The sequence below is a fragment of the Caloenas nicobarica genome, chromosome 30 (genome assembly GCF_036013445.1).
Source record: "Caloenas nicobarica isolate bCalNic1 chromosome 30, bCalNic1.hap1, whole genome shotgun sequence".
In the NCBI taxonomy this organism is placed as follows: Eukaryota; Metazoa; Chordata; class Aves; order Columbiformes; family Columbidae; genus Caloenas; species Caloenas nicobarica.
Genome location: NC_088274.1, coordinates 1389017 through 1459050, shown reverse-complemented (window position 1 = coordinate 1459050; position 70034 = coordinate 1389017). Strand labels below are relative to the sequence as shown.

Genomic DNA, 70034 nt, shown 5'->3' with positions numbered 1-70034 from the left:
CTTCCCGCAGCTCCAGCATTCAGAGCACTGGAGTGAGCAGCGCCCCCTTTCTGATCCCGTCAAGCACAGCAGAGCAAACCTGGGAGGCTTCCAGGCAATTTGGGTGTTCCTTCCATCTCATATGGGCCTTGTCCCCGTGCACCTTGGCTGGCCTTGCAGGGGAGCTGCTTGCCCCCTTCCTTTTCCTTCCAACAGGCGCTCTCCTTTGTGTTCCTTCCCAGGCGGTTCAGGAGATCATCAATGAAGCCCTGGAGAAGCTGGAGGAAATGCAGGTTCCAATGCCTGATTACGCCCTGAAATCAGCAGGTACCATGACACTGTACAAACAAACCAGTTCCAAAGCGCTTCCTGTCCAGATTGACAAGATGGGCATTGGAAGATGCCCAGGGGTAGGAGAGAAGGGGCGAGAAGTCAAGGGTCACCTTGTGTCCTACAAGTGCCCCCACTGACAGAGCCTGTAATGGGCCAGACCCCATGGGAAGCACAGAAAGCCTGGTTCACGTTCTTGCCTTTTTCCATGGCCCCATGACTCCCTGCTGTGTGTTCTCGAGGGGTCATTCCCGTAAGAAAGAGGGGAACCCACTGTAGGACATGGATGACAACTGAGAAGCTTTTTCAAGTCAACAGTGCAATATTGCTCCCAACACTGCCTGATGATTCTGCTCATGTTTGAATTTCCAGGGGCTGCTGTCATTCATTCAAGGACTTCTCCATCCCTCCGGAATGACAAAGCCAAAGTCTTCCTGTACTCCATGCCGGTGATGGATTACATGAGGTCCCCTGAGCTTGTTCTTGAGGTAGGAGCACCAAGAAGCAGTAAAACAGAGGTCAGAGAATGAACCACACACGCTGCTCTAGAGTTGCCTTTCCCCCCGTCTTTGCTCCTCGAAGCTTCTTCTCCTGCCTCCTTCTCACATGGACCTGCTCTCCTCCTGTGTCTCCCTGCTGAGTATTTCCTGTCCCAGAGTGCCCCAGGTTCTCGGTGGGAGCTTCTACCAGGCCAGGCTGCTCCTGCAGTCTGTGTCTGCCCAGTCACTGTGCAAACTGTCAGCACGGCACAGAAGGAGAAGGGCAGAGGTGCCTGCAGAGCTCTGGGAGAGGGCCAGGGCAACCTTCTCCATGTCAATGTAGTTTCTTCTTCTTTGTTCAGCCAGAAAATCATCCTGGAAGCTGCTGGCCCTTCCCAGGAAGTCAAGGACAGGTCTTCATCAAGCTGTCTGAGCCAGTCATTCCCAGAGCAGTCAGCATGGACCATGTGTCGGGGACAGCGTTCCATGGAGAAAGTATCTCCGGAGCTCCAAAGGACTTTGCTGTCTACGTAAGTGATTTCTCTGGAGTTGGGGGCAGGGGGTTGCACAGCATTTCTACGCAGGGGGTGAAGATGGGTCTAAGAGTGGAGTGGCCTGAAGGTTCCTCCTGGCTCTCAGAACAAACAGGCTCGTTGGAGTCGCTCCCTTCCCATTGTATTCCTCTTTTATTCAATGGACCACTCGAAAGGAAGCTTCTGGGGCAAGAGGCTACTCCAGGAGCCATAGGGAAAAGGAGCTGGATAGTGCATGGTCCTAGACCTTCTTGGCTTCCAATGCCAGTGGCATTTGTGATCCTTAGGTTACCTCCCTCTCACTGGGAGCGTCTGCTCCTTTTCTGACCGGCAGCTTGGACTCGTTGAGTAGGCAAGTGTGGCGTGCTGCCCACCTGCAGCTTCTCATCTTTTCCTTGTGCTACTACATAGCTGAAATAACGCTGTACTTCACCGACTGAAGTTCAGTCTTGCCATGATGCACCAGACGCTCTTGTTTCCTCCACCTCTATCCTTCTGTAGGGCTTCAAGGAAGAAGACGATGAGCAAGGAACATTCCTGGGAGAGTTCACCTTCCTGGCAGCGCTGAATCCCACTCAGACCTTCCAGCTGAAGGTATGGGGACAAAGAGGGAGGAGAACTGTAGGAGAGGAGGAGAAATGCGGCTGGATGGGGAGAGGCTTCCCTGCCAAAGGGCTACAGGCAGCCCTGTCCTTGAACGTGTGCCACGCTGGCCTTCCTTCTGATTTAACTTCCTGGTGGCACATGGCTGGACTGCCGCTTTTCTTCTCTTTCATTTTGGGTTTAAACTTCAGCACTTAGAAGCGCCACAGTTGAAACTAGAATCAACTTGACTGTCTGGACCCCAAGTGCACACGAGAGGCCACATCCCGTAGGATGCACGACTGCTGCTCTGCCAGTTAAAGACCAGAAATACTGGGCTTCCTGAGGATTCTGTTGGTGCTGGCAGTGAGCAGTGACAGGGAGGCCATTCTGTTTCCTTGGCTTTCTAGAGAAGGTAATGAGCTGTTTTCCTGACACCACCACTGGGTCTTCTGACTGTGGAAGCCTGTGCCCCAAAGCAGGCAAGAACTTTCCAGCGTATTTGCTGAGGCATCTGGGTGCTGCTTCTTCCTTTACTAGTTCTCATGGCCCAACGAGGTAGAGCAGGACAAGGACATCTTGCCCACGACAGGTCCAAAGCCCTCGCGGGGCAGCTGGAAGGAAGCTGTTGAACGAGGCCGTCGCTGCGGCACTTCTGTCAGTGGTCACGTACCAGAGAGGAAAAGGCAACTCATTTCTTCTTGTCGTTTCAGAACGAGCTCCCTGGGGTTGTGAATTACATCCAGCTGCAAGTGCTGAGCAACTGGGGCCACCCGGAGCACACCTGCCTGTATCGGTTCAGGGTGCACGGTGATCCGCCCAAAGACGGGGGCGAGGGGCCAGTTTCATCTATCAATAAATTCCATTAATGTTCACCAAGTCGAGTTCCAGTCTGCTTTGCCTGTGATGCTGACTGGTCCTCCCTGAGCTAACTACAGCTCCCCATCCTTCTCTGAACCCATCAGCTTATGGGAGACTTCAGGAGTCCACAGCAAGATTTTCCTTATTAAGGAAAACAGGAAAACTCAGTCACAAATCTGCAGAAAGCCTGACATCCACATGCTTGCTGCCTCCACAGGAACATCAGCAAGGCCCTGCCTGTACACCAAAGATTAAATTAATGGAGAGTTTTCCTGTGCAGGAAGCAACTAAGGATCAATGGAACCATCTGTTGTTACCTGTTTTCACAAGAGGCAGATGCTGCTTCAGCGTCCATCTTTCAGTGTGTTGCCGATGAGAAAATGGAAGTGTGTTTTTTTCTAAGAAGGAAACCTTAACTGGAAAGGTGGTTCATGCCTCATTTGCCTCTCTGTGCCTATAATCGAATTAATAGCTCAGGAACCGTTACAGAGTGATTAGCAAAGCAATCTCAGGACACTTCAGAGATCCCATAACCACACGAGTCTGTCTTTCCTTTTGACCCCGAGTTCCCCAACCCCAAGGCAGGAGCAGGCAGGGCAGTCGTGCGCTTGGGTGGCACCAGGGAGGAGAGAGCAGGAACAGCGCTTGGCACCTAGTGCTGGCAACAGCAATTTGTGCTCTGAGCTGGGGCTTAGTCCATGTGCAAGCCCAGCACTGATCCAGATACCAAACTGAGGGTGTCAGTTCATCCCTGCTGCCACACACACGGCACCTTCTCCCATCGCCTCCTCCTGATGAGCTGTTTCCAGCCCCTTCCACCTCAGCCCAGCTCAGACACCTGCACTCTGGCCCAGGGCTGACTGGGGCTGGTGACCCTCGGGGCAGCAGCAGGAACCGCTCTGACCCTGGTTGTGGGGCTGTCCCTGGGCTGAGCCCTCGGGCCCAGGGCTGCTGAACTGGGCCATGGTGGGGCCCAAGGGTGCCGAGGTCGACAGGTCCCCCCCAGCCTGTCTGTGCTGGAGACACCTGCTCCTGCAGCAGCCCTGGTCCTGGACCTGAACCTGCTCCATCCTCATCCAGAAGTACACGTTTGTTTGGCATTTTCTTAAAACTGAAGATCATTCAGGTAGAGGGAGAGCCTGTTTAGAAGTTTGAGTAGTTTGGGGACAGAGGCCAGTCGGGGGCCAGGGCCCTCAGGGGTGGGGGCTGTTTCTGCCCCGTGCCCTTGGCCTGGCGCTCACAGCTGGGAAGGGACTTTCCAAAATCCTGCTGGGAGGAGCCAGATGTGCCCAGCCCCAGCAGAGCCTCAGGGTCTGCTGCCAACCTGCCTTCAGATCATCTCTCCATAGAATCATAAGATCATTTTGATTGGAAGAGACCATCAGGTTCATCGAGTCCAACCATAACCCAAATCTAGCACTAAACCATGTCCCTAATGACCTTGTCTAAACACCTTTTAAACCCCTACAGGGATTGTGACTCCAACACTGCCCTGGGCAGCCTGTTCCAATGCCTGACATCCCTTTTCATGAAGAATTTTTCCCTAATATCCAATCTAAACCTCCCCTGGCACAACTTGAGGCCATTTCCTCTTGTCCTCTCACTTGCTCCTTGGAGGAAGAGACCAACACCCTCCATGCTCCAACCTCCTTTCAGGCATGATGTGGATGGCATGGAACAACTCGGTTTTCAATTGGCGTCACTTGTTCTATCCACCCCTCCCTGCAAGTACAACCCCCTCACTTATGGGACATAAGAGATTCACCAGCGATGTTGGCTGCTATAGCAAGAAAATATAGTCCTAGGACTTTTCTGCATAGCAGCCCTACTGTTAGCTCAGTAAAACTGTCAATATTGGCCGTTGTCAGCTGTGGAGCAGACAGTGTTTGAAAAACATGGAGCCAACTGCAGAAATATGCAGTTACTTAGAAGAGCTTAAGCTGAAAGGAAAATTCACTAAAAGACAGTTAGTCTTGTTTTAACGAAAAGCAGGACAGCCCTCATCACAGTCTGCACCTTCCTCAGAGAGGCAGCAGAGGTGAGGGGCCAATGTCCTGTCTCGGGTGACCAGTGAGAACAGGACAGATGGAAATGGAATGAGCCTGCGTCAGGGAACGTTCAGACTGGACATTAGGAGAAAGTTCTTCACTGGAGGGTGGTCGGTCACTGGAACAGGCTCCCCAGGGAAGTGGTCACGGCTCCCAGCCTGTCAGAGGTCAAGGAGTGTCTGGACGATGCTCTTTGTCTTGTGGTTTAGTGTTATGTGGTTGTGCGAGCAGCGGGGAGCTGGACTCATTGATCCTTATGGGGATCTTCTAACTCGAGATATTCTATGACTCTGTGATGTTCGAGCTCAAGAATAGTCCATCCCAGACCCGTTTGTGTGTGTGTTTGTCTCTTTCTGGGCTAACTGGGGAGATGAGGAGATCTCTGGGAGGGATCTAAACCTTACATGTGTCATATGGATGAATATTTTCCACTAGCACAGTCAAGAGTACAGAGAGACATGGCGGGGTTGGGGAGGTGAGGAGCAGGTTCTCCATACAGTGATGGACCTCAGGCAGACTGCTGCTCCTTCCTGTCCACACCTCCTCAGGGGACACTCTGCATCAGTATCAATGGGAGAATTCTCCTGTCACTTCTTCTAAGTGCTCTTTCTGTACCTTCCTCCTTCAATACACCCTTGAAACTTATCTAATTAAGCGTACAAGTCTTGAAGACCAGATGTACATGATGGAAGCGACAGGGCTCTATCAGTCTTGTGTGATAACTGCCAGTCCCAGGCAGATACCTCAGGTACCCTGGGGCCTCTGGAGGTTTGCACTGCGGGCTTATGGTCAGACCATGGAGCTCTGCCTGAAAACATGAGAACTGCTCTCAGTTCTTTTAAAAAAACAAACAAACAATACAAACCCACAACTCACTCATCAGCTGAAATGATTCAATGTTTTAAATAAAATGTCCATGAATTTCTGTCCTGCCAAAATATGGATTTTTACAATATGTATGAATTGCAGGAGAAGAAATATTGTAGTTACCCTGTGCTTGTATTTCCAGAACTCTGCCTATGATACTGTGTATTTAATCCCCCTGAACATCCAGGTGTTTCTACCTGTCCTTATTCAACCCACCATGTCTGCAGTCGTCTCTTCAGAAGCCTGTCTCAACATTTGCACTTTTCATTGCTCCCCAGAGGTTCTTCCTCCTCTCACTCTTTGCTCATTCAGAGCCTGTCACCTTTCTCTGCTTTGAGCTTCAGGCAGGTAAAGCTGAATTGTCTTTCAGCTGTCACTCTCATACTCCCTGTAGGCAACTCTTCAATTGTGGTGATGGACCTCACTGGAAGTTGCTTAAACTAACGACAGAGTATATTTTATTGTTCATTTTGTTCTGTTGTGTTTTCTTTCTCATTATCTTTTTTGCTTTTGCCAATTAAAAAAGCCTCTTTGTGCCTATTTAAATCTAGATCTCTAAGGAAAGCATGAAGTAATTCGTGCAGAGAAGCTGTAACAATCAGGTGCAAACTTGAGTGGAGAATCTGATGTAAAGAAAAGTGATGTAACTGCCAGGGGGCCAATGAGCAAAACAGGGAGGCTGGAGAGGTGAGGAGTAAGGATGTCCATCCCGTGTCTGGCCTCAAGGGACTGCTTTTCCCACCTGTCCAACCTCCTCAGGAGACACTCTGCACCAGTATCCATGGGATCCCATTCTTCTCTCACTTCTCCCTAGTGCTCATTCAAAATGTCCTCTTTACCTACCCTCCTGAAACCTCTCTAATGAGCTCTATAATTCTTCAATACTTGAAGAAAATGATGGAAGAGACATGACTTGTGAGGGCTTGAAGAATTTTAGTGAGCCCATGGAGTATATGAGGCTGAGTCCATGAAGCTCAGAAGAGACTCAACAAAGCTCTCAAGGAGCCAAAGGCAAAAGCAAACCCCAAATTTCCTTGAAGCATTAATAGGCCCCACTGAGGGCTGTTCCTGACAAAGCCTCCCCAGGGACTCGTTAGAGCAGATAATTGGAGGCTGTGATGACAGGGAGGCCAAGGCCCTGTGCAGGTGGCTCTGATGCTGAGAAACCCCTTGGTTTGCTTTCTGAAGCAGAAAGGAGAAGCCATGACCTCCAGGCAATGGGGAGGGGGATCCTGTCCCTCACACACGGCTCAGGGCTCTTCCTGGGACCGTGGGATGTGGGTGTGCAAGGCCAAGGGAAGGACAACACTGGTACAACAACTTCCAGCTTCCCCATGGGGCTGCAAGGAGACAACGAGGCCCCAGTGCCATGGGGATAACATGTCTTCTCCTAGGCCTCAGTGGCAGAGACAACTGCCATGGCCAAGGTGACAGAGGCCTCGGTTCTGCTGGTGCCTTCCAGCCTTGCCAGCGCCCTTTGCCATCTCCACCAGAAGCTGTTCTACATGGTCCTACACCTGCCCCTCTTTCCCTGCAGGCTGTAGACACCCATCTCCCTTCCCCACCTGCTCTCACCCCAGCATTTCTGTTCCTTCACTGATGTGTCTGCACCCTCACTGGCTGTTCTTTGGAACACAAAGCCATGGGCTGATCCAGCTCCCTCTGGGTGACCTCTTGCACCACGGCACTGCCCTTCCAGTGACATTTCTTCCTCCTGATAACCAGTCTCCACTTCCCAATCTGTACTTGGTGGCTTTTTTTTTTCTCTGCTGCTTTTTCCCACTACTTGAGAAAGCTTTACCACCTCAGAAACTGCAATTCAAACAGGGAACCCAACCTGTTAGTCTTCTTGTGGTCTTGCACTTGACCAGAGAGAAGTCACCTCACCATGATCTTCTAAATCCCAGCACTGCTGCTGGCCTTTCAGCTTCTCTGACAGACACGACCATGTCCCTGCTGCTGTCCCTTCATGAACTCAGGTGGGATGGACATGACAGCCCGTCTCCAAGGCCTCTTCCTGGGTAGGGCCTGTGGGTACTTAGGCCGAGGTTCTTTCCCAGCCATGTCCCTGCTGCTGGGCTGTCACCTCCAGAGACAGAACTGACACCACAGTCCCCTTCACAGCCACGTGCTTCTGACTGGATTATGAGTGTCTGAGACCCAACTGACCTTCAAAATACCACACCCATCCATCCCCCTCCTTAGCCCCCAGGACCTGACCAAGACTGAAGCGTGTTCTACACAGTCCTGCACCTGCCCCTCTTTCCCTGCAGGCTGTAGACATCCATCTCGCTTCCTTGCCTTGCTTGAAGAGAGCCCTTTTCTCACTCATCTTGTCTCACTGTCCTGCTCAAGGCCGGGTGAACCAGGGGAGGTTGTTCAAGGCCTCCACCCACCTTGGCATCACCCTCAAAAGAGCTAAAATCTCATTCTACAGGAGGACGTGTCCAATCTCCTTCCCAGGGACAGAGGCAGCTGACTAACCTGCAATTCTACCAATGCTTCTTCTTGCCTTTCTTGAACATGGCTTTGATGTCTGCCTTTTCCAAAGACCCCAGAACCTTTCTAATTACCCTGATTCTTATGAGAGCACAATCCAGAATCACGGGCAAGGGTGACGTAGCAGACAGCAGCACTTGCAGTGAGCCTGTCCAAGGCAGCTGAGATCAGTCTCACTGGGCCTGTGTTGTTGGTTCCTGGAGTCACACACAGAAATGTCAGGGTTCTGTCAGGTGTCCACATCTGAGCTGGCCTCATGGACTCCTTATGCACCCAGGGATGCTCACAGACAGAGTCTGTCCCTTTCACACACAGAGGCAGGAGTCGCAGTGTCTCTCTGGCCTCCTGTTGCCACTCCCAAGGGACGGGAGACACCTCAGCCCTGTGGTGTGTCACCCTGCTCTGCACTCATCTGAGATGTCCCACGTCACGAGGAATGGACACGGGGACCTCAGTTCAAGGAAGCACATCCCAGGGCTGCATTCAGGTGATTTCCCATGGGGTATTCCTCCCAATATGAAGTGACCTCAAGGCCTTCTTTGTGCCACAGGCCTTCATGCAACCTCAAGGAATAGTTGATGGTGTTTGTGCTCACTCGCGTTCATGTCACGTCACATACATGATGTGCATGCTCACATCTCATCTGTACAATACAAACTCGGACTGCTGAACTATTCATTCAGTGTCCATCCATGGAGGGAAAAACAACCTCTGTGGTTGAGAAGCCAGTGCTGGAAATGGTGGTTGTGAGGGGCCAGTGCATGATGATTGACCTGAGGCTCCTTCCTCAGGGTGTCCAGTGCACATGGCACAGCCCAGACCCTGCTCTGCTGGTCCTGCAGGTCTCTGGCAGGAGGCCTGGCTGTGAGAGGACACTGCTGTGTGCCCAGCCCTGCACACACACACTGTTCAGCTGTACACTGGTGTTTCAACCTGCAGGCTGCTTTCTTGTGCATGTTCTTAAGAGAAACTTGCCTTTATAGAAGTACTGTTCCGGAAGCCAGTTGTGTCACAGAAGTGCCCATTGCTTGTCCCTGCCTGCGCTCACAGGACTCACACACAGCAGGACGGTGACCAGGCTGCCAGAGCACTCAGGCCTTGCACCAACACAAGGGATGAGAAGGAGAGTGTGGGAGTGGATCGAGAACAGCTCTGGAAGGCCAAGCGCTGCTGCTCCCTGGCAGTGCTGCCAGGCTGGACTCTTTTCCCCTCCACCCACGCACAGGAACTGTCCCTGCAGCTCAAAAAAGGTCTTGGAGGAAGAATCTCACTGAAATAAATACATGCACAGCCCTTTATTTCGTTTAAATACACAGAGAGCATGGCTGCATATCTACACAGCCAGTGGGTTGAAAAGGAAAGGCAGACAGTGACTTAGAAAGGGGATGACAAAAATATCATGACTGATTAAGAAATAAACACCACCAACACACATACACACAAGTCTGAGCCTCTAATGAGTTACATTAAAATTGTTATCTGTTGAAGAGAAGATGACGGGTAGTTTATTATTTTGAAAAGCATCCCACCATTAGTTTCCACAGGGAATCCTTGAGCTCCTGGTTCCTCATGCTGTAGATGAGGGGGTTCACTGCTGGAGGCACCAAAGAGTACAGAACAGACACCACCAGATCCAAGGATAGGGAAGAGATGGAGCGGGGCTTCAGGTAGGCAAATATGACAGTGCTGACAAACAAGGAGACCACAGCCAGGTGCGGGAGGCACGTGGAAAAGGCTTTGTGCCGTCCCTGCTCAGAGGGGATCCTCAGCACGGCCCTGAAAATTTGCACATAGGACAGCACAATGAAAATGAAACACATAGAAATTAAACAGGCACTAAAGACAATAAGCCCAAGTTCCCGGAGGTTGGAGCGAGAGCAGGAAAGCTTGAGGATCTGGGGGATTTCACAGAAGAACTGGTCCAGGCCATTGCCCTTGCAGAGCGGCAGTGAAAATGTACTGACTGTGTGCAGCACAGAATAGAGAAACCCAGTGGCCCAGGCAGCTGCTGCCATGTGGACACAAGCTCTGCTGCCCAGGAGGGTCCTGTAGTGCAGGGGTTTGCAGATGGCAACATAGCGGTCATAGGACATGACTATGAGAATAAAATATTCTGCTGCAGCACAGAAAAGAAAAAAAAAGAGCTGGGCAACACATCCTGTATATGAAATGGCCCTGGTGTCCCAGAGGGAATTGGCCATGGATTTGGGGACAGTGGTGGAGATGGAACCAAGGTCGAGGAGGGCGAGGTTGAGCAGGAAGAAGTACATGGGGGTGTGCAGGTGCTGGTCACAGGCTATGGTGGTGATGATGAGGCCGTTGCCCAGGAGGGCAGCCAGGTAGATGCCCAGGAAGAGCCAGAAGTGCAAGAGCTGCAGCTCCCGTGTATCTGTGAATGCCAGGAGGAGGAACTGGGTGATGGAGCTGCTGTTGGACATTTGCTGCCTCTGGGCATGGAAGACTGTCACAGGAGCGAAAGACAGTGACACGTTAGGGGAGACATCTCTGAGCAAAATTAAAGCCATTTCTCACACACCCTCCCCTGCTCCACACCCCGTTGTCCTTTTCCAGACCTTCCTTCAGCTCCGTGGCTGAGCCCTGGGTGGTGCTGGCTGGAGGTGCCGTGAGGAGTAGGGCCTGTGCCCACTGGCTGCCCAGGAGTCAGCCCTGCTCTGCAGCAGGGGTCATGGGAACGGGGGACAGGGGACAGACCTGGGGTTCAAAGTTGTCATCTGAAACTGCTGCTGGTGAGAAGAGCCTGTCAGCATCTGCACTATCACCAAGAATGAAACAGGACGGTAAAATTAAATTTGAAATGTTTGGGTTTTTTACAGCTTCACAGAATCACAGAATGTTAGGCATTGGAACGGACCTCGAAAGATCATCTAGACCAATCCTGCAACTCCCCTGGAGACTGTTCTTGGGTGTCAGAAACCTTCAGAATTTCTGCTGCACTCAGGGAGAACAGAGCGAGTCCCGCAAGGCAAGAGAATGCCTGTGGGTCAGTGCAGAGTGAGGGCAGCTGCTCTGTCCCTCTGTCTTGCTCCAGCTGCCCTGGGCTGGCACATTTCTGAGATGGAGGCTGATCATACTGCCATGTTACCCTGAAAAGCCACCAGGCACTGCTGAGAGCAGAGGTTTGCAGGTTGGAAAAAAGGACAGGTCAGACTGAGGCTGATGGGTTCAGCAGATGTGATGCTGCTGCTGTCCATGGGCAGAGGAGTGGCTGAAGGGATGTTCCGAGGCTTCTGGCAGATGTGCTGATCACTCAGAGTTGCAGTTCAGGAGTCTCAGTGACTTGTGAAAAAGTGAGAACTCATTTTGCATTTATCCTTTCCTACACCCGCCTTTCCACTAGCCTTGGAATAGGAAACTTACTTATAGTAATATCTGTAACCCAGCAGCAGAAGGACCCTGCCGTGCTAGGGGTCTCTCCTTCCCCCCGCAGCTTCTCCCCTCAGTGTTGCTGGCATCTCCCCGGGCAGGCTGAGCGCTGACCCTGGCAGGCGACAGAGTCCCTGTCCCGGCACAGCCCTGGGGTGCAGGGTCCCTGCTCTGCAGGACAGCCCTGGGCAGTCCTGGGTGCTCATTTATATTTTCACCCCACAGCCATCCTTGGGAGAATGCAACATTCATCTCTTGTCACTCTGACAGTGCAGAAGGCAATCCCTGCTCTGCAGCACATCCTCCTCCTCTGATCAGAGAATCTCTGAGAGCTGTACTTACATCTCTCGCAGGCTCTGCGATGTGAGAGCTTTCTGAGATCCTATCAGGATTTGCAGATGCAATGCGCTGCAGCCACAGGCTTAATATCTGGGAAGATTTTTCTCCCAGTGATCTCTTAGCATCCTCCCACCCCAGACTGCATTTCCCTCTCTGTGCCTGGCTCCTGTCCCCTCGGTGCTGCAGGCAGAGCCCTCAGCCCTGCTGCGCTTTGCAGAATAGCTGCTCCTGGGCAGAGCTGTCTCTCTGCAGCGCTGCTGCTTGCCATGAGCTCCCTCTGTGCCAGGAGCCCAGCCCAGCTCAGCAGCACAGGAGCAGCCCATGATGTCCCTTTCTCTGTCCCCTCTGGGCTCCCTCACAGTGTCCCTGGGGCTCCAGGGGCACATCCTTTGAAACAACCTCAAGTAATGAGTGATGTTGATTCTCTCTCCTCTGCAGAGACACTTCTTTCCAGTATTGTGTTCTTTGTGCTAAAAAATGAATTGGTATGAGAATCATCTTTCCTTGTCCTGTCATTAGACAGGACACCAGAAGCAAAGGATCTAACATCTCCAAGCTAGGGGAGGAACATCTTCATTTGAAGGAATTTAGCCATTTTATTCTGGTTTTATACTCCTAGGGCTAGAAATACATTCAGCAATCTTGGGCCATGTCATATCTGTGCTCTGAAGCAAAGCCTTTGCACACATGGGCTCTTGGACACTTGGTACCAGGTTTCCTTGGGGCAGGTCAGAGCTGGGCTGGTGCCACAGCTGGGGTGGTTCAGCCCAGATGTGAGGCAATGTCCTCAGCCAGGGACCTGACTGGCTGAGCTGGAGCTGTCAGTGTTGCAGACAGAGCTGTGACACGGACGGAATAAACTGCCAAGGCAGGGTAGCAGAAGTTAGTTCATCTGGTCGGCAAGGACAGCAGCCTCCAAGCACAGCAACAGTTCAGATCAAAACTCGGTCTAGACCTGTAAGGCATTTCAAGGGCCCCATAACGAGCTGTTACTACTGCAGGAACAGTTAAAGGAGAAACAAAGACACGGTGTGGCCATTGATTAAATTAATAACAGAAAGAGGTGAGAATCCCTGTGTCCTCTTCTCCTGGCTCTTCACCAGGAAGTTCTCTCAGGCATCTGTGTCTGGAGGCAGGAATCTGGACGAAAACAACCAGCAGTGGATGGGGATCAAGTCAGGGGTCACTGGAACTACCACAATCCTTTCCTGTCTATGGGACAGCAGGGGCAGCATCCCAGGAGCTGAGACAGCAGGACCATGTCACAGGGAGGCCACTCTCCACCTTCTTGGAAAGCTCATGGAGACTGGGGGGACTCCCTGACCACTGGCAGCTCTCACACATTGTGTGCACTTTTCAAAAATGGCCAGTGGGTGAGCAGGGGAACTGTGAAATGTGCTATTGTGATTCGTGTCACTATGAGAGTGTATCAGGGGACAGAAATAAGTATTAGTGTACTAACATTGCGAAAATGCGCCAACAAGCAGTTAAGATAAGTGCACTGAGATAGCCAAATAAGGCATGCAGCAAGGACATTGGATATTGCGGTTAGGTAGCACTAAGGACTTACGTAAAGAAAAGGATATTGCGGTTAGGTAGCGCTAACGACTTGCTTAAAGAAAACCCACTTTACGCATGCACCGAATAAAGGGTAAAGAAAAGGACACTGAAGAAGAGGAGAAGCCTTCCTCCCGCCGACCACCAGGAGGGGAGAGGCGACCACCTAAACCTCTGAGACATGCGCAAAAACCCCAACGCCACATTAATCTGGAGAATCAAAACTAGGAGGATACTTCTTGGAAAACGGAACTTAAGAAAGTGTAAAAAAACAAGGGAAAAAGTAAGTGGTGTGCGTGTTGGTGGGGCGGTGGCTCCCCGCACATCCAGCGCTGTTTGCTTGCCTTTTATTACCTAGCCTTTTGCTTTGATATCTGTTAATGAAATGACTGATTCTGATTGAAACTCAACTGGACTCAAGTCCTGTTTATCACAGAACTAAGGGCTGTGCCCCAGAACATGGCCACTGGGACCCCATTTCTGGGTGTCTGGAAGAGAAGGTGACGGGGTTTACCCAGGGCAGGTTGTGTCTGTCCATCCTCTTTGCTTTCTGTGAGGAAAGGACAGGGTTGCAGGATGTGGGGAGAGCAGTGGTGGTCTGTTACCTGGCAGTCAGCAAGGCATTCAGCATCATCCCCCACAATGTTCTCGTGTCCAAGGTAGGATATTTTGGTCTGTGTCAGTGTGTAAGTAGAGGGATAAAAACAATCTGAATGGTTGGGCTTGGAAAGGTTCTACAGAAAGGGAGAAACTTCCCAATCATGAGGACAGTCAAGCACTGGAAGCTGTTTCCCAGGAGTGCACATTCACTCTACCCCAAAAATTGCCCAAGATGTGTTTGGATAAAGCCCTGAGTAATCTGGTCTGACCCTGCTTTTGAGTGCCCAGAGCCTCCTTCTTGGGGCCCAAATCCTCATGTTCGGGGTCCCAACGTGTCTTTTATCACCCACGGCCTCTGATCAGGGCCCACAGTTTCATGTTTGGGTGGAGCTCGTTGCCTGGCAACAACCAACCGGAAGTCTCTGGGGAGTCAGGGGACCCAGGACAGCCAATGGCATTTGAGGAGGTGGGGCAAGTCATGTGATTGATATGTAACCAGCCAATCAGGCTTTGAGGCCTGCAGGAAAGGTGGCAAGAGCTGACCGAGCTGGGCAGCGTTCAGGGGCGGGCCGTGCTGACTGCACCAATCACAGCTGGCGGGAGTGCAGCACCCGGGTGATTGACAAGTGGTCTGACCCATCACTTGGTAGGGGGGGAAACGAGAAATCCCAGCCGGGCAATCACAGGAAACATTACCTCAGGGCAGGGTGGGCACTGTGGGGGGAGTGACCCCTAAGGCAGCCACTCAGATCCAGGATCACCTCAGGGGAGGAGACTGACAGCCCTCCCACCCAATGGCGGCGCAGCCCAGGCTGAGGAGGCGGCGGCTCTGCGGGCGGCCAGGCTGAGCTTTGCCGTGGCGCCCGTGGAGCTGCCCCAAGGCTGAGCAGCCCCCGGCCCAGCCCTGGGGCCCTTTTTCCTGCAACTGGGGCCCTGGGGATGTTGTTGCTGCATCTGGCTCAGGTGTGCGTGGGCTGCTCTGGCCTTGTTCTCCTGGGCGGGGGGAAATGGTACCGAAAAGTCAGCAAAAAGGTTCTTTGACACGGTTTGGAAAGTGGTAAAAGCAGCACTTTTGTTACAGCGCCGGACACTCGGAAGATTGCTGCTCTGATCGAGCGTGTGTGTGATTCGCACTTCTTGGTATTTCTTACATACACCTATTGCATATTCATGTGTTTCTCCTGCTTAGTTAATGCATCAAACATAAATTATTTCCATAACCCCGCCATAACTTTGCTGAAGTCCATCCTTGGTACTCGAGAGTCTTCATCAGGGTCTCTGGTGTCCCCGGTTTCTCCCCAGCTGCTGCCCCCCCGGTGTCGGCTTCTTGACCTGATTGCTTGATTGTGCATTTTCCCCTCTTGCTGTCTTTTTGTCCTTTTTTTTCTTTCCTTTCTGTTCTGTTCCTGGTCCCATCTTTTCTCACTGTATCCCCCTGTCCAGCTGCTGCCCCTTCTTTCCTCTCTCTCTTGCTCTGTTTTTCCTCTCTCCATCTCTCTGTCCCACTGCCCACCACAGTTGTTTATTCCTTCAGTGCTGTCCCGCCCCCTGTTCCTTTGCCCTTTCTCTGTCACTCCATCCCAGTCCCGGTGTATTTTTCATTTGTTTTTTCATCTCAGACCTGAACCATTACTACTTTTTTCGTCTTCCACCCCCTTGTCCTGCTCCCTGCCCCTGTCTTTATCTCTCCTTCCCTTTGTTCTGCTGCCCATCTCATTTTCCCTTCCTGCTCCAGCTCTCTGTCCTGCTCCCTGCCCCTCTCATTCCCTCTCTGTTTCTCTGCCCTTCTCCCTGTCTGTCCCCCGCTCTGTTTTGCTGTCCTGCTCCCTCTGTAGTTTTTCCACTCTCTCTGTCACTCTCTCCTGCTCCCTGTCACTTTCATTTCTCACTCCATCTCTGTCCTGCAGCCCAAAGCTGCTTTTTGGTCTCCATCTCTGCCCTGCTGCCCAGCCCAGGCCTTTTTACGTCTATCCGTGCCCTGCTGCTTGTCTCTTCTTTTTGTCTTTCCCTTTGTGCTGCCTCCCTGACCCTTTTTTCTCTGTCTGTGTTGCCCTGTCCTGCTCCCTGTCTTTGTGTTTCTCTGACCATCCTTGTCCTGCTCCCTTTCCTTCTTTCTTTCTTTCTCTCCCTGTCCCATGTCCCTCTTCATCTCTTTTTTTCTCTTCTGTCTTTCTCCCTGTTCCTGCTGATTGTTTCTCCATGTATATCCTGTTCCCTGCCCCTTTTATCCTCTCACTGTCCCTCTGTCCTGCTGCCTGTCCCCACCTTTTCTCTCTTTATTCTTGCCCCGCTGCCTGTCCCATTGCTTCTGGCAATCGACCCCTGTCCAGCTGGCTCTGCCTTTTATTTTTTGTCTCTTCCTCTTTGCTGCTTCTCAGCCCTCCTTTCCTCTTCCTCCAGCTCACTGTGGGTTTTCTCCCTTTGTCAGTCTCTTCATCCCCATCTGACCTTCACTTTCTTTCTCAGTCCCTTTCTTCTGCTCTCTCTCCTTCCTTTTCTCCATCTGTACATCCCCCTCCCTGTCCCTGTCTTTCTCTACCCAACTTTCCTTCTTCTCCTTCCCATCCCCTTGTCCCTCTGTCCTGCTCCTCCACCCTCCTCTTTCTTCCTCCCTGTCTCATTGTGGCTCCTCGTCCCTATTTCTCTTGATCTCTCCATCTCTCCAGCCTTTTCCCTGTGTGTTTCTTTCTCTCTGGGCTCCTCTCTCTTCTCTCTTGTCTGATTTGTCTCTTTCTAGTCCTCTGTCCTTCTCCGCAACAGCTCCAACTGAATGACCAGGTGTCGCTGTGCTCTGGTATTTGCTGAGCACTGCCCTGGGGAAGATCTGTGTCTGTAGGCCTGGGGATCATTTAGGAGCTGGTCTCCTCCTGCAGACGGCAGAGCCGGGTCTAGTTGTGGCAGAGGTTGTTCTCAGCTGCTGCTCTGTGCAGCCTGGGGAAAGAGCCGGCTGGGGACCTTCTTTTGAAGGAAGGTTTCTTGTTCTGCGCTCGCTGCTCCTCGGGACCCTGCACAGGAGCCGTGTCGGGGTCTGCAGGGACGGGTGGGACCTGCTGTGATTCCTTGTGAATGTGAACTGAACTTGTCCTGGTGTCCTCCAATGAAACCAGACTGACTGTGGATGTTTTTCTTACCAGCTCCAGTGTCAACCTGTGTGCTCGGCGCTAAACAACAAGAGACCTTGTGCTGTTTTCCAGATGTCAGTGGCTGCAAATCAGCTGAGAACATCATTGCCTTAGGTAACGGGGCAGGTGGTCTGTGATCAGGGGTGTGGACTTCCATGGTGCTGCTTTCATGAATGTTTTCTGGTCACGCCACTTCAAAGCCCTTCCATTTCCTGGAAATTTTAAGATGGCATTTCTTATTCTGAGGTTCAGACTGGAGTTGGACTTAATGTTGAGTGGCTGATATAATGGGCTCCATTAAATAAGAACAAGAATCTTGCTTTTTTGTGGTGTTTGTTTTTTTTTTTTTCTCACACCATCTGAACTTCAGTAAGCAAGAGGAAGAGTGGTTGACAGAGTCTGTTTTCTGAGAGTAACATGTTCCTGTACCTTTCCAATCTTTCTATGGTGCAGGATTTCTGCCCTTGCAGAGAGGACTGCAAAACCCGCTGCTGTCAGGTTGGACTTTGCCTCCCAACGTGGCGCAGCCTCTTCCACTGTGACATCACCCACTGCCGCTGATGTCACAAAGCAGCATCAGCGCTGAGGTCGGCACAGCAGGGTATAAAAGCAGGGGTCTCCCTGCGCCTTTGTCACTCTCGATCTTGAGGGAACTGAGATCGCAGAGCTTTTGGTTCACTCGTGAGCAAGTCAGATGCTTGTTACCTGCACCTCAGCAGGTACCAAGAGGCAGACGGAAAAGGTTGAAGGTCTGAACAGGTATGTTTGAAAAATCCTCCTCCCCTTTGCCCAGGTGTTTTTTCAACCTCATCAGCTGGGGTGGGTGGAGGGTGGACAGGAGAGGAACACGAGGGCAGCCTGAGAGCTTGCTCTGGAGCTGGTGGAAGGCAGCAGCCGCCTTTCAGCCTCTTCATGACCACAGGGGCAAGGCCCAGAAAGCCTTTGATCTCTGCAGAATGAGGGACAGGTCTATTTTGGATCACATGGAGGGAGTCCCAAGCAGTGGCCCCGATACAGCCTGCCGTAGGGGCACAGGCTGAACCCTCTCTTGAGAGGGTGGAGAAGAGGATCAGCACAAGTGCCCATCAGGTGGTGGGCAGGAGAAACAGCGTTCATCATGTGCCTTCCACTTCCAAAGAATACCTGTCCAGCCCCACAGACGGGAAGTGTGGCCACAGCTCTTGTTGCAACTCCTGCTCTTAGTCCAGAGTCAATCTTGAGCCCTTTGTCCTTAACGAAACAATCGCTGCCATGACAAATCCCCCACTGGTTCAGCTGGTGACAACCCCAGCAGTGACTCGAGCTGCTGCAGGACCAAGCCAACGCACACGCCAGGAACGCCAGGCTCAAGGGCTGCAGTCCCTGCTGCTGCTCTCCAGTCTGCTGCTGATCTGCACGGGAACCGCCAGCTTCACCAGCCTTTTCCTCCTTGTTGCTCTGCAGGAAGATGAAGGCAGCGAAGGCAACAATCCTGGTGCTGCTTCTCGGCCTGTTCTCTCTCGGTGAGTCTCTGCAGAGCTCCGACCTGAGGACGGTGCTTTAGGATGAACTCAGGGCTCCATCGTGTCCTGTTCAGCTTCCCCCGCTGTGACCAGAGGAGCTCAGCTGAGAGCAGAAAGTCCCCAACAGAGCTGTGCCAGTCCCTGCTCCAGCAGGATGGGTGTGGGGGTGAGGAAGGGGTGACTTGCCTTCCCCAGGAGGGCTAAGCCAGTTCTCTTCAGCCGAGGGAGAGGCCGTGGCTGAGCTCTCCTGCCCCAGGGGGATGAAAATCTTTTGCAGGACAAGGAGCACAGTCCAGGGCAGGGAACGTCCATCTCTTGTGGAGCCCGTACACCATCATGGCCACTGTCAAAGACAATAAGAGGAGAGACAACAATGGCACTTGGGAGAGACACAGAAAGGGGAGAGGGCAGCCTGAGGCACAACCCAGCCTTAGACCAAGTTCTAAGCTCTGGTGTGCGTCTGACAGGTGTTTTCCATGTGGGACGACTTGGTGCCTTAACACTCTGGAGCACTGCAGCGGAATTAGGAGACCTGAGTGAAATCCAATCCCTCCCAGACCAGCTCCGTAAGGTCCAGGAACAGCTTTATAATCTGCGCTGGAGCGCAAAAGATGTGGCTGAGCGGGCTCTCCATGAAGGCGTGAAGCAGAGAAGGCTCCCAGGCTTTACCGGACGGGTAAGGGCACAAGGCAGAAGGATCTACTCAGGGGTTTTATCCTCCCTCCGGCATGTATCCTACTCCATTCCCTGTCACAGCCAACAGGCTGGTGCTGCTGGAACAAGTGCTGTCATGGCCACGCTTCCTTGCCTGTCTGTGCTGCCTGGCCTGGGGCCTCTCCATGGGAAAAGCCCCTTCCCGCAGCTCCAGCATTCAGAGCACTGGAGTGAGCAGCCCCCCCTTTCTGATCCCGTCAAGCACAGCAGAGCAAACCTGGGAGGCTTCCAGGCAATTTGGGTGTTCCTTCCGTCTCATATGGGCCTTGTCCCCATGCACCTTGGCTGGCCTTGCAGGGGAGCTGCTTGCCCCCTTCCTTTTCCTTCCAACAGGCGCTCTCCTTTGTGTTCCTTCCCAGGCGGTTCAGGAGATCATCAATGAAGCCCTGGAGAAGCTGGAAGAAATGCAGGTCCCGATGCCTGATTATGCCCTAAAATCAGCAGGTACCATGACACTGTACAAACAAACCAGTTCCAAAGCGCTTCCTGTCCAGATTGACAAGATGGCCATTGGAACATGCCCAGGGGTAGGAGAGAAGGGGCAAGAAGTCAAGGGTCACCTTGTGCCCTACAAGTGCCCCCACTGACAGAGTCTGTAATGGGCCAGACCCCATGGGAAGCACAGAAAGCCTGGTTCACGTTCTTGTCTTTTTCCACGGCCCATGACTCCCTGCTGTGTGTTCTAGAGGGGTCATTCCAGTTAGAAAGAGGGGAACCCACTGTAGGACATGGATGACAACTGAGAAGCTTTTTCAAGTCAACAGTACAATATTGCTCCCAACACTGCCTGATGATTCTGCTCATGTTTTAATTTCCAGGGGCTGCTGTCATTCATTCGAGGACTTCTCCATCCCTCCGAAATGACAAAGCCAAAGTCTTCCTGTACTCCATGCCGGTGATGGATTATATGAGGTCCCCTGAGCTTATTCTTGAGGTAGGAGCACCAAGAAGCAGTAAAACAGAGGTCAGAGAATGAACCACACACGCTGCTCTAGAGTTGCCTTTCCCCCTGTCTTTGCACCTCGAAGCTTCTTCTCCTGCCTCCTTCTTGCATGGACCTGCTCTCCTCCTGTGTCTCCCTGCTGAGTATTTCCTGTCCCAGAGAGCCCCAGGTTCTCGGTGGGAGCTTCTACCAGGCCAGGCTGCTCCTGCAGTCTGTGTCTGCCCAGTCGCTGTGCAAACTGTCAGCACGGCACAGAAGGAGAAGGGCAGAGGTGCCTGCAGAGCTCTGGGAGAGGGCCAGGGCAACCTTCTCCATGTCAATGTAGTTTCTTCTTCTTTGTTCAGCCAGAAAATCATCCTGGAAGCTGCTGGCCCTTCCCAGGAAGTCAAGGACAGGTCTTCATCAAGCTGTCTGAGCCAGTGATTCCCAGAGCCGTCAGCATGGACCATGTGTCGGGGACAGCGTTCCATGGGGAAAGTGTCTCTCGAGCTCCAAAGGACTTTGCTGTCTACGTAAGTGATTTCTCTGGAGTGGGGGGCAGGGGCTTGCACAGCATTTCTAAGCAGGGGGTGAAGATGGGTCTAAGAGTGGAGTGGCCTGAAGGTTCCTCCTGGCTCTCAGAACAAAGAGGCTCGTTGGAGTCGCTCCCTTCCCATCGTTGTCCTCTTTTATTCAATGGACCACTCGAAAGGAAGCTTCTGGGGCAAGATGCTACTCCAGGAGCCACAGGGAAAAGGAGCTGGACAGTGCATGGTCCTAGACCTTCTTGGCTTCCAATGCCAGTGGCATTTGTGATCCTCAGGTTACCTCCCTCTCACTGGGAGCGTCTGCTCCTTTTCTGACTGGCAGCTTGGACTCGTTGAGTAGGCAAGTGTGCCGTGCTGCCCACCTGCAGCTTCTCATCTTTTCCTTGTGCTCATGGTCCTTGGACTACGTAGCTGAAATAAGCCTGTGCCTCATCGACTGAAGTTCAGTCTTGCCATGATGCACCAGACGCTCTTGTTTTCTCCACCCCTGTCCTTCTGTAGGGCTTCAAGGAAGAACACGACGAGCAGGCAACATTCCTGGGACAGTTCACCTTCCTGGCACCACTGAATCCCAGTCAGACCTTCCAGCTGAAGGTATGGGGACAAAGAGGGAGGAGAACTGTAGGAGAGGAGGAGAAATGCGGCTGGATGGGGAGAGGCTTCCCTGCCAAAGGGCTACAGGCAGCCCTGTCCTTGAACGTGTGCCACGCTGGCCTTTCTTCTGATTTAACTTCCTGGTGGCACATGGCTGGACTGCCGCTCTTCTTCTCTTTCATTTTGGCTTTAAACTTCAGCACTTAGAAGCGCCACAGTTGAAACTAGAATCAGCTTGACTGTCTGGACCCCAAGTGCACACAAGAGGCCACATCCCGTAGGATGCACCACTGCTGGTCTGCCAGTTAAAGACCAGAAATACTGGGCTTCCTGAGGATTCTGTTGGTGCTGGCAGTGAGCAGTGACAGGGAGGCCATTCTGTTTCTGTGGCTTCCTAGAGAAGACAATGAGGCATTTTCCTGACACCACCACTGGGTCTTCTGACTGTGGAAGCCTGTGCCCCAAAGCAGGCGAGAACTTTCCAGTGTATTTGCTGAGGCATCTGGGTGCTGCTTCTTCCTTTGCTAGTTCTCATGTCCCAACGAGGTAGAGCAAGACAAGGACATCTTGCCCACGACAGGTCCAAAGCCCTCGCGGGGCAGCTGGAAGGAAGCTATTGAACGAGGCCGTCGCTGCGGCACTTCTGTCAGTGGTCACGTACCAGAGAGGAAAAGGCGACTCATTTCTTCTTGTCATTTCAGAACGAGCTCCCTGGGGTCGTGAATTACATCCAGCTGCAAGTGCTGAGCAACTGGGGCCACCCGGAGCACACCTGCCTGTATCGGTTCAGGGTGCACGGTGATCCGCCCAAAGACGGGGGCGAGGGGCCAGTTTCATCTATCAATAAATTCCATTAATGTTCACCAAGTCGAGTACCAGTCTGCTTTGCCTGTGATGCTGACTGGTCCTCCCTGAGCTAACTGCAGCTCCCCATCCTTCTCTGAACCCATCAGCTTATGGGAGACTTCAGGAGTCCACAGCAAGATTTTCCTTATTAGGGAAAACAGGAAAACTCAGTCACAAATCTGCAGAAAGCCTGACATCCACATGCTTGCTGCCTCCACAGGAACATCAGCAAGGCCCTGCCTGTACACCAAAGATTAAATTAATGGACAGTTTTCCTGTGCAGGAAGCAACTAAGGATCAATGCAACCATCTGTTGTTACCTGTTTTCACAAGAGGCAGATGCTGCTTCAGCGTCCATCTTTCAGTGTGTTGCCGATGAGAAAATGGAAGTGTGTTTTTTTCTAAGAAGGAAACCTTAACTGGAAAGTTGGTTCATGGCTCATTTGCCTCCCTGTGCCTATAATCGAATTAATAGCTCAGGAACCGTTACAGAGTGATTAGCAAAGCAATCCCAGGACACTTCAGAGATCCCATAACCACACGAGTCTGCCTTTCCTTTTGACCCTGAGTTTCCCAACCCCAAGGCAGGAGCAGGCAGGGCAGTCGTGCGCTTGGGTGGCACCAGGGAGGAGAGAGCAGCAACAGCGCTTGGCACCAGGGCTGGCAACAGCAATTTGTGCTCTGAGCTGGGGCTTAGTCCATGTGCAAGCCCAGCACGGATCCAGATACCAAACTGAGGGTGTCAGTTCATCCCCGCTGCCACACACACGCTGCACCTTCTCCCATCGCCTCCTCCCGATGAGCTGTTTTCCAGCCTCTTCCACCTCAGCCCAGCTCAGACACCTGCACTCTGGCCCAGGGCTGACTGGGGCTGGTGACCCTCGGGGCAGCAGCAGGAACTGCTCTGACCCTGGTTGTGGGGCTGTCCCTGGGCTGAGCCCTCGGGCCCAGGGCTGCTGAACTGGGCCATGGTGGGGCCCAGGGGTGCTGAGATCGACAGGTCCCCCCCAGCCTGTCTGTGCTGGAGACACCTGCTCCTGCAGCAGCCCTGGTCCTGGACCTGAACCTGCTCCATCCTCATTCAGAAGCACACGTTTGTTTGGCATTTTCTTAAAACTGAAGATCATTCAGGTAGAGGGAGAGCCTGTTCAGCAGTTTGAGTAGTTTGGGGACAGAGGCCAGTTGGGGGCCAGGGCCCTCAGGGGTGGGGGCTGTTTCTGCCCCGTGCCCTTGGCCTGGCGCTCACAGCTGGGAAGGGACTTCCCAAAATCCTGCTGGAAGGAGGCAGATGTGCCCACCCCCGGCACAGCCTCAGGGTTGGCTGCTAGCCTGCCTTCTGATCATCTCTCCATAGAATCATAGGATCGTTTTGGTTGGAAGAGACCATCAGGTTCATGGAGTCCAAACATAACCCAACTCTAGCACTAACCCATGTCCCTAATGACCTCCAGTCTAAACCTCCCCTGGCACAACTTGAAGGCCATTTCCTCTTGTCCTCTCATTTGCTCCTTGGGAGAAGAGACCAACACCCTCCATGCTCCAACCTCCTTTCAGGCAGTTGTAGACAGTGATCAGGTCTCCCCTCAGCCTCCTGTTCTCCAGGCTGAACCCACCACTTCCCTCAGCCGCTCCTCATCACACTTGTGCTCTGGCCCCTCAGCAGCTTTGTCGCCTCCTCTGCACTCTCTCTAGTGCCTCAATGTCCTTCTTCTGATGAGGGGCCCAAAATCGAACACAGGATTCAAGCTGCGGCCTCACCAGTGCCGAGCACAGTGGCAACAATAAAGTGTGGCTGATGTTCTCTCTTGACCACACTCCCTTCCCCACTAAGGAAAGGGAAAAGGAGGAAAAGGGAGAGAGACTTACAATTTGGATAGATTTATAAAACAAAACAAGACAAAAATTAAAACTTTCCTCGTAATACTAATAATGAGACAAATAAGGCAAAATATACAAAACCAATATTGTATTGCCCAGAGTAGCCAAAATGCTGCCACAGGGGCTGGTGTCACAGCAGAGGCTGCAGCGAAGACATCAGGAAGTCCTGGACTGGACTCGGCAGTGCACAGGAACTGGATTCAGGGATGCAAGGACTGGAACCAGGATCAGGGTTGCAGGCAGAACAACAGGCAGGCTCCTCTTGAGATGCCAGCCATGGACCAAGAGCCTGACACCCTTGTGATCTCCCAGCATTAAACTGTGCATGACGTGGATGGCATGGAACAACTCGGTTTTCAATTGGCGTCACTTGTTCTATCCACCCCTCCCTGCAAGTACAACCCCCTCACTTATGGGACATAAGAGGTTCACCAGCGATGTTGGCTGCTATAGCAATAAGATATAGTCCTAGGCCTTTTCTGCATAGCAGCCCTACTGTTAGCTCAGTAAAACTGTCAATATTGGCCGTTGTCGGCTCTGGAGCAGACCGTGTTTGAAAAACATGCATCCAACTGCAGAAATATGCAGTTACTTAGAAGAGCTTAAGCTGAAAGGAAAATTCACCAAAAGAGAATTAGTCTTGTTTTAACGAAAAGCAGGACAGCCCTCATCACAGTCTGCACCTTCCTCAGAGAGGCAGCAGAGGTGAGGGGCCAATGTCCTGTCTCGGGTGACCAGTGAGAACAGGACAGGTGGAAATGGAAGGAGGCTGCGTCAGGGGACGTTCAGACTGGACAATAGGAGAAAGCTCTTCACTGGAGGGTGGTCGGTCACTGGAACAGGCTCCCCAGGGAAGTGGTCACGGCTCCCAGCCTGTCAGAGGTCAAGGAGTGTCTGGACGATGCTCTTTGTCTTGTGGTTTAGCGTTATGTGGTTGTGCGAGCAGCGGGGAGCTGGACTCGTTGATCCTTATGGGGATCTTCTAACTCGAGATATTCTATGATTCTGTGATGTTCGAGCTCAAGAATAGTCCATCCCAGACCCCTTTGTGTATGTGTGTGTTTGTCTCTTTCTGGGCTAACTGGGGAGATGAGGAGATGTCTGGGAGGGATCTAAACCTTACATGTGTCATATGGATGAATATTTTCCACTGACACAGTCAAGTGTACAGAGAGACATGGTGGGGTTGGGGAGGTGAGGAGCAGGTTCTCCATACAGTGATGGACCTCAGACAGACTGCTGCTCCTTCCTGTCCACACCTCCTCAGGGGACACTGCATCAGTATCAATGGGAGAATTCTCCTGTCACTTGATTCTAAGTGCTCTTTCTGTACCTTCCTCCTTCACTACACCCTTGAAACTTATCTGATTAAGCATAAAAGTCTTGAAGACCATTTGTACATGATGGAAGCAACAGGGCTCTATCAGTCCTGTCTGATAACTGCCAGTCCCAGGCATATACCTCAGGTACACCGGGGCCTCTGGAGGTTTGCACTGGGGGCTTATGGTCACACCATGGAGCTCTGCCTGAAAACATGAGAACTGCTCTCAGTTCTTTTAAAAAAACAAACAAACAATACAAACCCACTACTCACTCATCAGCTGAAATGATTCAATGTTTTAAATAAAATGTCCATGAATTTCTGTCCTGCCAAAATATGGATTTTTACAATATGTATGAATTGCAGGAGAAGAAATATTGTAGTTACCCTGTGCTTGTATTTCCAGAACTCTGCCTATGATACTGTGTATTTAATCCCCCTGAACATCCAGGTGTTTCTACCTGTCCTTATTCAACCCACCATGTCTGCAGTCGTCTCTTCAGAAGCCTGTCTGGACATTTGCACTTTCCATTGCTCCCCAGAGGTTCTTCCTCCTCTCACTCTTTGCTCATTCAGAGCCTGTCACCTTTCTCTGCTTTGAGCTTCAGGCAGGTAAAGCTGAATTGTCTTTCAGCTGTCACTCTCATACTCCCTGTAGGCAACTCTTCAGTTGTGGTGATGGACCTCACTGGAAGTGGCTTAAACTAACGATAGAGTATATTTTATTGTTCATTATGTTCTGTTGTGTTTTCTTTCTCATTATCTTTTTTGCTTTTGCCAATTAAAAAAGCCTCTTTGTGCCTATTTAAATCCAGGTCTCTAAGGAAAGCATAAAGTAATTCGTGCAGAGAAGCTGTAACAATCAGGTGCAAACTTGAGTGGAGAATCTGATGTAAAGAAAAGTGATGTAACTGCCAGGGGGCCAATGAGGAAAACAGGGAGGTTGGAGAGGTGAGGAGTAAGGGTGTCCATCCCGTGTCTGGCCTCAAGGGACTGCTTTTCCCACCTGTCCAACCTCCTCAGGAGACACTCTGCACCAGTATCCATGGGATCCCATTCTTCTCTCACTTCTCGCTAGTGCTCATTCAAAATGTCCTCTTTACCTACCCTCCTGAAACCTCTCTAATGAGCTCTATAATTCTTCAATACTTGAAGAAAATGATGGAAGAGACACAGCTTGTGAGGGCTTGAAGAATTTTAGTGAGCCCATGGAGTATATGAGGCTGAGTCCATGAAGCTCAGTTACTAAGTAGAGACTCAACAAAGCTCTCAAGGAGCCAAAGGCAAAAGCAAACCCCAAAGTTCCTTGAAGCATTAATGGGCCCCACTGAGGGCTGTTCCTGACAAAGCCTCCCCAGAGACTCGTTAGAGCAGATAATTGGAGGCTGTGATGACAGGTAGGCCAAGGCCTTGTTCAGGTGGCTCTGATGCTGAGAAACCCCTTGGTTTGCTTTCTGAAGCAGAAAGGAGAAGCCATGATCTCCAGGCAATGGGAAGGGGGATCCTGTCCCTCACACACGGCTCAGGGCTCTTCCTGGGACCGTGGGATGTGGGTGTGCAAGGCCGAGGGAAGGACAACACTAGTACAACAACTTGCAGCTTCCCCATGGGGCTGCAAGGAGGCAACGAGGCCCCAGTGCCATGGGGATAACATGTCTTCTCCTAGGCCTCAGCGGCAGAGACAACTGCCATGGCCAAGGGGACAGAGACCTGAGTTCTCTTGGTGCCTTCCAGCCTTGCCAGCGCCCTTTGCCATCTCCACCGCAGGCTGTTCTGCACAGTCCTACCCCTGCCCCTCTTTCCCTGCAGGCTGTAGACACCCATCTCCCTTCCCCACCTGCTCTCACCCCAGCATTTCTCTTCCTTCCCTGATGTGTCTGCACCCTCACTGGCTGTTCTTTGGAACACAAAGCCATGGGCTGATCCAGCTCCCTCTGGGTGACCTCTTGCACCACGGCACTGCCCTTCCAGGGACATTTCTTCCCCCTGATAACCAGTCTCCACTTCCCAATCTGTACTTGGTGGCTTTTTTTTTTTCTCTGCTGCTTTTTCCCACTACTTGAGAAAGCTTTACCACCTTCAGAAAATACCCATCAAGCAGGGAACCCAACCTGTTAGTCTTCTTGTGGTCTTGCACTTGACCAGAGAGAAGTCACCTCACCATGATCTTCTAAATCCCAGCACTGCTGCTGGCCTTTCAGCTTCTCTGACAGACACAACCATGTTCCTGCTGCTGTCCCGTCATGTACTCAGGTGGGATGGACATGACAGCCCGTCTCCAAGGCCTCTTCCTGGGTAGGGCCTGTGGGTACTTAGGCCGAGGTTCTTTCCCAGCCATGTCCCTGCTGCTGGGCTGTCACCTCCAGAGACAGAACTGACACCACAGTCCCCTTCACAGCCACGTGCTTCTGACTGGATTATGAGTGTCTGAGACCCAACTGACCTTCAAAATACCACACCCATCCATCCCCCTCCTTAGCCCCCAGGACCTGACCAAGACTGAAGCGTGTTCTACACAGTCCTGCACCTGCCCCTCTTTCCCTGCAGGCTGTAGACACCCATCTCGCTTCCTTGCCTTGCTTGAAGAGAGCCCTTGTCTCACTCATCTTGTCTCACTGTCCTGCTCAAGGCCGGGTGAACCAGGGGAGGTTGTTCAAGGCCTCCACCCACCTTGGCATCACCCTCAAAAGAGCTAAAATCGCATTCTACAGGAGGACGTGTCCAATCCCCTTCCCAGGGACAGAGGCAGCTGACTAACCTGCAATTCTCCCAATGCCTGTTCTTGCCTTTCTTGAACATGGCTTTGATGTCTGCCTTTTCCAAAGACCCCAGAACCTTTCTAATTACCCTGATTCTTATGAGAGCACAATCCAGAATCACGGGCAAGGGTGACGTAGCAGACAGCAGCACTTGCAGTGAGCCTGTCCAAGGCAGCTGAGATCAGTCTCACTGGGCCTGTGTTGTTGGTTCCTGGAGTCACACACAGAAATGTCAGGGTTCTGTCAGGTGTCCACATCTGAGCTGGCCTCATGGACTCCTTATGCACCCAGGGATGCTCACAGACAGAGTCTGTCCCTTTCACACACAGAGGCAGGAGTCACAGTGTCTCTCTGGCCTCCTGTTGCCACTCCCAAGGGACTGGAGACACCTCATCCCTGTGGTGTGTCCCCCTGCTCTGCACTCATCTGAGATGTCCCACGTCATGAGGAATGGACACGGGGACCTCAGTTCAAGGAAGCACATCCCAGGGCTGCATTCAGGTGATTTCCCATGGGGTGTTCCTCCCAATATGAAGTGACCTCAAGGCCTTCTTTGTGCCACAGGCCTTCATGGAACCCCAAGGAATAGCTGATGGTGTTTGTGCTCACTCGCGTTCATGTCACGTCACATACATGATGTGCATGCTCACATCTCATCTGTACAATACAAACTCGGACTGCTGAACTGCTCATTCAGTGTCCCTCCATGGAGGGAAAAACAACCTCTGTGGGTGAGAAGCCAGTGCTGGCAATGGTGGTTGTGAGGGGCCAGTGCATGATGATTGACCTGAGGCTCCTTCCTCAGGGTGTCCAGTGCACAGGGGCACAGCCCAGACCCTGCTCTGCTGGTCCTGCAGGTCTCTGGCAGGAGGCCTGGCTGTGAGAGGACACTGCTGTGTGCCCAGCCCTGCACACACACGCTGTTCAGCTGTACACCGGTGTTTAAACCTGCAGGCTGCTTTCTTGTGCATGTTCTTAAGAGAAACTTGAAAAAGACCTAAGCCTTCAGACACTGCCCTGTGAACATCACTTTTCTTTACAGAAGTACTGTTATGGAGGCCAGCTCTGTCACAGCAGTGCCCATTGCCTGTCCCTGCCTGCGCTCACAGGACTCACACACAGCAGGACGGTGACCAGGCTGCCAGAGCACTCAGGCCTTGCCCCAACACAAGGGATGAGAAGGAGAGTGTGGGAGTGGAACGAGAACAGCTCTGGAAGGCCAAGCGCTGGTGCTCCCTGGCAGGGCTGCCAGGCTGGACTCTTTTCCCCTCCACCCAAGCACAGGAAATGTCCCTGCAGCTCCGTCAGAACTTGGTGAAAGGATCTCAGTAAAAAATAGATGCTGCAAGGCCTTTTAATTTGTTTAAACACACATACAGCAAAGCTCCTCATTTACACAGCCCCTCAGTAAGCAAAGAAGACAGTGAATTAGAAAGGGGATGACGATGTTAACAGGTGAAAAACCACAAGTGGCAACAAAAAATACAGAAGACAGGCTGGGCCTGCAACAATTTACACTCTAATTGTTATGCAGAAGATGATGGGCAGTTTACTGCTTCAGAAAATAATCCAGTCATCAGTTTCCTCAGGGCATCCTTGAGCTCCTGGTTCCTCATGCTGTAGATGAGGGGATTCACAACTGCAGGCACCACTGCATAGAGAACAGAGACCACCAGGTCCACGGATGGGGAGGAGATGGAGGAGGGCTTCAGGTAGGCAAACATGGCAGTGATGATAAACAGGGAGACCACGGCCAGGTGAGGGAGGCACGTGGAAAAGGCTTTGTGCCATCCCTGCTCAGAGGGCATCCTCAGCACGGCCCTCAAGATCTGCACGTAGGACAGCACGATGAACACAAAAATCCCAAATGCTAAACAGAGACTAACCACAATTAACCCAACTTCCCTCAGGTAGGTGTCTGAGCAGGAGAGCTTGAGGATCTGGGGGATTTCACAGAAGAACTGGTCCAGGGCATTGCCCTTGCACAGTGGCAGTGAAAATGTATTGGCCGTGTGCAGCAGAGAATTGAGAAACCCAGTGGCCCAGGCAGCTGCTGCCATGTGGCCACAAGCTCTGCTGCCCAGGAGGGTCCCGTAGTGCAGGGGTTTGCAGATGGCAATGTAGCGATCATAGGACATGATGGTGAGAAGAGAATATTCTGCACCAAACAAAAAAAATACAAAGAAGACCTGGGCAGCACATCCTGCATAGGAAATGACCCTGGTATCCCACAGAGAGTTGGCCATGGATTTGGGGACAGTGGTGGAGATGGAGCCCAGGTCGAGGAGGGCGAGGTTGAGCAGGAAGAAGTACATGGGGGTGTGGAGGTGCTGGTCAGAGGCTATGGTGGTGATGATGAGGCCATTGCCCAGGAGGGCAGCCAGGTAGATGCCCAGGAAGAGCCAGAAGTGCAAGAGCTGCAGCTCCCGTGTGTCTGTGAACGCCAGGAGGAGGAACTGGGTGATGGAGCTGCTGTTGGACATTTGCTTTTTGTTGGCATGTGAGCCCTGTTAAAAAAAGAAAAAGCAACTTAAAATTAGGACAGACTCCTCTTAGCAAAGCCACACCATTTTTCATAGATATCACCCCAACTGAAATGCATTTCCTTCCTCTGTTGTGTGCTGGCTGAGTGTGCTGTGAGCAGCAGGACCTCTGCCTGTGTGCTGCCAAGCAGCCAGGTTTGCTCTGCTGCAGTGGGGACAGGGGAGCTGGTTTGTGACAGCTCCCATGTTCACACAGAATGGCAGATGTAATCCACCTTCAATGAAAAAGTTTAATATCTCTTCTCATGACTATCAAGGGCTTGGGCTGGAGAGGAAAAAATTACTATGTCTTTTTAAATATTTTATCTGTGTTTTTTTATTTTCCACCACATTAGGTGAGCGGGTATTTTAGAGGTAGAAATCCTTCTTTCTGTGATTTAAAATGTGAAGAATCTTGAGACAGACAGGCAAAAAGGCTCAGCTTTGTCTGGCTCAGTGCAGAGTCAGACAGCAGAAATGTCCATCAGGATTTTACTCATCTGTCCTGTGCTTCAGCTTTTGCTGCCTTGAAAATGACTTCAGACACAATTTAATCTAATTAATCCAAACAACTGGACTCATACTAGAGCAGAAGAACCCTTTTAGAAAGGGCGGACCTGCAAACTCTTCTCTGTCCCAGCCCAGAGGTGGAGATGTGATGGAGACAGCAGGACATGACCCCTCACCGAGAGAAGCAAAGGACTCTGGCAGGAGAGTGCGGACCCCAAGGAAAGGCTCAGCACTCCTGGGATCCTACAGCAGAGCTGGGCCTTTCTGGGGGCAGCTGGTGAGCCCAGCAGGACAGGCAGAGCAGAGTCAGGGCTCCTGAAGATGGGATGTGCTAAAGGGACAGTCCGATCATTGCCCAGCAGACAACACCCAGCAGCCACCTGCAGAGAAGGAGCAGAAGAGCTCCTGAACACCCCCTGCTCTGCTGCCTGGAGCTGTCCCTGCCTGCAGCTGTGTCTCTGTGCCCAGGTCTCCTCCTGTCAGTGTCACAGACCCCATCCCAGCCACTGTGTGCTCAGCTCTGCCCCGCAGACCCCTCCCAGCAGCCAGGCAAAGCCCAGGGGCAGCTCTGTGTGGGCCGGCTCTGACACCAGACCAGCCCTGATGAGGCTGGAAAAGTCATCCTGATGCTGTCTGGAAGCTAGGGTGTGTTGATTTCTGATACTCACAGGTTTATGCACTGCTAAGAGTAACAGATTTGGAATTTCAGTGCCTCCACCTGAACTGAGACATGAGTTTCTCTGTCCCATTGGCCGCATAGATAACTGAGAGTGTGAGACTGATAAATAGGATCCTTCTCTTTCACAGAGCCCCTGTCTTGCTATGCTTCTTTAAGAGTCTCCTGGGAATGTCCTAAAGTGATCTGGAGCTGTGAGCAGCCTTGACCCACTCAGCACTCACTTCATAGCAGGACCCTTCCCAGCCACACGCTGTTCCTTCCCCCCACAGCTTCTCCCCTCAGTGTTGTTGGGATCTCCCCAGGCAGGCTGAGCGCTGACCCTGGCAGGCGGCAGAGTCCCTGCCCCGGCACAGCCCTGGGGTGCAGGGACCCTGCTCTGCAGGACAGCCCTGGGCAGCCCTGGGTGCTCACCCGGCTTCACAGCTGTATGAAATTGCCTGACAAGATCCCCGTCCTTACAGATCCCACCAGCTGTGGCTGTGCCAGTTTTTGGAGTTGCCTCCATGAGTTCCAGCTGCATTGCCCTGCACCCAGAGACTTACCATGGCAAGGGCTGCAAAGATTTCTCCTCCTGTGAGCTCTTAGTCATCCTCGCAGTCCTGACCACCTTTAACCTCTCTCTGCCTTGCCCGTCTCCCTGAGATCCCCAGGCAGAGCCCTCAGCCCTGCTGCACTTTGCAGAGGAGCTGCTCCTGGGCAGAGCTGTCTCTCTGCAGCGCTGCCGCTTGCCATGAGCTCCCTCTGTCCCAGGAGCCCAGCCCAGCTCAGCAACACAGGAGCAGTCCAAGGCGCTTTAATGACCCCTCTGGTGGCTTTGGCGCTGAGTCCATGGACCTCAGACACAGAGAGGAAGTTGAAGAAGCCTCTCAAGAAGTCAAAGTCTCATTCAAACTCCAAAGTTTCTTATAATGTTAATGGGTCCCACTGAGGAACACTACTGAGGAACTGACCCCAGCGTCTGGTTAGAGAAGGAAACTGGAGGCAGAGATGACAGGTCAGGAAAAACAAGGCGAAGGTCTCTCTGATGATCAGGAAACCTGGATGTGTTTCATTAACCAAAGGGTCAAGCCCTGACCCGCATCCCCTGCAACATCACATCCTGTCCCTCCCACATTGCCCAGGCTCTTCCTGGGACTCTGTGATGTGGGGCAAGGCCAAGGGCAGGACTATGGTCCAACACCTCCCAGGTTCCTGGCTGGGGACAAGGAGGCCATGAGGCCCCTGTGCTGTAAGGACAAGGTGTCTCCTCACAGGCATCAGAGGTGGAGACAACAGCCATAGCTAAGGGGAGAAGGAGCTCATGTCTGTTGGGGGCTTTCAGCCTCTTTACATCCCTTGATCATCTCCACAACAGCCTGTGCTATGGTGTGGCACCACCTGCACCTCCTTCCCTGCAGGCTGGAGACATCCCCCCTGCTGCCCCACCTTGCTCTTGTCTGAGCATCTTCCTTCCTTTGCTGATCTCTCTCCATCCTCCCCAGCTGTTCCTTGAAGCACAAAGCCTTGGGCTGATGCAGACTGCCTCTGGGTGACCTGCTCCACCAGAGCACTGCCCTTCCAGTCACATTCCTTTCTCCACATGTCCAGCCGGAACCTCCCCAGTTGCACTTTGTGGCATTATTTCTTTCTCAAGCTCTTTCCCACTACGAAGAAAACCTCCACCATGTCTGAAACCCCACTTCAAGCACTCTCAGGCTCCTCCTACACTGCTGCAGCCTCCCCAGCGCTGCTGGGCCAGAGCAGCCCAGGTCCCTCAGCATCCCACACCATGTGCACAAGGTCCTGAACCCTGCCTTGGCAGAGCCCTACACTCTCCAGTTCCTCCCTGCTTCTCCCAACTGGGAGCCACACACTGGCACACACCTGTGTGTGTGGGGTCACACCAGTGCTGAACCGAATGGTATGAGAACTCCAGGTGTCTGGGTCCCCACGCTCCTCCTCATGCAGCCCCGTGTGCAGCTGCCTTGTTCATGGTGAGCGTGCAGCACGGGCTTGTTTGGCGGCCCTTGTAGTGCCCAGGCCCTTCTCCTCAGGGCCCCTGCTCAGCGTGTCAGGTCCTGGTCTGTCCTGGTGGATAGGGTTATTCTCCTGCCCCCATAAAGCTTCTGCAGAGCTTTCAGATGGTGGAATGCCAAAGTTTCTCAAGGTCTGGACTCTCCCTGAACTGAAGATCCATTTGTGGTCAGCTCTTGATGTTTACCTGCAGATGGCTTGTCCTGATGAGAGTGTCTCTCCAAAGATAACAGCATGAGGAGTTTCAGGGCACTACAAATAGCCCCTCCTGGAGAAACTGGGGGGTCTTGGGGGTCTGGTGCTCATCATGCCAGAGGTCTGGACTCCGAGGGGAAGTTGCCCTTTATGTGAGGGAGCAGCAGGAATGTGTGGAGTTCTGCCTGGGGACAGAGAATATCAGCTGAAGAGCTGAGGAGTCAGCATGAGAGGGCAGAACAACATGGGCAATGTTGTGGTGGGTGGACATGAGCTACAGACTCACTGATGAGGAAGAGGAATTAGATGAGGCCTCCTTCAGACAGATGAAAGAAGCCTCATGTTTGCAGGGCCATTTCTTCACAGCAGACCTAAGATATCCCAATATTTGCAAGGTACCAGCCATGCAGGAGGAGTTTGGAGCTCATTGACAACATCTTCCTGACACGGGTGACGGAGGAGTCAGCGAGGTGAGGTGCCCTGTGGGACTTCCCACCTACAAACCAGAAAGAGTTGGTCAGGGATGTAGCAGTCAGGGATGAGAAAGGAGAGTTGAGGCTCCTGGAAGATGATAACAAGGCAAAGAGCAGGATTTCAGGAGAGCAGGCTTTGGCCTGCTGAGGGTACTACTTGGGTCCCATGGAGTATGACCTTGGTGTCTGCAGTGTTTTTTCCCTCACATTTCCTGCCTCCTCTCTCCCACCTGCTGTTGTGCAGTGTTTTTTACCATTTCTCAAATACAATATCACAGAGGTGCTGTCAGCATCACTGAGTGTCTCAGATTTGTCAAGGAGTGGGTCCATCTTGGAGCCAGCTGAAATCGGCTCTGTCTGACGTCGGTCAAACTCCTGTTGTTTTCTCAGAGAGGTGACAACTCTAGCACAGCCACACTCAGCCCAGTTCCAAGACTTGGCCATGTAAACCCAATACAGGGTGACAACGTGTTGGATTTTACAAACTCCTTGACCATGAAGAAGAAATGAAAAAGATGTTCTATCAGCAACCAGAGGAAGTCTTCAGTCAATGAGCAGGTTCCTACGGGGAACTGTAATTGCCCTGGCATTCACTGGCCAGGCAAAGCAGCAGGTGCCAACAGTACAGAGGATCTTGGGCCAAGTTCTTAACATGTCTGCCTGGGGCGTCAACAAGGGTGATGCTCACCTGGATCTGGAATTGGCAAACAAGGCAGAGCTGGTCGAGGATGTGAACATCAGTGTCCACCTTGGCTGGTGTGACCAGAAACAGTGGGGTCCCAGGCACCAGAGGGGAGGGAGGAAGGCCAGCAGCAGAGCACAGGCTGGTGGGCTCCAGAGGAGAAGACTTTGACATGACTGGGGGCGCTGATAGAGGTGGTGCCAGGGAAGCAGCTCTGAAGGCTGAAGGAGCTCAGGAAATCTGACAGGCCTTACAGGACAGCCTGCTCTAAGAATGGGAATGATCTCTCTGAGTACCTACAAGAAGTAGCATTTATCTTGTGAGGCTGCTCGTCTGAACTGATGGAGCTCCAGGGCAGAAAGGCAACACACAGGAGGTGGGAGCATGTCGAGCTGTAAAGGAGGAATTTAGAAACGTTTTCCATTGATGTGGCGATGATGCCACAGCTGCCCTGGACTTGAAACCTGCAGGGGAGGCTGAGGGCAGCCAGATGAGCTGACACTGCTTCCCTACAGTAAAATAATCAACCAGGGTAACATGGACCTGCTGCTGAACTTTGTAGAGTAGAAGCAGAAAGGACTGAGGTACTTCACAGCTTCTTTGCCTCCATCTTCACCAGCGAGGTCTCCTGGGGCTTTGTTCCTGAAGGCAGGAGTCTGGAGAACACCCAGGAGTGGATGGCACTCAAGTCAGGGGTTACTTGAGCAAACTCAGACACCATGACAGAAAAGGAAATGGGGCATTTCACCAGCTCCCTGAACACAAGTATCGCTGTGCTGTGGCACCTGAGATTCCCAGGAACACCCACCTCTTGGTCCAGAGGAGTGTGACTCCTCTTGAGCTGTCCTGGCCTGTCTCCTGACTCACAAGGTGATTTAAGCACCCACTTTTCTGACATCTTCAATCTTTATCAGGAGACGCTCCAGATCAATATGAACAGGAGACTGCTGAGAGCACCTGTTCTGGAAAGGGAGGGAAGGACGAGCAGGGAAGGAAACAGAAGAAATACTGGTTTATGGCTATTTGTTATGGAAATGCTCTCTGTTTGGCTGTTCCTGAAATCTCTCTCATCACCCACACCAGACTTGAAGCCTTTTGGAAAATGATGCCCAGAGGCTTGCTATGAAAGGGCATTTTAGATGTTATGAGCCCTCTGGTGCCATGATGCTGAACTGCAGCTACTGAAAGAATGAACAAAGCTCTAATGAAGTGAAAGGCAGAAGCAAACCCCAAGGTTCTGAGGGTGTTTGGGACCCCACGAAGGGCCATCACTGACACAGCTGTGAAGGAAACAACCACTCGAGGTCCCTGTCCCTGGAGGCTGGTGAAGCAAAGACTTGGAGACACTGGTTACAGGTGGTGAGGGCAATGTGGAGGTGGCTCTGGTGCCATGTCAGCCCTTGATGCTTGTTTATCACCAGAATGGCTGAGCCGTGACCCCTGGGACCTTGCAAATTTTTCTCAAATGTTTCTCAAGGCTTTGCCTGTGGACAGTGTTTTGTGTTTTGGGGGTGGGTTTTATGTCAAGTGGTGTTTCTTTAACCGCAAGGCTCTGGTTTTCTGTGGAGTTGGAAATGCCTGTGAGTTCCTTGCAACTCATCCAGCTTCTTTCATACACCTGGCAATGGTCACCAGTCACCTCAATGTCCCAGCCCCAAACTTGCTTGAACCCTCTATTTGGATCTGTACCCCATCACTCCAGGATGTTCAAGCATCCACCAGGTTCATGGATGGTTCCTGAGGACCATCCAAGTGTGGGCAGTGTAAGAGAGGAGCAGAGCAAGGTCAGCTCATGGGCCATGGCTGAGCACAGCCACCCCCAGCAGCAGCCATTCCCCATCTCCCAGGCACAGCCATGCCCACAAGATGGAAATGTCACTACCATATATGATTAGCCCAAGAGAGGCCTTTCTTCCTTCCATATTCCCAGGAAAATCTTCCTCCTATTCCTCCTCCACCTGCAGACATCAAGTATTTTACATTTCTGGGCTCAGACATGGCTGTAAGGGTTCACTAAAGCCATCAGCCATCTCATTGTTTCTCCCTGACTTGCCCTGGCCCTCTCCCACACCTACACATGGCCAGTCACGGCTGCTCAGGGTCTCCTGCTCCTCAGAAGAGGCCTTGAGCTTCTTGGTTCTTCCTGGTGCTTATTATAAACTTCCTCGCCCTCTCCAGAGCCCATGCTGAGATTTCTTGTCCATAACAGCCTCTTTATGACCATGTGTTAGTAAGTGGTTGTCTTTTTATGATCATTTGTGCAGAAAGGGCAATCCCAGGAAATCACCAATTACATAAAAACGGATGCCGAGTGAAATGCCATGAAGACCTGATGAGTTACCCCTGTGTCTGTGTCTCTCCTGGAAGGAATCTGTCCCGAGAATGCAATGCAGCCTCTGCCAGTCTCTGGAGAGGCAAATGCACAGTGTCCATGGCACCTGGGGAGGAACAGGGTGACTTTTGCCAGGCCACCCGTCATCTGAACCACTTAGGGGCTACCACAGATGCAGAGTACTATTTTACAGATATGTAAATATAAGCATGTTAAACTTTTTTTTTTCTTTAAAAACTGGCATTCCTTGATAAATTACAAAAACATTTGAAGGACTTTTCATGCCTTTTAACATGATTATCCACAGAAGGCCCACCAGCATTGCGTCTCAGGAAACTGGATGCCAGAGTTCAAGGGAAGGATGGTTTGGGCTCTGTCCTGGGATCTGGGAAACTGGAACGTGCTCCCATCTCCCCAACACCCTGCCCTCCTCAGTGAGGGCTGTGAGACATCCTGCCAGTGAGGTCTGAACTCTCAGTCATGACAAGTATCTTATGTCTAACTGAAGCCAATGGTGTCCTGCCAGCTCAGGATTGGAGCTTCCATTCCTGGAGGCATTTAAAAGATGTGGAGATGTGGCGCTTAGGGATATGGTTCAGTGGTGGACTTGGCACTGTTTGATTTACGGTTGGACTCCATGTTCTTAAGGGTCTTTTCCAGCCTAAATGATTCTATGATGCCATGATTCTGTGATTTGGGTGGAAACCATTTCAATTTCCATCACCTCCAGCTTCCCTCAGAGGCTGCTGTTGTGTGGCACAACTGTTCTGGCTCTCCAGGCAGGTTGGACACGGGTTTGGTGCCTGCATTGGAATTTTTCCTCTTCCTGGGGTAAAAGACTGTTGAGGAGAGATGGCTGTAGAGATTTGGGTCACAGAGGTTTGAAACAATCCTTTCAAATTCTGAGCAGACAGAGCTTTGTAGCCGAGGGACAACAGAGATGCTCTCAAGGATGTTTTAGAAGAGTGGTACTACCAACTAATAGCAGTAACAGGGAACTCCTTATTCTCACTGGTGATGATGATGAACTAAAGATCTTTAATTTCATTCCTAGCAGTCATTCTTGCTTTTCAAAACAGCTGCTACACCTTAGTAGTTGTGTCTTGAAAGAAGTTCTTAGAACAATGCTTTTTCTCTCACTTTTTTTTTTTTAATCATTTAATGAGTACACCTCTTGGACAGAATTACCCCGAAATCATCCTTCTTTCATAACTTTTCTCCTTTTTTTTTTTTTTTCCTGTTGTGAGGTGGAGGTGCCATAGGATAATAGTTTCTTTTTTAGCCAAAGAAGGCCAAGGAGCAGATCTCAGGTCAGTGCAAAGGCACAAAGGAATCCAGAATCTTTATGTGGTGTCCACTGACACACACTTTCACCTGCATTTCCAGTCTCTGAAGTCCCAACTGCACAGCAGAGACTGGAGTTCTGAGCTCCCTTCATCTGCCCTGCGTGACACATGTCAAATGAAACTACCCCAGTCAAATGGCTGGTTTTGATTCTCTTTACAGACCGAAGCATCACATGGGTAAGGAGACAAGCCAGGATACCCAATGAGGACTCACATGCTCTGCACTTAAAGTTGAGGTGTTCACTGGAATCTCAGCAGACATGGCATGCTGATATCTGAGTTCAAGGAGCTGGTCAAGAGCCTTGTCTCCATTTCTGTAACGATGGCTTTGCTGCCTGGCTGATGTGCAGACTCTGTACACGGATGCTGACACCTGTTGAGCAACCTGGTCTGAAAGGATAAACAAGGTGAGCATGATGATAGCAAAAAAGATGACGCTGGGTTGAGGCAAATGAAAAAGGATGCACAAGATGTGGTCAGGACTGTTTGGGGGCACTTGTAAGGCAGCCCTGGACCTCATGTGAATTACTTCTGTGGTCAGAGAGATCCTGAGAGCTCTACCTCAATTGAAAACATGAAGGGGAAGGAAGGACAGTATCATTCAGGCTGGATGAGACCTCGGGAGGTGTCTTGACCAACCTCCTGCTCAAAGCAGGGTCAGACCAGATTACTCAGGGCTTTATCCAAACACATCTTGGACACTTTCTGGGGCAGAGTGGCTGCGTACTCCTGGGAAACAGCTTCCAGTGCTTGACTGTCCTCAGGATTGGGAAGTTTCTCCCTTTCTATAGCACCTTTCCAAGCCCAACCATCCAGATTGTTTTTTACCCATCTACTTGCACACTGACACAGACCATAATAGCCTACCTTGGACACAAGAATATTGTGGGGCATGATGCTGAATGCCTTGCTGACTGCCAGGTAACAGACCACCACTGCTCTCCCCACATCCTGCAACCCTGTCCTTTCCTCACAGAAAGCAAAGAGGATGGACAGACACAACCTGCCCTGGGTAAACCCCGTCACCTTCTCTTCCAGACACCCCGAAATGGGGTCCCAGCGGACATGTTCTGGGGCACAGCCCTTAGTTCCCCTGCTCACCCATTGGCCATTTTTGAGAAGTGCAGACAATGTGTGAGAGCTGCCAGTGGTCAGGGAGTCCCCCCAGTCTCCATGAGCTTTCCAAGATGGTGGACTTGATCCCCATCCACTGCTGGTTGTTCTCCTCCAGATTCCTGTCTCAAGTCACAGAGGCCTGGGAGGCAGCAATTTCTCAGAAGAAAGATACTTCCTTTGAGAGTGCTGGTAGGAAATGTATTTTGCTGTGTAGCTGGACACAATTATGTATTTTACTATATATTTACCAGCACATTAATATATTTCTTTCCTTATGATCACATAGAAGGACAACACAGATCTGTTGAGATCACTGTCAACATGGCCATCTAAAAAGAGAACCTTTCAATTAACCTTCTTATCCTTCTTTCGTCCATCAGAAAAGAGTGGCCAACAGCTTCGAGCATGACTCACTCTGCGCCAAGAGTAAAAAGAGGCATTGACAGGCAGTGGATTTTTTGGCACCTTCGACTCTGTGCAAGACACAAGGATTATCTTTCTTAATGCTCTAGGCTTTTGTAGGATAGAAATCTAGAGAACATTTTTTAAAAAATGAAGGGAAAAAGAAACCAAATGAAAGATGTAGAGTGAAGGAAATGTCTTCTTGCAACTTTAAGCATCAAATATTGTTGGTGTTGTAATTTTCCTTTCTTTGTTTGGAATATTTTAAATATCAGTGTTTTCCCATGAGATCAAAAGGAGACTTTTCAGGCTGTGCATTAAGAGCAAGTGGAGAACTTCTGATCTTCCACAAGATTTGCCTTCTCAGCACTCTCTCTGTTAGGCTGTGCATCTGATCTCCTTCATTCTTCAGGTATTTCCTCCTGCACCAACTAAACTGACCATATCTGAAGTACCATTTCCAGCAACTGATCTGCACACAAGCAATTGCAATTGCTCTCTGGATTTCCCTTCCTCCTACTCATTGATCACTCAGACACTTGTCAACAATTCAGTTGCTGCTTTCAGCTTCAAGGAGTTAAAAGCTTCCTTGTCTTTCAGTAATTTGCCTAATTCTGTCTTTAGCCAACTCTTTTGTTGCCTTTATTTTATAATTTCCTTTCTGTCTAAAACATTTCTTGCATGCTTATGCCTTGGAGAGAGTGAACGTCATTGGTGGCAGTTTGTCCTTGGCATACAGTTGAGAAGTGTGTTTTCTTTTAATCATGAATCTTATCAGTTTTATTGTGTTTGTTCAAAAGGAAAGAAAAGTCCCTCTTTGCCTGTGTGCAGCCAGGTCTCTAAGGAGAGCGGGTGGGAGCTGGTGCAAAGGAGCTGGAACATCCAGGTGCAGATGGCAGTGGAGAAGTCTGGGGTAAGGAAAAGGGATACAAGTCCCAGGTGGCCTATGAGAGAAACGATGGGGTTGGGGAGGTGAGGAGCAAGGTTGTCCACACGGTGTCAGACCTCAAGGGACAGCTTCTCCAACCAGTCCAGACCTCCTTGGGAGAGACGCTGGATCAATATCAGATAATGCTGCAATCGCCTCTTCTCCACATTGAAAACCAATAAACTATATCCTTTAACAACAACAACAAAAAAGTCATTTTTATTAGGAGGTTTTTGAAATCACTCATCGTAACTACAGTAGGAAACCTCTCTAATTAACTGTACAAGACTAGAAGGAAATTACAAGAAAGACATGGTTTCTTAGAGCTTTCTTTAGTGTAATGAGCCCCATGGTACATTTGGTGCTGAATCCTTGAACCTCAGGTGCTGAGAGGAGATTGCACAAACCTTTCCAGAAGTCAAAGTCAGAAGAAAAAAGTACTAAGTACCTTGAAGTATTAATGAGTTCCATTGAGGGCAAGTACCAGCAAAGCCTCCCCAGGGACTCGTTAGAGCAGAGAATTGGAGGCCATGATGGCAAATAAACAAAGGGAAATGTGCAGGCGGCTGAGATGCTGAGAAAACCCTGGTTTTGTCTGACGAAGCAGAGAGGCCAAGGCCTGACCCCCAGCCCCTGGGAAGGCAGATCCTGTCCCTCACCCATTGCTCAGGGCTCTTCCTGGGGCAGGGGGATGTGGGGTGTGTGATGTTGAGTGAAGGACAATGGTGTGACAGTTCCCAGCCTTACTGGGGTGGGCAAGGAGGCCATGAGGTGCCCCCAGTGCCTGAGGACAACACGTCTCCTCATAGGCCTTGGTGAAAGAGATGATTGCCATAGCCAAGGGGACAAAGACTTGGGTTCTCTTGGCGACATCCAGCTTTGACAGTGCCCTTTGCCATCTTCACCACAAGTTGTCCTACACTGTCCCACAGCTGCTTCTGTTTCCCTGCAGGCTGTAGACACCCATGTCGCTTCCTCCCCTTGCTCTCACCCTGGTATTTCCATACATTGACTGATGTGTCTCCACTCTCACGCTCTGTTCCTCGAAACACAAGGAGGTGGACTTATCTCATGCTCCTTCTGGATGATTTCTCGTACAACAGCACTACCCTTTGAGTGACATTTCTTCCTCCTCATGTCCAGTCTCCATGTTCCAAGCTGCGCTGTGTGGCAGCTTTTCTCTCCTCTGCTGTGGAAAGGAGGCCCTTGAAAACTACTGACCTGTTCAGCCTCTTACCTGTGCCTGGGAAGGTCATAGAACAGATCCTCCTAGAAGCTGTGCTAGGGCACAAGGAGGACAGGGAGGTGATTTGAGACAGCCAGCACGGCTTCACCAAGGGCAAGTCCTGCCTGACTAACCCAGTGGCCTTCTACGATGGAGTAACTACATCAGTGGACAAGAAAGGGCTATGGACGTCACCTAGCTGGACTTCTGTAAAGCCTTTGACACGGTCCCTCACAACATGCTTCTCTCTACATTGGAGAGATATGGATTTGATGGCTGGACTGTTTGGTAGGTGAGGAACTGTCTCAATGGTTGCACCCAGAGAGCGGCACAATGTCTAGATGTACACTGGTGACAAGTGGCGTCCCTCAGGGGTCCGTACTGGGATCAGTACTGTTTAATATCTTCATCAATGACATAGTGGAATCAAGTGCACCCTCAGCAAGTTTGCAGATGTCAGAAAACTGAGTGGTGTTGCTGATACACCTGAGGGACAGAAGGCCATCCAGAGAGACCTGGATAAGCTTGAGAAGTGGACGCATGTGAATCTCCTGAGGTTCAACAAGACCAAACGCAAGGTCCTGCACCTGGGTTGGGGCAACCCCCGGTATCGGTACAGGCTGGGGATGAAGGGATTGAGAGCAGCCCTGTCGAGAAGGACTTGGGGATACTGGTGAGTGGAAGGCTGGACAGGAGCCGGCAATGTGCGCTTGCAGCCCAGAAGGCCAATCATATCTTGGGCTGCATCCGAAGGAGCATGACCAGCAGGTCAAGGGAGGGGATTCTGGCCCTCTGCTCCACGCTGGTGAGACCCCCACCTGGAGTCCTGCGTCCAGCTCTGGAGCCCTCAGTACAGGAAAGACATGGACCTGTTGGAGAGGGGCAGAGCAGGGTCACCAAGATGATCAGAGAGATGGAACAGCTCTTATTGCTGCCTTTCTGTACTTAAAATAGGACAATAAGAATGATGGGACAGACTTTTTAGCAGGGCATGTTGTGATAGGACAAGGGGTCATGGTTTTGAACTAGAACAGGAGAGATAAAGGCCAGACATGAGGAAGAAATTTTTTACAATGAGGAAGATGAAATAACAGCACTGATTGCCTAGAAAGGTGGTGGATGCCCCATCCCTGGAGACATCCCAGGCCGGGCTGGATGGACTCTGAGCAACCTGAGCTGGTTGAATATGTCCCTGCTCATGGCAGGGGGATAGGACTAGATGACCTTTCAAGCTCCCTTCCAACACTCTCTATGATTCTATGATTCCAACCTCCAAGGAAAGCTCCACCATCTGGGAAATCACCCCTCAGGCATAGAATCATAGAATCATTTGAGTTGGAAGAGACCATTAAGATCATCGAGTCCAACCATAACCTTACTCTAGCACTAAACCATGTCCCTAAGAACCTCATCTATACATCTTTTAGACACCTCCAGGAATGGTGACTCAACCGCTTCCCGGGGCAGCCTGTTCCACTGCTTCACAACCTTTTCCATGAAGAAATGTTTCCTAATATCAATTCTGAACCTCCTCTGGCACAGGCTGAGGCTGTTTCCTCTCATCCTATCACTTGCTACTCAGGAGAAGACCAACACCCTCCATGCTACAACCTCTTTTTAGATAGTTGTAGAGAGCGAGAAGTTCTCCCCTCAGCCTCCTTTTCTCCAGGCTAAACACCCCCGGGTCCCTCAGCTCCTGATATCCAGTCTCCACCTTCCAAGTTGCACTTTGTGACTTTTTTCTCTCTCCTGCTCTTTCCCATTGCCAAGAAAAGCTCAACCGTTCTCTAACTTACCCTTCAAGCAGAGAATCCAACCTGTTAGGCTTCTTGTGGTCTTTCAGATGCCCAGAGAGAAGGAACCTCACCATGAGCTCCTAAATCCCAGGACTGCTGCTGGCGTTTCAGCTTTTCTGACAGACACGACCACGTTCCTGCAGCTGTCCCATCATGTACTCAGGTGGGATGGACATGACGACCCTTCTCCAAGGCCTCTGCCTGGGTAGGGCCTGTGGGCACTTTGGCAGAAGTACCTTCCCAGGTGACACTAGTAACTGGCTGCACAGAGGACTTTGTACCACTGATGATATTTGGGCTTGATCATGCAGCCAACCTCCTACTCAGCATCCATTTCTTCAGCCCAGTCAGCACCACTCTGGCCAGAAGGAGACCATGTCTGACGTCTTGCAAACTCCCTGTACACATCATGCCTTTCTTTCCCTTGTGCATCTGGGTTCAGCAATCCCTTCCTTGTCCTTCACATTCCTAGAAATGGCTGCAGGAGGACGTGTCCCATCCCCTTCCCAAGGATGGTGGTAGGCTGGCCAGCCTGTTATTTTCCCAGTTCTTGTTACTGCCCTTCACAAAGGTGGGTTTGAGGTTTGCCTCTTCCAAGGATCCAAGAACTTCTGATTTTACTGTTCTCATGAGAGCACAATCCCAAATCGTGGTCAAGGGTGATGTAGCAGACAGCAGCACTTGCAATGTGCCTGTCCAAGGCAGCTGAGATGAATCACACTGGGCCAGTGGGGTTTGTTCCTGGAGTGAAACACAGAAATCACAGAATCACAGGATGTCAGGGATTGGAAGGGACCTCAAAAGATCATCTAGTCCAATCCTCTCGCTGGAGCAGGAACACCCAGATGAGGTTACACAGGAAGGTGTCCAGGCGGGTTTTGAATGTCTCCAGAGAAGGAGATTCCACAACCTCCCTGGGCAGCCTGTTCCAGTGTTCCGTCACCCTCACTGAGAAGAAGTTTCTTCTCAAATTTAAGTGGAACCTCTTGTGTTCCAGCTTGAACCCATTACCCCTTGTCTTACTGTTGGTTGTCACTGAGAAGAGCCTGGCTCCATCCTCGTGGCACCCACCCTTTATATATTTATAAATATTAATGAGGTCACCCCTCAGTCTCCTCTTCTCCAAGATAAAGAGACCCACCTCCCTCAGCCTTTCCTCATAAGGGAGATGCTCCACTCCCTTAATCATCTTTGTGGCTGTGCTGGACTCTCTCCAGCAGTTCCCTGTCCTTCTTGAACTGAGGGGCCCAGAACCGGACACAATATTCCAGATGAGGTCTCACCAGGGCAGAGTAGAGGGGAAGGAGAACCTCTCTCGACCTACTAACCACCCCGCTTCTAATACACCCCAGGTACCATTGGCCTTCTTGGCCACAAGGGCACAGTGCTGGCTCATGGTCACCCTGCTGTCCCCAGGACCCCCAGGTCCCTTTCCCCTGTACTGCTCTCTAATAGGTCATTCCCCAACCTATACTGGAACCTAGGGTTGTTCCTGGCCAGATGTAAGACTCTATATTTTCCCTTGTTATATTTCATTAAATTTTTCCCTGCCCAACTCTCCAGCCTGTCCAGATCTCGCTGGATGGCAACACAGCCTTCTGGCGTGTCAGCCACTCCTCCCAGCTTGGTGTCATCAGCAAACTTGCTGATAGTACACTCAATTCCCTCATCCATGTCATTGATTAATATATTGAATAACACTGGTTCCATAATACTGCTCACATACATGAGGTGCATGCTCACATCTCCTCTGTACAATGCAAACATGGACTGCTGATCTGCTCATTCAGGAACAAATTCTCCAAGCTGGTGTGACAGCCCAGGGCTGGCAATGGTGGCTGTGAGGGCCAGTGCATGACAATTACCCTGGGGCAGCTTCCTCAGGGTGTCCAGTGTACAGCCCAGACCCTGCTCTGCTGGTCCTGCAGGTCTCTGGCAGGAGGCCTGGCTGTGAGAGGACACTGCTGAATGCCCCAAACCTGCAGGCCTACAGTTTTTCACTTTTTCAATCTCTCAGTCAGTGTAATGGGAATGTTCTTGAGAGAAACTTTGTAGGAAGAGATAAACCTTCAGGCCCTGCCCTGGGGAGATCACCTTGACATCTGGAAAGGCTGCTCTGAGGCCAGCTCTGTCACAGCAGTGCCCATTGCCTGTCCCTGCCTGCGCTCACAGGACTCACACACAGCAGGACAGTGACCAGGCTGCCAGAGCACTCAGGCCTTGCACCAACACAAGGGATGAGAAGGAGAGTGTGGGAGTGGAACGAGAACAGCTCTGGAAGGCCAAGTGCTGGTACTCCCTGGCAGTGCTGCCAGGCTGGACTCTTTTCCCCTCCACCCATGCACAGGAACTGTCCCTGCAGCTCAAAATAGGCCTTGGAGGAAGAATCTCAGAGAAAAAAGTCACTGCAGAGCCCTTTATTTTGTTTAAATATTCAGAGAACATGGGCCATATTTATGCAGCCAGTGGGTTGAAAAGGAAAAGCAGAGAATAAATTAGAAAGGGGATGACAAAAACATAATGACTGATTAAGAAATAAACACCACCACCACAGACACACAAAAACCAGGGCTGTAATATCTTACATTAAAACTGTTATCTGTTAAAGAGAAGATGATGGTTAGTTTATTCTTTTTGAAAATCATCCTGCCATTAGTTTCCACAGGGAATCCTTGAGCTCCTGGTTCCTCAGGCTGTAGATGAGGGGGTTCAGTGTCGGAGGCACCAAAGAGTACAGAACAGACACCACCAGATCCAGGGATGAGGAGGAGATGGAGAGGGGCTTCAGGTGGGCAAATATGGCAGTGCTGACAAACAGGGAGACCACGGCCAGGTGAGGGAGGCACGTGGAAAAGGCTTTGTGCCGTCCCTGCTCAGAGGGGATCCTCAGCACGGCCCTGAAGATTTGCACATAGGACAGCACAATGAAAATGAAACACACAGAAAGTAAACAGGCACTAAAGACAAGAAGCTCAACTTCCCGGAGGTTGGAGCGAGAGCAGGAAAGCTTGAGGATCTGGGGGATTTCACAGAAGAACTGGTCCAGGGCATTGCCCTTGCAGAGCAGCAGTGAAAATGTACTGACCGTGTGCAGCAAAGAATAGAGAAACCCAGTGGCCCAGGCAGCTGCTGCCATGTGGACACAAGCTCTGCTGCCCAGGAGGGTCCCGTAGTGCAGGGGTTTGCAGATGGCAATGTAGCGGTCGTAGGACATGACTGTGAGAAGAGAATATTCTGCTGTAGCACAGAAAAGAAAAAAAAAGAGCTGGGCAGCACATCCCATATAAGAAATGGCCCTGTTCTCCCAGAGGGAATTGGCCATGGATTTGAGTACAGTGCTGGAGATGGAGCCCAGGTCGAGGAGGGCGAGGTTGAGCAGGAAGAAGTACATGGGGGTGTGGAGGTGCTGGTCACAGACTATGGTGGTGATGATGAGGCCGTTGCCCAGGAGGGCAGCCAGGTAGATGCCCAGGAAGAGCCAGAAGTGCAAGAGCTGCAGCTCCCGTGCGTCTGAGAATGCCAGGAAGAAGAACTGGGTGATGGAGCTGCTGTTGGACATTTGCTGGCTCTGGGTATGGGGCACTGTCAGAGGAGGGAATGACAGTGACACATTAGGGGAGACTTCTCTGAGCAAAATCAAAGCCATTTCTCACACATCCTCCCCTGCTCCACACCCCCTTGTCCTTTTCCAGACCTTCCTTCAGCTCCGTGGGTGGTGCTGGCTGGAGGTGCCGTGAAGAGCAGGGCCTGTGCCCGCTGGCTGCCCAGGAGTCAGCCCTGCTCTGCAGCAGGGGTCATGGGAACGGGGGCAGGGGCCAGTCGTGGGGTTCAAAGTTGTCATCTGAAACTGCTGCTGGTGAGAAGAGCCTGTCAGCATCTGCACTATCCTGAGAATGAAACAGGACGGTAAAATGAAATTTGAAATGTTTGGTTTTTTTAAAGCTTCACAGAATCACAGAACGTTAGGGATTGGAAGGGACCTCGAAAGATCATCTAGTCCAATCCCGAAATTCCCCTGGAGAGTGTTCTTGGTTGTCAGAAACCCTCAGAATTTCTACTGCACTCAGGGAGAACAGAGCGAGTCCTGCAAGGCAAGAGAATGCCTGTGGGTCAGTGCAGAGTGAGGGCAGCTGCTCTGTCCCTCTGTCTTGCTCCAGCTGCCCTGGGCTGGCACCTTGCTGAGATGGAGGCTGATCACACTGCCATGTTACCCTGAAAAGCCCCCAGGCACTGCTGAGAGCAGAGGTTTGCAGGTTGGAAAAAAGGACAGGTCAGCCTAAGGCTGATGGGTTCAGCAGATGTGATGCTGCTGCTGTACATGGGCAGAGGAGTGGCGGTTCCCGTGCAGATCAGCAGCAGACTGGAGAGCAGCTGCTGCCCCCCCGGTGTCGGCTTCTTGACCTGATTGCTTGATTGTGCATTTTTTCCCTCTTGCTGTCTTTTTGTCCTTTTTTTCTTTCCTTTCTGTTCTGTTCCCGGTCCCATCTTTTCTCACTGTATCCCCCTGTCCAGCTGCTGCCCCTTCTTTCCTCTCTCTCTTGCTCTGTTTTTCCTCTCTCCATCTCTCTGTCCCACTGCCCACCACAGTTGTTTATTCCTTCAGTGCTGTCCCGCCCCCTGTTCCTTTGCCCTTTCTCTGTCACTCCATCCCAGTCCCGGTGTATTTTTAATTTGTTTTTTCATCTCAGTCCTGAACCATTACTACATTTTTCTTCTTCCACCCCTTTGTCCTGCTCCCTGCCCCTGTCTTTGTCTCTCCTTCCCTTTGTTCTGCTGCCCATCTCATTTTCCCTTCCTGCTCCAGCTCTCTGTCCTGCTCCCTGCCCCTCTCATTCCCTCTCTGTTTCTCTGCCCTTCTCCCTGTCTGTCCCCCGCTCTGTTTTGCTGTCCTGCTCCCTCTGTAGTTTTTCCACTCTCTCTGTCACTCTCTCCTGCTCCCTGTCACTTTCATTTCTCACTCCATCTCTGTCCTGCAGCCCAAAGCTGCTTTTTGGTCTCCATCTCTGCCCTGCTGCCCAGCCCAGGCCTTTTTACCTCTATCCGTGCCCTGCTGCCTGTCTCTGCTCTTTGTCTTTCCCTTTGTGCTGCGTCCCTGACCCTTTTTCCTCTGTCTGTGTTGCCCTGTCCTGCTCCCTGTCTTTCTGTTTCTCTGACCATCCTTGTCCTGCTCCCTTTCCTTCTTTCTTTCTCTCCCTGTCCCATGTCCCTCTTCATCTCTTTTTTTCTCTTCTATCTTTCTCTCTGTTCCTGCTGATTGTTTCTCCATGTATATCCTGTTCCCTGCCCCTTTTATCCTCTCACTGTCCCTCTGTCCTGCTGCCTGTCCCCATCTTTCCTCTCTTTATTCTTGCCCCGCTGCCTGTCCCATTGCTTCTGGCAATCGACCCCTGTCCAGCTGGCTCTGCCTTTGATTTTTTGTCTCTTCCTCTTTGCTGCTTCTCAGCCCTCCTTTCCTCTTCCTCCAGCTCACTGTGGGTTTTCTCCCTTTGTCAGTCACTTCATCCCCATCTTACCTTCCCTTTCTTTCTCAGTCCCTTTGTTCTGCTCTCTCTCCTTCCTTTTCTCCATCTGTACATCCCCCTCCCTGTCCCTGTCTTTCTCTACCCAACTTTCCTTCTTCTCCTTCCCATCCCCTTGTCCCTCTGTCCTGCTCCTCCACCCTCCTCTTTCTTCCTCCCTGTCTCGTTGTGGCTCCTTTCTCTTGATCTCTCCATCTCTCCAGCCTTTTCCCTGTGTGTTTCTTTCTCTCTGGGCTCCTGTATCTTCTCTCCTGTCTGATTTGTCTCTTTCTAGTCCCCTGTCCTTCTCCCCAGCAGCTTCAACTGAATGACCAGGTGTCGCTGTGCTCTGGTATTTGCTGCGCACTGCCCTGGGGAAGATCTGTGTCTCTAGGGCTGGGGATCATTTAGGAGCTGGTCTCCTCCTGCAGACGGCAGAGCCGGGTGTAGTTGTGGCAGAGGTTGTTCTCAGCTGCTGCTCTGTGCAGCTTGGGGAAAGAGCCGGCTGGGGACCTTCTTTTGAAGGAAGGTTTCTTGTTCTGCGCTCACTGCTCCTTGGGACCCTGCACAGGAGCCGTGTCGGGGTCTGCAGGGACTGGTGGGACCTGCTGTGATGCCTTGTGAATGTGAACTGAACTTGTCCTGGTGTCTTCTAATGAAACCAGACTGACTGTGGATGTTTTTCTTACCAGCTCCAGTGTCAACCTACGTGCTTGGCGCAAAAGAACAAGAGACCTTGTGCTGTTTTCCAGATGTCAGTGGCTGCAAATCAGCTGAGAACATCATTGCCTTAGGTAACGGGGCAGGTGGTCTGTGATCAGGCCTGTGGACTTGCATGGCGCTGCTTTCATGAATGTTTTCTGGTCACGCCACTTCAAAGCCCTTCCATTTCCTGGAAATTTTAAGATGGCATTTCTTATTCTGAGGTTCAGACTGGAGTTGGACTTAATGTTGAGTGGCTGATATAATGGGCTCCATTAAATAAGAACAAGAATCTTGCTTTTTTGTGGTGTTTGTTTTTTTTTTTTTCTCACACCATCTGAACTTCAGTAAGCAAGAGGAAGAGTGGTTGACAGAGTCTGTTTTCTGAGAGTAACATGTTCCTGTACCTTTCCAATCTTTCTGTGGTGCAGGACTTCTGCCCTTCCAGAGAGGACTGCAAAACCCGCTCCTGTCAGGTTGGACTTTGCCTCCCAACGCGGCACAGCCTCTTCCACTGTGACATCACCCACTGCCGTTGATGTCACAAAGCAGCATCAGCGCTGAGGTCGGCACAGCAGGGTATAAAAGCAGGGGTCTCCCTGCGCCTTTGTCACTCTCGATCTTGAGGGAACTGAGATCGCAGAGCTTTTGGTTCACTCGTGAGCGAGTCAGATGCTTGTTACCTGCACCTCAGCAGGTACCAAGAGGCAGACGGAAAAGGTTCAAAGTCTGAACGGGTATGTTTGAAAAATCCTCCTCCCCTTTGCCCAGGTGTTTTTTCAACCTCATCAGCTGGGGTGGGTGGAGGGTGGACAGGAGAGGAACACAAGGGCAGCCTGAGAGCTCGCTCTGGAGCTGGTGGAAGGCAGCAGCCGCCTTTCAGCCTCTTCATGACCATAGGGGCAAGGCCCAGAAAGCCTTTGATCTCTGCAGAATGAGGGACAGGTCTATTTTGGATCACATGGAGGGAGTCCCAAGCAGTGGCCCCGATACAGCCTGCCGTAGGGGCACAGGCTGAACCTTCTCTTGAGAGGGTGGAGAAGAGGATCAGCACAAGTGCCCATCAGGTGGTGGGCAGGAGAAACAGCATTCATCATGTGCCTTCCATTTCCAAAGAATACCTGTCTAGCCCCACAGATGTGAACTGTGGCCACAGCTCTTGTTGCAACTCCTGCTCTTAGTCCAGAGTCAATCTTGAGCCCTTTGTCGCTAACGAAACAATCGCTGCCATGACAATTCCCCCACTGGTGCAGCTGGTGACAACCCCAGCAGTGACTCGAGTTGGTGCAGGACCAAGCCAACGCACACGCCAGGAACGCCAGGCTCAAGGGCTGTAGTCCCTGCTGCTGCTCTCCAGTCTGCTGCTGATCTGCACGGGAACCGCCAGCTTCACCAGCCTTTTCCTCCTTGTTGCTCTGCAGGAAGATGAAGGCAGCGAAGGCAACAATCCTGGTGCTGCTTCTGGGCCTGTTCTCTCTTGGTGAGTCTCTGCAGACCTCCGACCTGAGGACGGTGCTTTAGGATGAACTCAGGGCTCCATCCTGTCCTGGTCCGCTTCCCCCGCTGTGACCAGAGGAGCTCAGCTGAGAGCAGAAAGTCCCCGACAGAGCTGTGCCAGTCCCTGCTCCAGCGGGACGGGTGTGGGGGTGAGGAAGGGGTGACTTGCCTTCCCCAGGAGGGCTAAGCCAGTTCTCTTCAGCCGAGGGAGAGGCCGTGGCTGAGCTCTCCTGCCCCAGGGGGATGAAAAATCTTCTGCAGGACAAGGAGCACAGTCCAGGGCAGGGAACGTCCATCTCTTGTGGAGCCCGTGCACCATCATGGCCACTGTCAAAGACAATAAGAGGAGAGACAACAATGGCGCTGGGGAGAGACACAGAAAGGGGAGAGGGCAGCCTGAGGCACAACGCAGCCTTAGACCAAGTTCTAAGCTCTGGTGTGCGTCTGACAGGTGTTTTCCATGTGGGACGACTCGGCGCCTTATCGCTCTGGAGCACTGCAGCGGAATTTGGAGACCTAATCGAAACCCAATCCCTGCCAGACCAGCTACGTAAGCTCCAGGAACAGCTTTACAATCTGCGCTGGAGCGCAAAGGATGTGGCTGAGCGGGCTCTCCATGAAGGCGTGAAGCAGGGAAGGCTCCCAGGCTTTACCGGACGGGTAAGGGCACAAGGCAGAAGGATCTCCTCAGGGGTTTTATCCTCCCTCCGGCACGTATCCTACTCCATTCCCTGTCACAGCCAACAGGCTGGCGCTACTGGAACAAGTGCTGTCATGGCCACGCTTCCTTGTCTGTCTGTGCTGCCTGGCCTGGGGCCTCTCCATGGGAAAAGCCCCTTCCCGCAGCTCCAGCATTCAGAGCACTGGAGTGAGCAGCCCCCCCTTTCTGATCCCATCAAGCACAGCAGAGCAAACCTGGGAGGCTTCCAGGCAATTTGGGTGTTCCTTCCATCTGATATGGGCCTTGTCTCCATGCACCTTGGCTGGCCTTGCAGGGGAGCTGCTTGCCCCCTTCCTTTTCCTTCCAACAGGCGCTCTCCTTTGTGTTCCTTCCCAGGCGGTTCAGGAGATCATCAATGAAGCCCTGGAGAAGCTGGAAGAAATGCAGGTCCCGATGCCTGATTACGCCCTGAAATCAGCAGGTACCGTGACACTGTACAAACAAACCAGTTCCAAAGCGCTTCCTGTCCAGATTGACAAGATGGGCATTGGAAGATGCCCAGGGGTAGGAGAGAAGGGGCGAGAAGTCAAGGGTCACCTTGTGCCCTACAAGTGCCCCCACTGACAGAGCCTGTAATGGGCCAGACCCCATGGGAAGCACAGAAAGCCTGGTTCACGTTCTTGTCTTTTTGCACAGCCCGAGGACTCCCTGCTGTGTGTTCTAGAGGGGTCATTCCCGTAAGAAAGAGGGGAACCCACTGTAGGACATGGATGACAACTGAGAAGCTTTTTCAAGTCAACAGTGCAATATTGCTCCCAACACTGCCTGATGATTCTGCTCATGTTTGAATTTCCAGGGGCTGCTGTCATTCATTCAAGGACTTCTCCATCCCTCCGGAATGACAAAGCCAAAGTCTTCCTGTACTCCATGCCGGTGATGGATTACATGAGGTCCCCTGAGCTTGTTCTTGAGGTAGGAGCACCAAGAAGCAGTAAAACAGAGGTCAGAGAATGAACCACACACGCTGCTCTAGAGTTGCCTTTCCCCCTGTCTTTGCTCCTCGAAGCTTCTTCTCCTGCCTCCTTCTCGCATGGACCTGCTCTCCTCCTGTGTCTCCCTGCTGAGTATTTCCTGTCCCAGAGTGCCCCAGGTTCTCCGTGGGAGCTTCTACCAGGCCAGGCTGCTCCTGCAGTCTGTGTCTGCCCAGTCGCTGTGCAAACTGTCAGCGCGGCACAGAAGGAGAAGGGCAGAGGTGCCTGCAGAGCTCTGGGAGAGGGCCAGGGCAACCTTCTCCATGTCAATGTAGTTTCTTCTTCTTTGTTCAGCCAGAAAATCATCCTGGAAGCTGCTGGCCCTTCCCAGGAAGTCAAGGACAGGTCTTCATCAAGCTGTCTGAGCCAGTCATTCCCAGAGCAGTCAGCATGGACCATGTGTCGGGGACAGCGTTCCATGGAGAAAGTATCTCCGGAGCTCCAAAGGACTTTGCTGTCTACGTAAGTGATTTCTCTGGAGTGGGGAGCAGGGGGTTGCACAGCATTTCTAAGCAGGGGGTGAAGATGGGTCTAAGAGTGGAGTAGCCTGAAGGTTCCTCCTGGCTCTCAGAAGAAACAGGCTCGTTGGAGTCGCTCCCTTCCCATCGTATTCCTCTTTTATTCAATGGACCACTCGAAAGGAAGCTTCTGGGGCAAGAGGCTACTCCAGGAGCCATAGGGAAAAGGAGCTGGACAGTGCATGGTCCTAGACCCTGTTGGCTTCCAATGCCAGTGGGATTTGTGATCCTCAGGTTACCTCCCTCTCACTGGGAGCGTCTGCTCCTTTTCTGACCGGCAGCTTGGACTCGTTGAGTAGGCAAGTGTGCCGTGCTGCCCACCTGCAGCTTCTCATCTTTTCCTTGTGCTCATGGTCCTTGGACTACGTAGCTGAAATAACCCCGAACTGAAGTTCAGTCTTGCCATGGTGCACCAGATGCTCTTGTTTTCTCCACCCCTGTCCTTCTGTAGGGCTTCAAGGAAGAACACGATGAGCAGGCAACATTTCTGGGACAGTTCACCTTCCTGGCACCACTGAATCCCAGTCAGACATTCCAGCTGAAGGTATGGGGACAAAGAGGGGGAGAACTGTAGGAGAGGAGGAGAAATGCGGCTGGATGGGGAGAGGCTTCCCTGCCAAAGGGCTACAGGCAGCCCTGTCCTTGAACGTGTGCCACGCTGGCCTTTCTTCTGATTTAACTTCCTGGTGGCACATGGCTGGACTGCCGCTCTTCTTCTCTTTCATTTTGGCTTTAAACTTCAGCACTTAGAAGTGCCACAGTTGGAACTACAATCAGCTTGACTGTCTGGACCCCAAGTGCACACAAGAGGCCACATCCCGTAGGATGCACCACTGCTGGTCTGCCAGTTAAAGACCAGAAATACTGGGCTTCCTGAGGATTCTGTTGGTGCTGGCAGTGAGCAGTGACAGGGAGGCCATTCTGTTTCCTTGGCTTTCTAGAGAAGGCAATGAGCTATTTTCCTGACACCACCACTGGGTCTTCTGACTGTGGAAGCCTGTGCCCCAAAGCAGGCGAGAACTTTCCATTGTATTTGCTGAGGCATCTGGGTGCTGCTTCTTCCTTTACTAGTTCTCATGGCCCAACGAGGTAGAGCAGGATAAGAACATCTTGCCCACGACAGGTCCAAAGCCCTCGCGGGGCAGCTGGAAGGAAGCTGTTGAACGAGGCCGTCGCTGCGGCACTTCTGTCAGTGGTCACGTACCAGAGAGTAAAAGGCAACTCATTTCTTCTTGTCATTTCAGAACGAGCTCCCTGGGGTCGTGAATTACATCCAGCTGCAAGTGCTGAGCAACTGGGGCCACCCGGAGCACACCTGCCTGTATCGGTTCAGGGTGCATGGTGATCCGCCCAAAGACGGGGGCGAGGTGCTGGTTTCATCTACCAATAAATTCCATTAATGTTCACCAAGTCGAGTTCGAGTCTGCTTTGCCTGTGATGCTGACTGGTCCTCCCCGAGCTGACTGGAGCTCCCCATCCTTCTCTGAACCCATTAGCTTATGGGAGACTTCAGGAGTCCACAGCAAGATTTTCCTTATTAGGGAAAACAGGAAAACTCAGTCACAAATCTGCAGAAAGCCTGACATCCACATGCTTGCTGCCTCCACAGGAACATCAGCAAGGCCCTGCCTGTACACCAAAGATTAAATTAATGGACAGTTTTCCTGTGCAGGAAGCAACTAAGGATCAATGCAACCATCCGTTGTTACCTGTTTTCACAAGAGGCAGATGCTGCTTCAGTGTCCATCTTTCAGTGTGTTGCCAATGTGAAAATGGAAGTGTGTTTTTTTTAAGAAGGACACCTTAAATGGAAAGTTGGTTCATGCCTCATTTGCCTCTCTGTGCCTATAATCGAATTAATAGCTCAGGAACCGTTACAGAGTGATTAGCAAAGCAAACTCAGGACACTTCAGAGATCCCATAACCACATGAGTCTGTCTTTCCTTTTGACCCCGAGTTTCCCAACCCCAAGGCAGGAGCAGGCAGGGCAGTCATTTCCTCGAGTAACTCCAGGGAGGAGAGAGCAGCAACAGCGCTTGGCACCCAGGGCCGGCAAGAGCAATTTGTGCTCTGAGCTGGGGCTTAGTCCATGTGCAAGCCCAGCACTGATCCAGATACCAAACTGAGGGTGTCAGTTCATCCCCGCTGCCACACACACGCTGCACCTTCTTCCATCGCCTCCTCCCGATGAGCTGTTTTCCAGCCCCTTCCACCTCAGCCCAGCTCAGACACCTGCACTCTGGCCCAGGGCTGACTGGGGCTGGTGACCCTCGGGGCAGCAGCAGGAACCGCTCTGACCCTGGTTGTGGGGCTGTCCCTGGGCTGAGCCCTCGGGCCCAGGGCTGCTGAACTGGGCCATGGTGGGGCCCAGGGGTGCCGAGGTCGACAGGTGCCCCCAGCCTGTCTGTGCTGGGGACACCTGCTCCTGCAGCAGCCCTGGACCTGAACCTGCTCCATCCTCATCCAGAAGGACACGTTTGTTTGGCATTTTCTTAAAACTGAAGATCATTCAGGTAGAGGGAGAGCCTGTTTAGAAGTTTGAGTAGTTTGGGGACAGAGGCCAGTTGGGGGCCAGGGCCCTCAGGGGTGGGGGCTGTTTCTGCCCCGTGCCCTTGGCCTGGCGCTCACAGCTGGGAAGGGACTTCCCAAAATCCTGCTGGGAGGAGCCAGATGTGGCCACCCCCGGCACAGCCTCAGGGTCTGCTGCCAGCCTGCCTTCAGATCATCTCTCCATAGAATCATAGGATCGCTTTGGTTGGAAGAGAGCCTCAGGTTCATGGAGTCCAAACATAACCCAACTCTAGCACTAACCCATGTCCCTAATGACCTCCAGTCTAAACCTCCCCTGGCACAACTTGAGGCCATTTCCTCTTGTCCTCTCACTTGCTCCTTGGGAGAAGAGACCAACACCCTCCATGCTCCAACCTCCTTTCAGGCAGTTGTAGACAGCGATCAGGTCTCCCCTCAGCCTCCTGTTCTCCAGGCTGAACCCACCACTTCCCTCAGCCGCTCCTCATCACACTTGTGCTCCGGCCCCTCAGCAGCTTTGTCGCCTCCTCTGCACTGTCTCTAGTGCCTCAATGTCCTTCTTCTGATGAGGGGCCCAAAACTGAACACAGGATTCAAGCTGCGGCCTCACCAGCGCCGAGCACAGTGGCAACAATAAAGTGTGGCTGATGTTCTCTCTTGACCACACTCCCTTCCTCACTAAGGAAAGGGAAAAGGAGGAAAAGGGAGAAAGACTTACAATTTGGATAGATTTATAAAACAAAACAAGACAAAAATTAAAACTTTCCTCGTAATACTAATAATGAGACAAATAAGGCACAATATACAAAACCAATATTGTATTTCCCAGAGTAGCCAAAATGCTGCCACAGGGGCTGGTGTCACAGCAGAGGCTGCAGGGAAGACATCAGGAAGTCCTGGACTGGACTCCGCAGTGCACAGGAACTGGATTCAGGGATGCAAGGACTGGAACCAGGATCAGGGTTGCAGGCAGGACAACGGGCAGGCTCCTCTTGAGATGCCAGCCATGGACCAAGAGCCTGAGACCCTTGTGATCTCCCAGCATTAAACTGTGCATGACGTGGATGGCATGGAACAACTTGGTTTTCAATTGGCGTCACTCGTTCTGTCCAACCCGCCCTGCAAGTACAACCCCCTCACTTATGGGACATAAGAGATTCACCAGTGATGTTGGCTGCTATAGCAATAAGATCTAGTCCTAGGCCTTTTCTGCATACCAGCCCTACTGTTAGCTCAGTAAAACTGTCAATATTGGCCGTTGTCAGCTCTGGAGCAGATCGTGTTTGAAAAACATGCATCCAACTGCAGAAATATGCAGTTACTTAGAAGAGCTTAAGCTGAAAGGAAAATTCACTAAAAGAGAATTAGTCTTGTTTTAACGAAAAGCAGGACAGCCCTCATCACAGTCTGCACCTTCCTCAGAGAGGCAGCAGAGGTGAGGGGCCGATGTCCTGTCTCGGGTGACCAGTGAGAACAGGACAGGTGGAAATGGAATGAGGCTGCATCAGGGGGTGTTCAGACTGGACATTAGGAGGAAGTTCTTCACTGGAGGGTGGTCGGTCACTGGAACAGGCTCCCCAGGGAAGTGGTCACGGCTCCCAGCCTGTCAGAGGTCAAGGAGTGTCTGGACGATGCTCTTTGTCTTGTGGTTTAGTGTTATGTGGTTGTGCGAGCAGCGGGGAGCTGGACTCATTGATCCTTATGGGGATCTTCTAACTCGAGATATTCTTTGATTCTGTGATGTTCGAGCTCAAGAATAGTCCATCCCAGACCCACTTGTGTGTGTGTGTGTTTGTCTCTTTCTGGGCTAACTGGGGAGATGAGGAGATCTCTGGGAGGGATCTAAACCTTACATGTGTCATATGGATGAATATTTTCCTACTAGCACAGTCAAGAGTACAGAGAGACATGGCGGGGTTGGGGAGGTGAGGAGCAGGTTCTCCATACAGTGATGGACCTCAGGCAGACTGCTGCTCCTTCCTGTCCACACCTCCTCAGGGGACACTCTGCATCAGTATCAATGGGAGAATTCTCCTATCACTTCTTCTAAGTGCTCTTTCTGTACCTTCCTCCTTCACTACACCCTTGAAACTTATCTAATTAAGTGTACAAGTGTTGAAGACCAGATGTACATGATGGAAGCAACAGGGCTCTATCAGTCTTGTGTGATAACTGCCAGTCCCAGGCAGATACCTCAGGTACCCTGGAGGCTCTGGAGGTTTGCAATGGGGGCTTATGGTCAGACCATGGAGCTCTGCCTGAAAACATGAGAACTGCTCTCAGTTCTTCAAAAAACAAACAAAAAAACAATACAAAACCACAACTTACTCATCAGCTGAAATGATTCAATGTTTTAAATAAAATGTCCATGAATTTCTGTCCTGCCAAAATATGTTTTTTTACAATATGTATGAATTGCAGGAGAAGAAATATTGTAGTTACCCTGTGCTTGTATTTCCAGAACTCTGCCTATGAGAGTATGTATTTAATCCCCCTGAACATCCAGGTGTTTCTACCTGTCCTTATTCAACCCACCATGTCTGCAGTCGTCTCTTCAGAAGCATATCTGGACATTTGCACTTTCCACTGTTCTCCAGAGGTTCTTCTCCTCTCACTCTTTGCTCATTCAGATCCCTCTCATCTCTCTCCATGGTTTGAGCTTCAGGCAGGTAAAGCTGAATTGTCTTTCAGCCATTGCTCTCATACTCCCTGTAGGCAACTCTTCAGTTGTGGTGATGGACCTCACTGGAAGTTGCTTAAACTAACGATAGAGTATATTTTATTCTTCATTATGTTGTGTTGTGTTTTCTTTCTCATTATCTTTTTTGCTTTTTGCCAATTAAAAAAGCCTCTTTGTGCCTATTTAGATCCAGATCTCTAAGGAAAGCATGCAGTAATTCATGGAGACAAGCTGTAACAATCAGGTGCAAACTTGAGTGGAGAATCTGATATAAAGAAAAGTAATGTAACTGCCAGGGGGCCAATGAGCAAAACAGGGAGGTTGGAGAGCTGAGGAGCAAGGGTGGCCATCCCGTGTCTGGCCTCAATGGACTGCTTTTCCCACCTGTCCAACCTCCTCAGGAGACACTCTGCACCAGTATCCATGGGATCCCATTCTTCTCTCACTTGTTTGCAGTACTCATCCTAAATATCCTCTTTACCTGCCCCCCTGAAACCTCTCTAATTAGCTCTATAATTCTTCAATACTTGCAGAAAATGATGGAAAAGACATGGCTTGTCAGGGCTTGGGGCATTTTAATGAGCCCATGGTGTATTTGAGGCTGAGACCATAAACCTCAGGTACTGAGAAGAGATTCAACAAAGCTCTCAAGGAGCCAAAGGCAAAAGCAAACCCCAAAGTTCCTTGAAGCATTAATGGGCCCCACTGAGGGCTGTTCCTGACAAAGCCTCCCCAGAGGCTCATTAGAGCAGATAATTGGAGGCTGTGATGACAGGTAGGCTGAGGCCCTGTGCAGGTGGCTCTCATGCGCAGAAACCCCTTGGTTTGCTTTCTGAAGCAGAAAGGAGAAGCCATGACCTCCAGGCAATGGGGAGGGGGATCCTGTCCCTCACACACGGCTCAGGGCTCTTTCTGGGACCGTGGGATGTGGGTGTGCAAGGCCGAGGGAAGGACATGAGGTGACCTTGAGACACTGTCTCTCTCAGAGGCATTCATGGAACCCCAAAGAATAGCTGATGGCATTTCTGCTCACGTACATGATGTGGATGCTGTACTCTCCTCTGTACAAGGCAAACATGGACTGCTGACCTCCCCGTTCGTGAACAAATTTTCCAAGCTGTTGTGACAGCCCAGGGCTGGAAATGGTGGTTGTGAGGGGCAAGTCCATGACAATTGACCTGAGGCTCCCTCCTCAGGGTGTCCAGTGCACAGGGGCACAGCCCAGACCCTGCTCTGCTGGTCCTGCAGGTCTCTGGCAGGAGGCCTGGCTGTGAGAGGACACTGCTGTGTGCCCAGCCCTGCAGGCCTACAGTTTTTAGCTTTTCCAATCTGTCAGCCACTGTAATGGGAATGTTCTTGAGAGAAACTTTGTAGGCAGACATAAACCTTCAGGCCCTGCCCTGAGGAGATCACCTTGCCATCTGGAAAGGCTGCTCTGAGGCCAGCTCTGTCCCACAAGTGCCCATTGCCTGTCCCTGCCTGCGCTCCCAGGACTCACACACAGCAGGATGGTGACCAGGCTGCCAGAGCACTCAGGCCTCGCACCAACACAAGGGATGAGAAGGAGAGTGTGGGAGTGGAATGAGAACAGCTCTGGAAGGCCAAGTGCTGGTGCTCCCTGGCAGTGCTGCCAGGCTGGAATCTTTTCCCCTCCACCCATACACACAGGAACTATCCCCGTAGCTCCAAAAAGGCCTTGGAGTTAGGATGTCAGCAGAAAAGTATTTGCTGAAGGGCTCTTTATTTTTCTTATACACAGAGAGCACCATTCCGCATTGACACAGCCACTCAGTGAGAAAGGAAAAGCAGGCAGTGAATTGCAAAGGGAATTACAACATTATCACAATAAATACAACTAGAGAAAAAATTACTGCAGACAGGATGAACCTGCAATGAGTTAGACTATAACTCTTATGTAGAAGAAGACAGAGACACTTTATAGCTTCAGAAGAAATCCAGTCATCTGTTTCCACACAGCACCCTTGAGCTCCTGGTTCCTCATGCTGTAGATGAGGGGGTTCACTGCTGGAGGCACCAAAGAGTACAGAACGGACACCACCAGATCCAGTGAAGGGGAGGAGATGGAGGGGGGCTTCAGGTAGGCAAATGCACCAGTGCTGACAAACAGGGAGACCACGGCCAGGTGAGGGAGGCACGTGGAAAAGGCTTTGTGCTGTCCCTGCTCAGAGGGGATCCTCAGCACGGCCCTGAAGATCTGCACATAGGACAGCACAATGAAAACAAAACACACAAATACTACTAATATACCAAGTGCAAGAAGCCCAGCTTCCCTGAGGTAGGAGCGTGAGCAGGAGAGCTTGAGGATCTGGGGGATTTCACAGAAGAACTGGTCCAGGGCATTGCCCTTGCACAGTGGCAGTGAAAATGTATTGGCCGTGTTCAGCAGAGAAATGAGAAACCCAGAGGCCCAGGCAGCTGCTGCCATGTGGCCACAAGCTCTGCTGCCCAGGAGGGTCCCGTAGTGCAGGGGTTTGCAGATGGCAATGTAGCGGTCATAGGCCATGACCGTGAGAAGAAAATACTCTGTTGAAATGGAAAAGACAAACAATAATAGCTGTGCAACACATCCTGTGTAGGAGATGGCCCTGGTGTCCCACAGAGAGTTGGCCATGGACTTGGGGACAGTGGTGGAGATGGAGCCCAGGTCGAGGAGGGCGAGGTTGAGCAGGAAGAAGTACATGGGGGTGTGGAGGTGCTGGTCACAGGCTATGGTGGTGATGATGAGGCCGTTGCCCAGGAGGGCAGCCAGGTAGATGCCCAGGAAGAGCCAGAAGTGCAAGAGCTGCAGCTCCCGTGTGTCTGTGAACGCCAGGAGGAGGAACTGGGTGATGGAGCTGCTGTTGGACATTTCCTGGCTCTGGGCATGGACACTGTCAGAGGAGGTAATGAAAGTAACACGTTAGGGGAGACTTCTCTGAGCAAAATCAAAGCATTTCTCACACACCCTCCCCTGCTCCACACCCCTTGTCCTTTTCCAGACCTTCCTTCAGCTCCGTGGCTGAGCCCTGGGTGGTGCTGGCTGGAGGTGCCGTGAGGAGCAGGGCCTGTGCCCGCTGGCTGCCCAGGAGTCAGCCCTGCTCTGCAGCAGGGGTCATGGGAACGGGGGGCAGGGGCCAGTCCTGGGGTTCAAAGTTGTCACCTGAAACTGCTGCTGGTGAAGAAGGGCCTGTCAGCATCTGCGCTATCACCGAGAATGAAACAGGACGGTAAAATGAAATTTGAAATGTTTGGTTTTTTTAAAGCTTCACAGAATCACAGAATGTTTGGGATTGGAAGGGACCTTGAAAGATCATCTAGTCCAATCCTGCAACTACCCTGGAGAGTGTTCTTGGGTGTCAGAAACCTTCAGTATTTCTGCTGCACTCAGGGAGAACAGAGCGAGTCCTGCAAGGCAAGAGAATGCCTGTGGGTCAGTGCAGAGTGAGAGCAGCTGCTCTGTCCCTCTGTCTTGCTCCAGCTGCCCTGGGCTGGCACCTTGCTGAGATGGAGGCTGATCACACTGCCATGTTACCTTGAAAAGCCACCAGGCACTGCTGAGAGCAGAGGTTTGCAGGTTGGAAAAAAGGACAGGTCAGCCTAAGGCTGATGGGTTCAGCAGATGTGATGCTGCTGCTGTCCATGGACAGAGGAGTGGCTGAAGGGATGTTCCGAGGCTTCTGGCAGATGTGCTGATCACTCAGAGCTGCAGCTCAGGAGTCTCAGAGACTTGTTAAACCTTGAGAACTCCTTTTGCATTTATCCTTTCCTACACCCCTCTCCCTTCCCCCAGTCTTGGAATAGGAAACGTAAAGCATAGACTCAGGAAAGCTCCTTCTCTTTATAGTAATACCTGTATAGATCTTCTCCCTGAAACCTCCAATTGGAAGTAGTCTGAAGTGAGCTGGAGCTGTGAGCAGCCCTTACCCATGGAGAACGCAGCAGCAGAAGGACCCTGCCCTGCCGGGGTTTGCTCCTTCCCCCCACAGCTTCTCCCCTCAATGTTGCTGGGATCTCCCCGGGCAGGCTGAGCGCTGACCCTGGCAGGCGGCAGAGTCCCTGCCCCGGCACAGCCCTGGGGTGCAGGGACCCTGCTCTGCAGGACAGCCCTGGCCACCCCTGCCTGCACATTTGCATTTACACCCCACAGCCATCCTTGGGAGAACGCAGCATTCATGTCTTGTCATTCTGACAGTGCAGAAGGCAATCCCTGCTCTGCAGCACATCCTCCTCCTCTGATCAGACAATCTCTGAGAGTTGTACTTACATCTCTTGCAGGCTCTGCAATGTGACAGCTTTCTGAGATCCTACCAAGTTTTGCAGATGCATGCCCTGCAACCACAGGCTTAATATCTGAGAAGATTTTTCTCCAAGTGAGCTCTCATCTGTCCTCCCACTCCAGACTGTGTTTCCCCTCTCTGTGCCTGGCTCCTGTCCCCTCGGTGCTGCAGGCAGAGCCCTCAGCCCTGCTGCGCTTTGCAGAGGAGCTGCTCCTGGGCAGAGCTGTCTCTCTGCAGCGCTGCCGCTTGCCATGAGCTCCCTCTGTCCCAGGAGCTCAGCCCAGCTCAGCAGCACAGGAGCAGCCCATGATGTCCCTTTCTCTGGCCCCTCTGGGCTCCCTTGTGGTGTTCCTGGGGCTCTAGAGGCACGTTCTTGGAAACGAAATGAAGTAATCAGTAATGTTGATTTTCTCTCTTCTGCAGAGACACCTCTTTCCAGCATTGTGTTCTTTGCATTAAAATATAAACTGGTATGAGAATCATCTTTTCTTGTCCCGTCATTAGACAGGACACCAGGAATGTTACAGCAAAGGATCTAATTTCTCCAAGCTGGGCAAGGAATATCTTCAGTTGAAGGAATTTAGGCATTTTATTCTGGTTTTATACTCCTAGGGCTAGAGAGACATTCAGCAATCTTGGGCCATGTCATGTCTGTGCTCTGAAGCAAAGCCTTTGCACACATGGGCTCTTGGACACTTGGTACCAGGTTTCCTTGGGGCAGGTCAGAGCTGGGCTGGTGCCACAGCTGGGGTGGTTCAGCCCAGATGGGAGGCAATGTCCTCAGCCAGGGACCTGACTGGGGGAGCTGGAGCTGCCAGTGTTGCAGACAGAGCTGTGACATGGACGGAATAAACTGCCAAGGCAGGGTGGCAGAAGTTAGTTCATCTGGTCTTCAAGGACAGCAGCCTCCAAGCACAGCAACAGTTCAGATCAAAACTCGGTCTAGACCTGTAAGGCAATTCAAGGATCCCCTAATGAGCTGTAACTACTGCAGGAACAGGTAAAGGAGAAACAAAGACACTGGGTGGCCACTGGTGACTTTAACCAAATAAGGCATGGAGCAAGGACATTGGATATTGTGGTTAGGTAGGACTAAGGACTAATGTAAAGAAAAGGATATTGCCGTTAGCTAGTGCTAACGACTTGCTTAAAGAAAACGCGCTTTACGCATGCACCGAATAAAGTGCAAAGAAAAGGACACTAAAGAAGAGGAGAAGCCTTCCTCCTGAGGACCACCAGGAGGGGAGAGGCGACCACCTAAACCTCTGAGACATGCGCAAAAACCCCAACGCCACGTTAATCTGGGGAACTGAAAGTAGGAGGATACTTCTTGGAAAAGGGAACTTAAGAAAGTATAAAAGACCAAGGGAAAAAGTAAGCGGTGTGCGTGTGGGTGGAAGCGGTGACTCCCCGCGTACCCAGCGCTGTTTGCTTGCCTTTTATTACCTAGCCTTTTGCTTTGATATCTGTTAATAAAATGACTGATTCTGATTGAAACTCAACCAGCCTCAAGTCCTGTTTATCACAGAACTAAGGGCTGTGCCCCAGAACATGGCCACTGGGACCCCATTTCTGGGTGTCTGGAAGACAAGGTGACGGGGTTTACCCAGGGCAGGTTGTGTCTGTCCATCCTCTTTGCTTTCTGTGAGGAAAGGACAGGGTTGCAGGACGTGGGGAGAGCAGTGGTGGTCTGTTAGCTGGCAGTCAGCAAGGCATTCAGCATCATCCCCCACAATGTTCTTGTGTCCAAGGAAGGATATTATGGTCTGTGTCAGTGTGCAAGTAGATGGGTAAAACAATCTGGATGTTTGGGCTTGGGAAGGTGCTATAGAAAGAGAGAAACTTCCCAATCCTGAGGACAGTCAAGCACTGGAAGCTGTTTCCCAGGAGTGCACATTCACTCTACCCCAAAAATTGCCCAAGATGTGTTTGGATAAAGCCCTGAGTAATCTGGTCTGACCCTGCTTTTGAGTGCCCAGAGCCTCCTTCTTGGGGCCCAAATCCTCATGTTCGGGGTCCCAACGTGTCTTTTATCACCCACGGCCTCTGATCAGGGCCCACAGTTTCATGTTTGGGTGGAGCTCGTTGCCTGGCAACAGCCAACCGGAAGTTGGTGGGGAGTCAGTGGACCCAGGACAGCCAATGGCCTTTGAGGAGGTGGGGCAAGTCATGTGATTGATAGGTAACCAGCCAATCAGGCTTTGAGGCCTGCAGGAAAGGTGGCGAGAGCTGACCGAGCTGGGCAGCGTTCAGGGGCGGGCCGTGCTGGCTGCACCAATCACAGCTGGCGGGAGTGCAGCACCCGGATGATTGACAAGCAATCTGACCCATCACTTGATAGGAGGAGTCCGGGACAAATCCCAACGAGCCAATCACAGGAAACATCACCTCAGGGGAGGAGACTGACAGCCCTCCCACCCAATGGCGGCGCAGCCCAGGCTGAGGAGGCGGCGGCTCTGCGGGCGGCCAGGCTGAGCTTTGCCGTGGCGCCCGTGGAGCTGCCCCAAGGCTGAGCAGCCCCCGGCCCAGCCCTGGGGCCCTTTTTCCTGCAACTGGGGCCCTGGGGATGTTGCTGCTGCATCTGGCTCAGGTGTGCGTGGGCTGCTCTGGCCTTGTTCTCCTGGGCGGGGGGAAATGGTACCGAAAAGTCGGCAAAAAGGTTCTTTAACATGGTTTGGAAAGTGGTAAAAGCAGCACTTTTGTTACAGCGCCGGACACTCGGAAGATTGCTGCTCTGATCGAGCGTGCGTGTGATTCTCACTTCTTGGTGTTTCTTACATACACCTATTGCATATTCATTTGTTTCTCCTGCTTAGTTAATGCATCAAACATAAATTATTTCCATAACCCCGCCATAACTTTGCTGAAGTCCATCCTTGGTACTCGAGAGTCTTCATCAGGGTCTCCGGTGTCCCCGGTTTCTCCCCAGCTGCTGCCCCCCCGGTGTCGGCTTCTTGACCTGATTGCTTGATTGTGCATTTTCCCCTCTTGCTGTCTTTTTGTCCTTTTTTTTCTTTCCTTTCTGTTCTGTTCCCGGTCCCATCTTTTCTCACTGTATCCCCCTGTCCAGCTGCTGCCCCTTCTTTCCTCTCTCTCTTGCTCTGTTTTTCCTCTCTCCATCTCTCTGTCCCACTGCCCACCACAGTTGTTTATTCCTTCAGTGCTGTCCCGCCCCCTGTTCCTTTGCCCTTTCTCTGTCACTCCATCCCAGTCCCGGTGTATTTTTCATTTGTTTTTTCATCTCAGTCCTGAACCATTACTACATTTTTCTTCTTCCACCCCTTTGTCCTGCTCCCTGCCCCTGTCTTTGTCTCTCCTTCCCTTTGTTCTGCTGCCCATCTCATTTTCCCTTCCTGCTCCAGCTCTCTGTCCTGCTCCCTGCCCCTCTCATTCCCTCTCTGTTTCTCTGCCCTTCTCCCTGTCTGTCCCCCGCTCTGTTTTGCTGTCCTGCTCCCTCTGTAGTTTTTCCACTCTCTCTGTCACTCTCTGCTGCTCCCTGTCACTTTCATTTCTCACTCCATCTCTGTCCTGCAGCCCAAAGCTGCTTTTTGGTCTCCATCTCTGCCCTGCTGCCCAGCCCAGGCCTTTTTACCTCTATCTGTGCCCTGCTGCCTGTCTCTTCTTTTTGTCTTTCCCTTCGTGCTGCCTCTCTGGCCCTTTTTTCTCTGTCTGTGTTGCCCTGTCCTGCTCCCTGTCTTTGTGTTTCTCTGACCATCCTTGTCCTGCTCCCTTTCCTTCTCTGTTTGTCTCCCTGTCCCATGTCCCTCTTCATCTCTTTTTTTCTCTTCTGTCTTTCTCCCTGTTCCTGCTGATTGTTTCTCCATGTATATCCTGTTCCCTGCCCCTTTTATCCTCTCACTGTCCCTCTGTCCTGCTGCCTGTCCCCATCTTTCCTCTCTTTATTCTTGCCCCGCTGCCTGTCCCATTGCTTCTGGCAATCGACCCCTGTCCAGCTGGCTCTGCCTTTGATTTTTTGTCTCTTCCTCTTTGCTGCTTCTCAGCCCTCCTTTCCTCTTCCTCCAGCTCACTGTGGGTTTTCTCCCTTTGTCAGTCTCTTCATCCCCATCTGACCTTCCCTTTCTTTCTCAGTCCCTTTGTTCTGCTCTCTCTCCTTCCTTTTCTCCATCTGTATATCCCCCTCCCTGTCCCTGTCTTTCTCTACCCAACTTTCCTTCTTCTCCTTCCCATCCCCTTGTCCCTCTGTCCTGCTCCTCCACCCTCCTTTTCTTCCTCCCTCTCTTGTCACGGCTCCTCGTCCCTATTTGTCCTGATCTCTCCATGTCTCCAGCCTTTTCCCTGTGTATTTCTTTCTCTCTGGGCTCCTCTATCTTCTCTCCTGTCTGATTTGTCTCTTTCTAGTCCTCTGTCCTTCTCCCCAGCAGCTCCAACTGAATGACCAGGTGTCGCTGTGCTCTGGTATTTGCTGCGCACTGCCCTGGGGAAGATCTGTGTCTGTAGGGCTGGGGATCATTTAGGAGCTGGTCTCCTCCTGCAGACGGCAGAGCCGGGTGTAGTTGTGGCAGAGGTTGTTCTCAGCTGCTGCTCTGTGCAGCTTGGGGAAAGAGCCGGCTGGGGACCTTCTTTTGAAGGAAGGTTTCTTGTTCTGCGTTCACTGCTCCTCGGGACCCTGCACAGGAGCCGTGTCGGGGTCTGCAGGGATGGGTGGGACCTGCTGTGATTCCTTGTGAATGTGAACTGAACTTGTCCTGATGTCCTGGAATTAAACCAGACTGACTGTGGATGTTTTTCTTACCAGCTCCAGTGTCAACCTACGTGCTCGGCGCTAAGCTGTTTTCCAGATGTCAGTGGCTGCAAATCAGCTGAGAACATCATTGCCTTAGGTAACGGGGCAGGTGGTCTATGATCAGGGCTGTGGACTTGCATGGTGCTGCTTTCGTGAATGTTTTCTGGTCTTGCCACTTCAAAGCCCTTCCATTTCCTGGAAATTTTAAGATGGCATTTCTTATTCTGAGGTTCAGACTGGAGTTGGACTTAATGTTGAGTGGCTGATATAATGGGCTCCATTAAATAAGAACAAGAATCTTGCTTTTTTGTGGTGTTTTTTTTTCTCACACCATCTGAACTTCAGTAAGCAAGAGGAAGAGTGGTTGACAGAGTCTGTTTTCTGAGAGTAACATGTTCCTGTACCTTTCCAATCTTTCTATGGCAAAGGATTTCTGCCCTTGCAGAGAGGACTGCAAAACCCGCTGCTGTCAGGTTGGACTTTGCCTCCCAACGTGGTGCAGCCTCTTCCATTGTGACATCACCCACTGCCGCTGATGTCACAAAGCAGCATCCGCGCTGAGGTCGGCACAGGAGGGTATAAAAGCAGGGGTCTCCCTGCGCCTTTGTCACTCTCGATCTTGAGGGAACTGAGATCGCAGAGCTTTTGGTTCACTCGTGAGCGAGTCAGATGCTTGTTGCCTGCACCTCAGCAGGTACCAAGAGACAGACGGAAAAGGCTGAAGATCTGAACGGGTATGTTAAAAAATCTTCCTCCCCTTTGCCCAGGTGTGTTTTCAACCTCATCAGCTGGGGTGGGTGGAGGGTGGACAGGAGAGGAACACAAGGGCAGCCTGAGAGCTCGCTCTGGAGCTGGTGGAAGGCAGCAGCCGCCTTTCAGCCTCTTCATGACCACAGGGGCAAGGCCCAGAAAGCCTTTGATCTCTGCAGAATGAGGGACAGGTCTATTTTGGATCGCATGGAGGGAGTCCCAAGCAGTGGCCCCGATACAGCCTGCCGTAGGGGCACAGGCTGAACCTTCTCTTGAGAGGGTGGAGAACAGGATCAGCACAAGTGCCCATCAGGTGGTAGGCAGGAGAAACAGCGTTCATCATGTGCCTTCCATTTCCAAAGAATACCTGTCCACCCCACAGATGTGAACTGTGGCCACAGCTCTTGTTGCAACTCCTGCTCTTAGTCCAGAGTCAATCTTGAGCCCTTTGTCCCTAACGAAACAATCGCTGCCATGACAATTCCCCCACTGGTGCAGCTGGTGACACCCCCAGCAGTGACTCGAGCTGCTGCAGGACTAAGCCAACGCACACGCCAGGAACGCCAGGCTCAAGGGCTGCAGTCCCTGCTGCTGCTCTCCAGTCTGCTGCTGATCTGCACGGGAACTGCCAGCTTCACCAGCCTTTTCCTCCTTGTTGCTCTGC

At 51.6% G+C, this 70034-nt stretch overlaps 3 protein-coding genes across 3 annotated transcripts; all 3 read right to left on the bottom strand.

Moving 5' to 3' along the window:
* Nucleotides 1-9686: 9686 nt before the first annotated feature.
* LOC135999904 (olfactory receptor 14A16-like) lies at nucleotides 9687-10703 on the bottom strand. The gene has a single exon (XM_065653479.1). It carries the CDS (start codon nucleotides 10701-10703, stop codon nucleotides 9687-9689), a length of 1017 nt encoding a protein of 338 aa, XP_065509551.1.
* Nucleotides 10704-29790: 19087 nt separating this feature from the next.
* Nucleotides 29791-30747, bottom strand: LOC135999829 (olfactory receptor 14J1-like). The gene has a single exon (XM_065653404.1). It carries the CDS (start codon nucleotides 30745-30747, stop codon nucleotides 29791-29793), a length of 957 nt encoding a protein of 318 aa, XP_065509476.1.
* A 16377-nt stretch (nucleotides 30748-47124) lies between these two features.
* LOC135999828 (olfactory receptor 14J1-like) lies at nucleotides 47125-47697 on the bottom strand. Its single transcript, XM_065653403.1, has one exon. The coding sequence runs from the start codon at nucleotides 47695-47697 to the stop codon at nucleotides 47125-47127; it is 573 nt and encodes a 190-aa protein (XP_065509475.1).
* Nucleotides 47698-70034: the final 22337 nt, after the last annotated feature.

What these genes read in the sequence shown, in the direction of transcription:
- LOC135999829 (XM_065653404.1), bottom strand. Translation starts at nt 30,747, where the DNA reads ATGTCCAACAGCAGCTCCATCACCCAGTTCCTCCTCCTGGCGTTCACA.
- LOC135999904 (XM_065653479.1), bottom strand. Translation starts at nt 10,703, where the DNA reads ATGGCTTTAATTTTGCTCAGAGATGTCTCCCCTAACGTGTCACTGTCT.
- LOC135999828 (XM_065653403.1), bottom strand. Translation starts at nt 47,697, where the DNA reads ATGTCCTACGACCGCTACATTGCCATCTGCAAACCCCTGCACTACGGG.